Source organism: Colius striatus, chromosome 6, assembly GCF_028858725.1.
Source record: "Colius striatus isolate bColStr4 chromosome 6, bColStr4.1.hap1, whole genome shotgun sequence".
Lineage (NCBI taxonomy): Eukaryota > Metazoa > Chordata > Aves > Coliiformes > Coliidae > Colius > Colius striatus.
The window spans coordinates 25,183,921-25,253,758 of record NC_084764.1 but is presented as its reverse complement, the minus strand read 5'-3'; the positions used below and the strand labels follow the sequence as shown (position 1 = coordinate 25,253,758).

Here is a 69,838-nt window from a genome sequence, read left to right as displayed (position 1 = left end):
CATCAACAGACTTGGAGACACTGAAGAGCATCCTACATGACCTGTTCTCAACAGCAGCACTCTCCAGAAATGACGAATAACTGCACTCAGGTCCATGGATCACATGCAGTAGCTTCAGTGGATCCAAGAGTTACTAGGACTGCCCTATGGCAGTGATACAGAATCACAGACTCGTTTAGGTTGGAAGATCATAAAATCCAACTTTTAACCTAGCACTGTTATGTCCACCACAGAACCATGTCCCTAAGCACCACATCTACATGTCTTTTAAATACCTCCAGGGGTGGTGACTCCACCACTTCCTCGGGCAGCCTTTTCCAAAGCTTGACAGCCTTTTTGATGGGCAATTTTTTCCTAATATCCAATCTAAACCTCCCTTGGCACAACTTGATGCCATTTCCTCTTGTCAAAGAATCACATAATCTCAAGGGTTGGAAGGGATCTTGAAAGATCATCCAGACCAACTCCTCTGCCAGAGCAGGACCACCTAGAGTAGGTCACATAGGAACTCATCCAGGTGGGTTTTGAATGTCCTCAGAGAAGAAAACTCCATAACCCATCTGGGCAGCCTGTGCCAGTGCTCCCTCACCGTGAAGAAGTTTTTCCTTATGTTTCTTTGGAACCTCTTATGATCCATCTTGTACCCATTGCCCCTTGTCCTGTCACTGGACATCACTGAGAACAGCCTGGCTCCTGACACCTGCCCTTCATGTATTTGTAATCATTAATGTGATCACCCCTCTGTCTCCACTAGGGAGCAGAGACCAACCCTGACTGGGCCATAGCCACCTTTCAGGTGGCTGTAGAGAGTGATAACGTCTCCCCTCAGCCTCCTTTTTTCCAGGTTAAACAGCCCCAGTTCTCTCAGCTGCTCCTCACAGCGCTTGTTCTCCAGACCCAGTACATATCACAAATGTGGGCCAACAAGCGGTGTCAGTGTTGCCACATGGGCCGTGACCAGCTGCCAGATATCTCCAGTCCCTCAGCCCCCGGCACAGTGAGTCCCGCCCCGCACGCGGCGCTGCCGCGGCCCGGCCGGGGAGGCCGCTGCAGTTCCAGGCGCGGCGCTGCGGGACGCTGCGGGCAGCGCCGGCGGGGCGGGGCGGGACGTTCGCTGCTAGACTGCTGGGGCTGGGCTGACCCCTGGCGGCCGGCGGCGGGCCCCGCGTGGTTGCGGGAGCCGTCGGCAGCCGCAGTGCGCAGGGCTGCTGTCCTACCGCCCTACCGCCCTGCCGCCTGCTTCTATGAGAGAGGAGCTCAGTGCTCGGGAACAGTAAAAAAAAAACCTCATTATGTTGTGGGAATGATTATGGAAGGCTCAGCAAAGCCCACGGTGTTACACCCCTGCATGTGCAAACCACTTGACGGCTCAAATGCTCCCTGCTGCTCTGCTGCTTCATCTCAAAACCCCACATACTCTTATGTGTGAAGGAGTACGGGCTGCAACTGCAAGCTCGTTCTAGAAGAGTCATAGGCAGCAGAGGACACGGACCTGCTGGGTTGATGAGTTAATGCCTGTTGAGGATGATCACCGAGCAGTCATACCAACACAGTCACAGTATCAGGCATGTTGACCTCTGATGAGGCACGGGAGCCACCTGAACTCTAATTCAAAGGGATTTTTTCCATGTGGGAATTCTTCTGAGAAAGGGACACTTACCAGATGGTAACTATCTTCTTTTCCTTTCCACTGAAGGCTGGTGTTCCCAAAGTGGCCAACATTTCCCAGTTCTCCAAGGTTCTTGGTGTATAGTCAACGTTGGCAGTCGCTCACATGGCAAAATGTGCTTCCCGTGGATCTGCTCATCTGCACATGTTTACATTTTCCACATTGTATTTATTTATAAATCTTAATATATGCAAGGCTTTCATTCTTTCTTAAGAGTTGGTGAAATATGTGGAGGTTTTACCACTGGGTTTTAAAAAGCAGTTCAGTGTCTAAGCCATTTAAAATCTCTTAGGCTTCCATCCTTATAGCATTTTATTTCCCATAGAAATATTAATTAAAATTCGTCTCACCCATAACTTTCTAAGCAACATGAGTTACAGGTTCTCCTTAGTTTATTTTTCCTTCTCTTGCAAAGGTCCCTGTGTCAGAACTGCTGCGTGTGGTAGGGGATGTCTGCAGGGCACCTGCTTCAGTCTTTGTCCATGTGCTCACCCTCAAAAAGGGATAATAACAATATATGAGTGTCTTATTTTCCCAGTTCCCACTTTTTGACTCATTGTGAATAGGTTCCACATTGTCAGCAAGACAGATCTGGTAACTAGGTCCAAAGGACCAATTTCTCTTTAACCAAAAGGATCAGACTGTATAGGGGCCTGTTGTGTAACAGGACATCAACTTTATTTCTACTTTCAATAACTTAGACTATCAAGAGCTCCCCAGTGCCAGGCCTTTCCAAGCTAAAGGCCACCCTGAGTTTTCTTCCAGTGTTTCTCATTCAATCTTCCATTGTCTGACCTGCCTCCTTGCTTCATTTTTATGGCTTTTCCTTCTCTTCCTCTTGGATTTCTCCTTCCACAGGCTTCTGTACTGGCTTCTGCTCTTTTAAGTGACTGATTGAAAAGAAGGAGGTGAACCAGTATTCATTCAGTAAACTGAACCTTCCCTGTCAAGTATCTTAAAGCTGCTGAGAGGACCTCGAGGAAACATCCCAAGGTGGAAACAGTAAGAGCAGCAAAGGTCACAGCTCTTCTGTCTCTTGTCTACGAGGTGAACGTTACCACTGCCACACATACTACAGTGCTAAGATGCATTAAGAAGCTAGATAAGGTGTAGATATCTATTTTCCCCCACATATCAACTCAGCCACATTAATGACACCCAATGAAATCATCGTGTTCAACAGTTCCTAATCTGCCTTCTATTTAACTATAGTTTAGTGATATGTGACTAAAGTGCTTGGGAACTCTATGTAACCTCTGATTCAAGATTAACCAGGCTAAGGCCCATCTAGCATCTGAGCATGGATGCTTTTAGTACAGCACCGATGCATGTGAAACACTGGGAGGCAAAGAGGGGAAGAGATTTGCAAAACTGACCCATTGCTTCTAGCCTTAAAATGACTACAGCATATATTTAAACCCATCAGTACAGGCTGAGGGATGGGAATGTTTAGGCATGATTAATAGAGCTTTCAGCTGATGAGTCACATGTCAGAACTGACTGAAAATCTAGGGGGAATTTTGGGTCCAATGACAAGCAGTTTAGCCTGCAGCAACTGACAACCTCCAAGGAGTTTGCTGCTGACTGCTCAGGCTTTCAGAACTTGGACATGATTGCTACAGGCACTCAGGAAGAGACACTTTCAAGAGACTGAAAAGTTCTGTAGTTTGAAGGCAGGTTTCCAGGGAAAACTAGATCTCCTAAGCAGAAGGATCAGAGAGAGGGGAAAAAAATGGAAAATCCCTGAGGATGGAAGAAAAGGTCTGAAGGCACAGCTACACTGTCTTTGCAAATCTTACCCTGGCTTCAGGGGGAGGACAGTGTTGAGCTGATGCTTCTCACACAGGCTTACCCAGAGAATGAATGAAATGCCATTCAGCTCTGAGAACCCTGCACTCTTACGGCAAGTTTATCAAAAGAAAAATAAGACTGGCTTCTAGATCTCAACAGATCTTCTAATCACACAAGGTGTATATTCATCTAACTTTAACTAATGGACTCAGCAAAAACATGTGTCTCTTCACCACCTAAGGTGAGTAAGGTTATGTTTGTTTGGTGTTGAGCCAAATGTTAAAAAGGCAGATAAGCCAGAACAGTAAGTGGAGTCACTCACTCACCTGTAGTCCACGACACCTGTCCGTTTCTGGTCTAGCTTGCGCACTAGTTCCCCAATTTGGACTCGATCCAGTGGGATGTTTGTTTGCTAGGAGGACAAGAAAAATGCTAGCAAACTGGGGCATTTTTAAGCACAAAAAACCATCTGTATCAGACTGGGGCCTGGACATCTTTTAATAGGTGAGCAGATGGTTTGGTGCTTAGAGGAAAGGATGGAAAAACTCCTGAGTGCTGGTAGGGAGGCAATTCCACTCTTTTAGAGTTGAAATAAGGTTTCAAAAGGAGCATCGTGACTGGCTGATCCAAGCACCATGGTGGTTTTGGCAGGTTGAGAACTATCTGCTCAGTGTGTAGAGGTGAGAGTTTAAATGCCTCTTTTCCCATAGCAGTAAGACATAAGCATCTATCAAGATCCTCTATATCCTCTACAAACACTGGACCTCTGTCATATTCTACAGTTGATCTGTTATCACTGATGCCATCTGCAGAATTTACTGGATGTCATAGCCTTTCTGTGGGCTTCATCCAGGGCTCATCTTTTGTGGCGGGTGAATTTAGCCTTTTAGCCTGAACCAGCAAGCCTGGCTGGTGGCTGTGAGGCAGTAGAGAGGTTTCCCTAGAGCAGTACCTGGCTGGAGGAGCATCCTGGCTATATGTTCAGAGGCACACCTGCATCATGGCTCTCCGGAAGGCTGCCACAGGAATCTTCATGTTTCCATCCTTGTCAATATTTCTAAAAAAGTCCCAGAGTCGTAGGTTGTGCTCTTTCAAATATTTCTAAGAGAAGCAGAGATAAAACATGGGCATAACCATGAAAAAGCCACTGTACCTGCCTCTAGCTCTTCCCTTATTCTTCCATCTGTCACTCTGCCTTTACTCAGCCCATCACTGAGATACATGGGTCCTTAACTCCTCATGCAGCTACTCCATTGTCAGAACAAAATCCTTTTGTTCAGGTTAATTGCATTCTTAGTTATACCTCTTTCTCTCCCAGTCTTGAAATGAGACTCAGTAGTAAACCTGTTTCTTCTGATAATTGCATATAGTTATTTGATCCTCATCCCAGCAACTACTGTCTACAGCTAGGCTGTCTAATCCAGAGACAGTCCTCTCCCCAAGATCTCTGATCACTTTAGTTGTTCTTCTCTGAATTCCCATCTGTTTGAGTGAGGACATATCTGAGCACCATAATAGCTGTTAAAAACTGCAAAGCATGATAGTGTGAGCGTGCTCACTATCTGCACAACAGCACTGATGTGAGCTAACAGGCCAAGCTTTTGCATGAGTTCATCTGAATCCATATCTACAGCAAAGTCTCACCCAATTAGCTGAATATCTTGCACAGCAGCTAAGAAGCACAATGAAGCTGTTAGTGCAAAAGTGTTATTTAACTCAGCAGTGCTCCAGTGCCTGCATCGCCTTCCAGCAAGGAGGACAGCACCATCTGCTGCTCTCCATAGAAATTGCAGACCTTGAAAAGCTCAGTAAATTCTGTGTAGGCCAGCGTTTGCTTTTAATATCATCTCCTACTTTTATGAAGCATATTAATTTTTATGCTAAAGCACAACTGACAGTGAGGGGTTCTGTGAAAGTCAGCTGTTGCAGTGGGCTTGTGGTGAGGGTGGGCGTACATTCAGATCAGACCTGAAATCAATCAGTTTGATTTATATGGCTATCAAACATCTATTCAGATTCGCTTTTTCCCCTCAGTGCTCTCACATTCAAAGGCATTAACTTCTCCTGAAAATCAAAGGATTTGCTTAGTCACTCTATGTGGACTGAGAGCTATGAACATTGCAACAGTCTTTGTGAATATACTTTTCTGAAGGAACTTGGCTGAATTTCCCACTTGGAAGAAAGCTTACTCCTTCCAATCCACATCCTTCCAAGGGCTTGGAGCATGTGTATTGTGTGCAGGGGAGTTATGGACTCAAATTCCATAGCTCACCTGAATCACTTTCATGGGGTTTGGAGGCGGCTTGGGGGTCTTGGCAATATGGCCTTCAACCTCGCCGTGGATGACATCTAATTCAGGACGCGTTTGAAACACCAAATCCAGCAACCTGATGAATGCTTCATTCACGAACACATTCTAGTACACAGAAAGAAGGAAGGTGAAGTCAGTATGGACACTCAAAGAACAACAAAGACTTGTTTATATTCTCAAATCCATCTACAGTCAACATTAACTATTCTCTCCTAAGGATGGTGCCTTCTCCTATCTCTGCTCTTCAACTTTCAGGAATCCCATGGGGGCCTGACACTAAATAAGTATTCATTCTCTTTTCCCATGTCTGAGACAGGAAAGGGTCTACCAATTTATGTAGAAATTAGCTTAACGCAGGCTAGTTGATCTTCTGGTAAATGTCTATACTGAAGACCTCTTATGTTAGGCAATTCAAGTGATTCCTGTTTACTCCTGAGTTCCAGATGGATCTCCTCTCCATTCAATTAGGATGCAACCTGCAAGCTGAACAGTTAGTGGCCAAAATGTGCCACAGAGTTCTGCAAAATGGAAAAAAAACCTCCCAGTAGTCATCAAAGGCTTAAAAGTGTCTCCATCAATGTAGCCTTACAGCCAGACAAGAAAGATGCATCTATTTGAGATGAGTCCGAATGTCTCCTCATAAAAATCACTTTGGTAAAGCTCTGTTTCATTGTGTAGCCCTACTAGGAAGCTCCAGTCAGCAGTACAAGACCTGACATTTGGGATTTTTTCCTAAGAATTCCAAACAGGATAGTGACATTCAGAGCTTACAATGAGTTTTCTGTTTCAGCACTTACGGAATGGGCAGCAAAACAGTGTCCTGGTTTAGCGTTTAGGGATATTAGAAAGTAAGCTATAGATGCAAATGCTATCAATGCCACTGTCATTTATTCTTCTAAATTGATGACAAATTTGCCTTTGCCTTCCCTGATCTTTTAAAAACATGATTATTATTTTTGTTCATACCTATGATGACAAGGGAGTTGTTCATGCATTATGTTAGTTATATACTTAGTTCTTAGAACTTTCAAGGAGGTTCCCAAGGCATAAAGCACAATATTTTTTTTTCCCCAAAGTTTATTTACAAAGTTTCCTGAGGCATTCTTATAGCTTCTTTTTAGAAGAAGAGCCACTGTTCTTAAGATCCATCTGGAAGCTTATCATCTACTGTGCAGTGAGCTCTTGACTCTTACTACTCAAACCAAGTCTGGAATGAGTCTGAGTCTGGTGGGTTTACTACGTTTCATTCAGCACCAACGGTTTTATGGATGCAGAGCGACTCTCTGAAGAAGCCATTCAGATATCCTTGCACTATGCATACCAGCAGAGTGTCCTAGTCCTGGGAACACAGTAGGGGAGAGTCCAAGCTGGCTCTAGTGACTGCCAGCTCTCTCCATCTGGCTTGACCCCATGAGAAAGCCAGTGGATGGCCACCGTGGCCTCAGAAGCAGCATCGCCAAAGTACCACGTCTGGCCTAACAACCCACACGAGGGGCAGGAGGCACCTGGAGGGAGCCAGCTTGTGCAGTTCTGCATGTTTGACACAGTCAAGCCTCAGTCCAGGAAAACAACACATGGGCAGCTGAAAAGTGACAGTACTCCCTTTTGTACCGTGGTGATGAAGACGGGCACGTGCTGGCTGTTTTGATTCCTGACTTCTATAAAATATTTGACAGTACCTGCAAACTGAAACTCTATAAAGAGCACACTATGAAAAGAATGTGGGGAACAGTCATGCTTAGAAATATCAGGAGCAATAAACTGTTGTTAAAAGTGTGTCCTATTGCTTCACCATTGCTAGTGCTGCCTAACCCACACAAAGGTTTCTAGATGCCATCTTTATTTTAATTCTTCTTACAGACACACTATTCATTATTTGAAAGTTAAGATAATCATTTATCACTGGGAAAAGGGGCAAAAGAGGCTTTTGTTTATGTCCTTCCCTTAAGTTTCCTATACAAGATTAAAACCCTTACTAATTTCTTAAAGGTTTGAGAGCATAAGATCTTTGGAGCTGGATATTTGCAAATACTCTGAATTGAAATGCCAGACTCCCTACATCACAGGTGGAATGAAGTCTGTTAGACAGATTAGATGTTTGCACACAAGCATTTGACTGGGATACTGAAATGTCATTGTAAATTTATGCCATTGAGCATTTATGTTGTGAAATGCCAGGGTAATTTAGACTTTCTGAAGCGTGAGGTGAAGAGAGCATCCGTTAACCCTAAAAAGCAGAAATTCATAGTGAGATTTAGGTTGAAGATTCTTAATGTTAATTAGCTCCTTGCCTGAATCTTTTTCAAGTGCCTCAAGTGCCTTCTATAATTTAATTTCTCAGGTTTTAGCTAAAATACATTACTCTTTCCAAGTTTATGAATTGTTTAGGTATTAGTAATAAAACCAGCACAACTACATATGCCAGAATGACGTCCTTTACCTCCACACAGCCCAGGCTTCTTTTCCTGTGAAGTATAAGGCCTGACTCCTTGCAGACTTGGCAAATAATTATTTTTTATCTTAATTTATGCAGGAAAAATTGTTTGCCCTACAGGAACACCTGTTTTTCAGATAGACTCTGTTGAAAGCTCTTGACACTCTCAGGAAAGACCATGGATTAATATTATTTATTCTGTTTTGATTTAATTTCTTTAATACAGTGACCACAGGACAGAGACACGTGCAGATATAGCTTAGATGCAACTCATTACACGAGTCTCCAAAACTGCCAAGGAGCTCTTTTTTTAGCTTGTTTCAAGTGTGAAGATATTATTTATGTTCCAAGTCGGAAGCCTAATCTTTGTGCAAATGCTCTTTGCTTTAATCACAGTGCTCCCAGAAGTGGATGGAGAGCCCTGAGGCCCCTGACACGTTCTGTAACCACTCCCATGAAACACCAGTGCATGGACCAGAGGGCCAGACTGATGTGTATCCAGGTCTCTCCCCAGCGTTGGTCTGCAACACAACTGCTGCCCTCCCTCAGTAGCTCAGAAGTGTTTCTGGATGTCCCATTTTTGAAGCAGCACGTGCTCTGGACTTGCTAGAGAGTAGCATACTAGCTACTCTCTAGCTAGAGAGTAGCATTTGTCTGCTTTGATTTTTTTTCCTTCCACACCAGGCTTTTAATGGCTTTGGTGGGTTTCTGTTTGCTTGTTTGTTTGTTTTTATCCGTTTTTAAATAAAATTGCTTTGCTTTCACTGCCTTGAAGCATCCCTTTTCTTCTACTCCACATACATACTGACAAGATATCAAAGCACTTCAAGGTATGTAGCATTTTAGGCTACTCTGCAGGGAAACAGCTCAAGAGAGGAAGGGAATTCATCATCCAGTGGGAATTCACTCCTTGTTCTGCAATTGCAAAATGGGCAGAAGTGAAATGTGGTGATACTACAGGTACCTTTCTCCAGAGCTAGACCAAAGCTCTACAGCTTCCACATGGCTCCTAGAAGGACTGTGTGTAAATGAAAAAAAAAACCCAGCAAGTCTCAGAATAGTTTTGGAAGGAGGCAGCTTGATCCACCCAGTTCCTAAAAATGTATAGTGTATGGTCCTGGAGGCTTTCCAGCACATAAGCTCTTACTGAGATGTTGATCTCCTCCATCATGGATTCAGGATTCTTTCTGACAGATGTGACTAGCACAGTGGCACCTTCCACGGTCAGGGGATTTCTGGCCATCTGTGGAAGAAGAGACATAGATCCAGACATGGTGAGAATGAGGGTTGCATGCCTGGCAGAAGGCATGCTGTAACCTCAAGGATAACTCTTCCCATTCTTCATCAGGGATGTAGAATAACCATGGTCCCTTTAGATGGGTTTGTCTGTTATCTTACCATCTCTTGTCTCTGTCCCACAGAACTCTGCCATGCAACTTCCTAATGGAGTTGTCTTCTCAGCTTCTCTGTCTCTCTGTGTGAAATTCCATTTATTGGGTCCTTTATATTTGTCATGCAGGAGTATGTGATGTGGATCACGTTCACTTGTATGAGAGAGGCTGTGGCAATGGGCTGCATCTGAATGTGTGCTTACTAGTAGAGTCTCTCTGGATGCAGATATGTCCCTTTGGATGTCTCCCATACCCTTGGCTCCTCTTGGCAGCATAGCAGATCAGGGCTCAGGTTGATCAGCTGCCTCTGGCCTACAAGGTCTATCTATCTGGTGTAATGGGGTTGGCATTGCCATGTGCATCTGTTTGTGTACGAACATCACCTCTCCCCCACCTTGGCCTTCATGTACAGGCCTCACTAGTCAAAATAAAGCTTTCTTGGTTAACCTTACCCCAGGCCAGGTTAAGAGCAAGGCAAATAGACACTTTTATTTACATAATCTAAAACAGGAGTCCCAAAGACTGTTGTGGTTGCAGTGATTTACTAGGACAGGGGTGTGCAAAGACAGGCCTACACGAACAGCTTTAAAGATGCCCCTCAACCACCATACTGCCATTTGCAGGCTCTCAGGATGCTGATGTTAGATCTAGCTGAGAATGCAGCTCATAAGCAAGCTGGCTTTTCTGAACTGAATTCCTAGGGAATGATATTGGATTAAGAAGATATATTAGCTCTCAACCTTAACATCTGAAGCCAGCTTGGCTTATTGTTCAGTTTTTCCCTTTCCAGAATTACTGATCCCTAGCTTACTAGAAGTTTTTGCTTTCTTTTTCCAGGACTTCATAATATTCCTCTCCTTCAGGTAGTGCTGTGGCAGTGCCCTGATGTGGCAATAACAATTTATCCTATGTTTGAACCGCTTTTTAGAAAACCATTAACACATTAAGAAAAGCACACTCTTGCCCATTGCAAACTTCAATGTGAACCTTTGCCTTAGGCTGAAATGCATATCATGTGTACATATGTACCTTCACTAGTCTATTTTACATATCTATGCAAACCTGTTGAGTGCCTGGGCTCTCTGCTAGATATGTTGAATGCCTAGGTTCTCACTTGACTGAGACTAGGCATGACAGGAATCAGTCACCTTGGCATGAAAACAGATGTGAGGTTATGCCAAGCCAGTCCTGAGGGATCGTTTGAGGGAACAATGCAATTTAGTTGCCCTGAAATAAATTTACAGGATAGAATTTCCTTTTGCTCTTCTCACTTTTAACCCAGAGTGTGTCCTCCAGTTCTAATCCAGACAGTTCAATCTCTGTCCCTCCTGACTCTGTTCTTTTTACTTCCCCTGTTTATTCCTCCAGCCCTGCCTGGTCTTTATCTTACCTTCAGGATTCTGAGTTTTCCATTGACTTCAAGGCCTCTGCAGAGCTTCATGGCACCCATGTCGTTGATCTGGTTGTTGCTGATGTCCAGGTGAACCAGCACATTATTGACTTTGAGAGCTTCTCCTAGGGCCAGTGCTCCCTCATTGCCAATGCCATTCCAAGAGAGGTTCAGTATTCTCAGTGTATCATTGCACTCCAGGGAGAGAAGAGAGATCTTAGGTACAGCGTGCCACCCTCTGTACCACTCTACCCTTTCTTGCCTGGCTGAGACAGGAGCATCCCTCAAGTCACACCCAGGCAACCCCAATGAATCCAACATCTCTGCAGTATCACCAGGGTCTGTCTGTCCACCAAGTCAGCAGACCTACCCACTGCTTTAGTCTTTCTCCTGGTTCTTACTGACAGTGCCAGAAGGATCAGCCTTACTAGAGCTACTGATTCCTGCCCAGACCTCAGGGACATGAGTTCTCAATCAGTTTTTCAACCAGCTCCTGGTAATAATCACTGTGAAGGGTATCACAAAACAGCAGCATTGCCTACCCTGAGACCTGTGACCAATGCCACTGTCCCCATGCTGCTCAGGTGGTTCCAGCTGAGGTCCAGAATCTCCAGTGCTTTGTTGCTGTCTAGGAGAGAGAAACTGAGATGTTAGCTCATGAAGAGTGGTCTGGACACAGCTGCTGACCCACTTAGGGGCTAAGAGAAAGTTTGCTGGGGGTTCAGCAACAGTCCACATTGACTGCAGTAGGAGGAACCTGTGCCTATCAAGTCTTCGCTGTCCACAGCCCCCAAAGAACAGAGAATGGGCTGTGGATCACAAGCAGAAAGGGAATACAGTTTTGTTTTGGCTTGGGTTTTTCCTGGCATAATCAAAGAATAAGTTTTGAAGGAGGAAGGTAGAGAGAGGGAGGATTTCTTATGATAACCTCACTGTGAAAAACGGCTGGATTCTCCCTGCCACATCTAAAATACCAAGATTCCTTCTGTGTATGTTTGATTAGCAGAAGAGCGGAATTCAGCTTCATATGGTAGCTGTGCACAGCTGTATACGTGCCAGTGCCAATTCACATGCATAGCACACCTCACAGTGTAAGTTATACTTAGAGCGGGGTACGTGTGAATTGACTTGTGTCTACTGCGACACTGGGAGAGGTAGGACTTGCTGCCAACACTTGCTTCTCATTCTCAGAGACTATTTCTCATCCAGATTTTCCATGGATGGGAGGTTGGATGGAGGCAGATGGTGAATTTAGCTGACTTAAAAATATTCCCTTAAGAAACAAAACAGAAAAGTGGCAGATTCTGCAGTAGTCTCGGCTGCTCCTGTCTCAAGTGAGCTGGAGGGAGAGAAGATCTGTAAGACCTTTAATTTTGGAGAGATATTTTTCTGGGCTAGGAAGGTCGCAAGTTCTATTAGTGACCTCTGTGTTGCCTGCAGGCTTGTCCAAGGCAGGGGCACAATGCTTTGTCCTCACTGTAGTTTTAATTGATACATCTTTTATCTTAATACATGGATGGTAATCAGAAAGAGATATGTATCAGTGGAAATACTAAGGCAGGAGAAGGAAAGTGTTAATGAAATTGAAGGCATCGTGTTAGTGAAATGCTCAATAAACACTGGATGTTCATAGCATAGGCTTATGGCCATTATAGAAGAACCATCAGATATTCATGTAAGTCTTTCCTGGTGCACTAACAGCACTTGAGATTACTCAAAGGCTGTAATTGTTTTGTTTGCTTTCCCTCTGCAGGTTTAGTAGCACTTTCTGGATCTCACTTTGTCTGAAGATAAAACTTAGGCAGCTTAATTTCTTCCTAATCTGTTTCTCTTGCTGCTTGCTGTGCAATGGCTTAAACCATTAGAGTTTGGGCTACTTAACAAAACTTAAAATCACTCCTAAAGTTTGTAATCAACAGCTTAAAACAAACAATGGTTCTGCTCCTATTAGATTTTAGTAAAATGCAATTTTCTGCTTTATACTCCCTAAGGGACTTTTCCTTCAGCTCCCTTCTCTCTGATACAAACTAGCTGTGGTTTCTCATCTTGCATTTGTGTTCTGATACATTAGTCACAGAGATACCTGGTGGTGAGGAGGGTGAGCCTAGGCAGACTAGGCAGGAAGCTCTAAATCTGGGCACCCTGTCTTTTGTGCTACCCACCAGACATTTTCACTGGAGAAGGAAATGCATGTTCTCTGTGCTGACACCATCAAGACCCCTGGTGCCTGCACTCCTAACTTTGTGACAGTAATAAAGTTACCGAGCATCTGTCCCAGGAGCTGTCCTCCCTTCTCAGAGAACTCATTGTGGCTGAGGTCCAACTCCTTCACTAGGTAATTGTCCTGCAGAGAGACAAATGTGCAGAGACAATGAGATCTTCCAGTCAGCTGACACCAGATATAATGCCAAGGCCTCCACCTAAGGATGAAACAGAGAGATATCAGACACACTGAAACCTTCAGTGCACGGGAGATCATCAGCACAGAGACTGCAGCACTGCGTGTCCCAAAGCAAAGCTTTGTCAGGCATATAAACATCACAGTGATTATATTCCCAAAACAGCAAAAGCGATGGGACTTTGTGTTGTGCAAGCTTCCCTCACATAGCTCATGTCTGGCCTGCAACACATCCTGCAATTCTGTTCTTGTCCCTGTTTCACTCCCACCGTTCTATCCTGACCAAAAGCACTTTCTGGTATCAGGTCAAGGCCTTGCTTCAGTGCAGCTTCTGGTGTTGCTGAACGATGCACGGGCTTTGAGACAAGAACTAACCACAGAAGTCAAGTATCTTATTTTTACTGGTGAACTGCAAAATTATATGAAGCTGAGTTACTTATGCTTCTTGACTTTTTTTTATCACACAGATGTCGTTCTGTTGTTCTTTTACACAGTCCTGAAGGTTTGTTCCTCAGCCAGACTCACACAGCTGTCCTGAGAAAATGCTAATGTGGTCCATCCGGCTCTGCGTCCTCTCTCATTTCTGAAGTAGGCAAGAGGCACTTAGCAGAATTATGCCAGGAAATCATATGGGCATTGCCAAGTGAAATCGTGCCAAGTGAGTAGCAGCTTCAAGATGAAGAGCATCTGTTACACAGTCAGGGTTGCAAATGACCTTGAATTTCAGGTAACTCACCATTAGTGCCTCAGCAAAGTATGGTACAGTCTCTTCTCCAAAGTTGTTTCCTGGGGAAGAAAAGCACGTTAACAGTGCGCTGATCTCTCCCTTGCTGCGCTGGGGTCTGCAGGAACCCAGGTGCTTTTAGGTGGAACCTCCAGTTAACCATGGCCCATATTTGTCTGTAAAAAGTTAGTCACCATTCCACTCTGCTCCAGAGAGTCATCTTACCCAAGATGTGGGAGACATTCCAGCAGTTAGCTAAGTTTCTAATAAGGGACTAGTTTTCAGAAATGCTGGATGATGAGCAGGCCAAATATTTAACCATACCACTATAAATCTAGATTCCCACTGTTACTCTGGATTCCTGTCAGGACATAGCTGAGAGACTGGTTTTGTCCACAGTCTGATTAATATTCTCAGGATGGGAGACTGGAATGAAACCTACATTGTTTCACTTCCACTGTCATCACTGTTTGCATGCATACAGCCCACCTGAGAGCTGAAGAGCATGGAGGTAGGACATGTTATCCAAAAGCAAATTGGCAATGGCTTTAGCTCCTGCTGTGCCGAGGTGGTTATTGGAGAGGTTCTGGAAGGAAAGAAGGGAGGATAAGAGTCCAAAGAATGAATCAGCTTTGTCATCTTCTTAATACCCAAGATATCAAGGGAATAGTACAAGACAAGCAACATAAGAAACATCAGCCAGACAGTAATTTACATGTAAGTTACAGGTGTGTTTGACCCTGTATCCTTCATAACAGGAATAAAGCCCTAGAGCCATCATTTTCACGAGTCTTTATCTTCAGTGAACCAAGTGGCATTTGGCCAAGAATCTTCTCTTCCAATGTAACACAGATCTCATGGCCTATCAAAATGCATTTTGTATACCCCAGTTTCAGACTGAAGGAATGTTCCTACCAATTCATATCTGAAAGTTTTACATTATTCCCTTAATCTACTTTAAAAAGTTTCCCCGTGTGAAAGTTCCTTACCAAAACATTTTTTTCTGTTGGCTAAGCATGAACTAGAAAGGCTTAGTTATGGTAATTATTGTCACATCTGCTAACAAAGAGAAAATTCCAGGCTCACCAGACTGCCCTCACATACACACTACTTTTTAAAAGCAGAGCAGCATAAAACATTCTGACTTTCAGAATGTGAATATTTTTGTATGGGAACAACTGTTTTTGGTTAAAATCATAATGGAATGAAATGGTTTTATTTCAGATGATTGAACTTGGCGAGCAATGATTTTGGCTACAAACTATGTCAGATTGGGTACCAGTTTTTGAAGGGAGGAATTCTGTTGTAGCATCTCTGAGATGGATATGGCTCCTTCTGACCCAATGTCGTTGTGTTCCAGCTCTAGATGGGTGACAGTTGCATTGGACTAGGAAGACACAAAAGTAAACAAAGACCCAAAAACCTGCTGAAAACTTAATGAAACAGATAGTTTCCTCAGTCAAACAGACACTGAATATTTCTTCCAAATGTCAGTAAGCATTGCAGCTCCTGAGCAGGGTGATGATCCAGGGATGTGACAGAGCCACAGTAGTGTGAACTGGCATACAACAGAGATGCTTCTCTTTTTTTGGGAGACATTTTGAGTGCATAGGACTTTCTGTTGCTTTCTGCCAGCCTGGAGACCCAGGTTCAGATCCAAGCTCCAATTCAGGCATCTTGGGCCAGTCCATTGGTGAGTGTAGCACATGCTTACGCAGAACCCAGAGTTGGGGATACCAATCCCTCCAGCCCTACTGCTGGGCCTGTAGGGATTAGGAGCACTGGGGACTGGTTTCCCATGGGAAAACATCAGTTTGCTCTTTGGGGTAACTCCAGTAAAGGCCAGCAGTTGCCACACAAGATTTTCTTCTATAGGGGCTTAGAAACACTAGGCATGCTCAGAGTTCGTATGGGGAAGATACATGACCTCTTCTCACACACTGTGTACTCAGTGATGGCTTCCAGGTCTGAGAGAGGCTTAAAATGCATATTGTTCTTGAGAACAGTGGTCCCACTCTTGCTGGCTACTTACCACCAGAGCAATAGCAATGGCTTTGACACCTCTGGGTCCTAGACCATAGTAGTTCAGGTTTATATAAGGCTTGTCTAGGTTCTGAATGAAGAGTGAGGCCGGCACTACCTTCATCAGCCTGCATGCCTCCAAGTACAGCTCTGTACCCATAATGCCCATAGAGGCCTTCTCAGGATCTATAGAGGAAAAGCATATTGATGAGTAATGCATTCAGTGTTCTCCATCCTTGTTGAAATAAAGTAACTTAATAGAATTAAATAATGCTATGTAATAACAGTAGGAGCTTACTCTTATTGTCCCCTGGTTTTCCCCATCCCTTTATTCCAGACCTCCAAGAGTTAATGTGCCCTCCTTACTTCTCCATTTGGCATCCAGTATCTTGCTGCAGCTTCTCACCAGTCTGCAATGTGACTAAACTTTTCTTGGTGTAATTGAGAATTCTTGACATAAGGCAAAAACATTTTTGTCTTTTTTTTTTAACCTTAATTGAAGCATACAGCTGATATTGCCAACAGAGCTGGGGCAGCTCGGAACAGTTTGGCTTACAGTCAGCAGAAAGAATCCCAGTATTCTCATCTTGGCCATTGGGTGTTGTCGACACAGCTGCAGTGAGACGTATCAGTGCAGCTGGCGGCTGTATTTCCACAAAAACCTGTCATTTGGAATTCCTTCAGCAAACCCCACACTTAGAGCTCATGTTACTCCATGTTGTTATATGCAGTGAATGGTCTGACCTCAAGACAAATTCCCCTCTCATCAAAGCCATTTTCCAGTTCAATCTGAGGCCTCTAACAAAACAGTCTTTTGTTCTTGCACTCTTGTGGGGCTTGATTCTCTTTCCATTTATAACAAGGTAAAAATGTCTCATCCCAAATTATGGACAAATCCTATAGTTACCAAAATGAGTGTAAGACTTATTTAGCTAGAGGAATGACTTCACTAGGCAGAAGATAAGAGGAGGCCCACCAGAGAAGTCTAGGACAGCTGTGGTAATCCTATGGCACGCAGACCACAATTGATATGCAGTTTCATCAGGAGCACACAAACACAGCCTCAGCCCCATCCCTGGGTTCAGCTAGCTGCTCCTACTGCCCAGGCAGAGAGCTGGTCTGGCAGTGTTGGTTATTAAGGACTAAAGGAGAAAAGAAGGAACAAAGGAATAGCCATGGAGTATAGAAGACAGTTGAAGGAATATGCTTGATGTCAAAGGAAGAGCTCTATCTCTTAGAAGGAAATTCATCCAAAACGTTCACCTTCATCGTCTAGGTCAGTGTCAGAGCCTTGTGTGGCTGCCTCTGCTGAGGCGTCAGCTGACAGCACAGGCTCCGGAGGCTCACTGATTTTGGATGTCTCTTCATTCTGGTCTGTCATGAAACCAAATAGATTAATTTTGTTAATGCAAGCTCAGCAGAGATGTCTCTCCCTGGATGTGACAGACCTCCCACTGCTTTCACTGAAGCCTGCTCTCCTCTTCAACATGCTGCAGATGCCCTTCTTTCCCAGCCCTGCTTCAGGCCCACTGCTCCCTGTGCGTTGTACGCTTGCGCTGCTGGCCCTGGTGTGGGGACAGGCTCATTCTGAGGCTGCAGAGCTGCAGACTGGACATGGCTTGGCAGCTTTTGGAAAAAGCTGCCCTAAATTCTGCAGCCTGTGTGTGAGGGACTCACAGTTTTCCTATGTAAGGTCTTTGTTCCCACACAATCTGCCTTTCTTCCCTTTCTCATCTTCTGAGCCCACTAGACTCCATCCCATTATGCCACAAGCCTACAAGTCAAACCCATGCCAGTTCCTCCTAGCTCTCCTAAACTGACTCACACTTCCTCAGACACAGGCAGGACACTTTTGGCTAACTCTGTGATCAGGCTGGGAATGCTTTGTAGTACTCTTCAAGCATAGGAGAAGTGTTATTGTATATTTGGACTGAGTGTAACTAGACCTCTTGGAAGTGATAAAGTTTCTCCTGCTTATAATTCAGTTTATTTTATAGTTAGAGAGAAAGAGAATTTGGAAAATTCCCTTTTAAGAGGAATAAATGCATTAAAAAATAACAAAGAGTAATCTTGCCAATATAATTTCTGGCTAATAACATCAAACATATTTTTTCCTACTCTGAATCTTCCTTTTCATTCCCTGTCACTGCTTTTACTACCTTCTTTGCTTAATCCTTATTTCCCTTTAGAATTCCAGGCTATTGACCTCAAATTTTGTACCCTTCTTCGGTGTCACTTAGCATTGATGTGTGATGTGGAGCTTGCAGCTTGCCTGTTCATCCAGAGTTATGTGGGGAAAGACTGGCCAGCTGGCATTCACATCACCACATTTTAACCAGCCTTGCAGCTGCAGCTCCTTCATTAAGACCTCTCCCTTCTGCCAGACATTTGTTCAAATTATGGGTTTACTTGCATTACTTCAGTGAGAGAAAGACAAAAGAAAAGGTAAAAATAGGTCTAAATCCCATGTAAAGAACTCATGAGGCAAGTAGAACCAAAGATTTGGGACATTATGACAGTGCCCACTGATCCTCTTTGCTTAATGGCCCTACAGTGCTGGACATCCTGAAGAAAACAACCTTTCCTCTCTGGGGAATGGCCTGTCTATGCTATACAAACCCCATCCAGACTGTATCACCTCTCATTAACATGGCTCTCATGTGCCCAGTATGTCAGCCAGCCCTGAAGTGTGTGGACTGAGCCTTCTGAGGCAGATCCAGAAGTGGTTCCTGATCACTGGTACAGAGGATAATGTGTCACTCAAGTAGAAATTTGAAAGGCACTGAATTGTGATTATTGGCATTAAAAACAAAGCAGTGGAAAATGATGAGTCTGGAGATTCCTTTATCACCCTCTTCTTTCCCCAGGTGCTGGGACTGCAGATACAGCTTTCTGGTCTTTTTCTGGTCTCATGCATAGCTTGTACCAGTCATGAGCCAGGAGCTAAAGCACTCCATGGTTTGATGTGCAACTTGTGAGGAATGCATCCACATACTGGCAAATCCCTTCTTGTGCCAGGTTAACAATGCCTGTTCTCTAGGTACATTCCCCTATGTTGTCCCCTTTGTGTTGTACAAATATTCAATAAATCACTCAAGCAATTCAATAGCTCTGTGGAGCAGAGAAAATGTTTATTTTCCTTTCCCTAGCACTGCAACAAGGTCCTAGTTTGTGCTGCCAAACTGATGAAGTGGTCTCCCTTAGAATCACTAGTGATGGACAAAAAGGTCAGATGAAGATTTTAATAAATTGTTCTCCTTCTCTGCCAAGATAAAATCTAATTGATACGTACTAAGGAATATCAGCTGTGACAGGAAGCTAACAAGGTTGTCCTCACTTCTTTCATTCTGAATGTCTGGCAGAAGAAATACATCAAATTAACACCTAAATACATCAAAATAACACCTCAATGGGGGCAACTCATGAAGTGGAACATAGTATTTTGCACTGCAGACAAAATGGGGCTAGTTTGAGTGCTCAAATATAAGCAATTTTTACATTCTGTATGGAATCAGTTAATTCAGTCTTGTCAAACTATATGATTATAATAACTTGGGAGTATCAAGTGTTGAAGAAACCTATGAGGAAATAGCTATGAGACATGATTTTGTATCTAAGTATTCAAGAATTAATATCCTAAATGATGTAATTGATAAATTGATAAATTGATAAATTAGGATTATTGTGCCTTGGAAAGAACAGTGTGTGCATTAGCTTGGTCTTTTAGTCAAGGATATCAAGTCTTTATCTGCCATACTAAGTCATGCCATTGTAGATATCAAAAGACTTCTAGAGAACAGAAACAAATATGTTGCATTTTTTTTTCTCCATAATAATATAAATAATTTAGACCAAGAAAAAAGCAAAGCAACCAGATATTTTGGCAACATTTTGCCTCTGGAATAGGGTAGGAGTAACGATTTTACCTTTCTCCTCGCTGCTATTGTCAGTCAAATCCAGCCAGCATTTGACAAACAACTATTTAATTCAATATGTAAGGGAAAATGGCAACCAACTATTCACTGACCAGGTATTTCCTAGTGATAATATTTTTTTTAAATGAATACTGTCAAAACACTAAAAATTAGTTTGGTCTTAATAGCAGGTAATTAATCTTCTCAGATCCCACTTAAGGAGTGAAAAAGGACTAATCTCAAATAGGCAATAAATTCTTATTGCTACATCAGAAAACCACTCAGAGCTACCTTTACAGAAAAATAAGAAAGGATACTTAGACAACTGTAATTTTAAACAATGGAAAATATCTGGTACAGGATCTCATCTATTAGAGCAACCATTAGGAAAAATTATTACATAACACGTCTTAAATTGCATTATACTATAAACATAGAAAAAAAAAAGAATCAAAGAGATAACTTTTCTCATATATATGACCACCTTACAGGAATTTTACTATGAAGGAAAATACAAAGTTAATTTGTAATGGCTAACTGACAGGCCAAAGGAGGCTTAGAACTTTGAGAGGAACTGTTAAGCTAAGCTAGCAAGTCAGGTCAAAAAGCTGCGAGCAGACCCAGAGCCTGTCTCTGCCGTGTACAAGCATAGCCTGACAACAGTAGGTTCAGAAAACTCTTCTGCTCCTCATGTCCTGCCTGTCCTTCTGGGTGATGGAGGCGTGAAACGGGGATTTTGTGTCAGAAGGTGCTGAGCTCCAACATCTCCTGTGGGCATTAGAGGTAGCTATGTGGAGCTGCTGGGAAGTTGGCAAGCCCTTTTCTGATGCATTTTGCTTTTTCCAAGCTGCTCCTTGGTGGCAGCTCTCATCTCTGGGTGCTGGCACCCTGGATCCCTGTTCAACACCTTTCTCCTCATGGCTGCCTGGCCTAGGGAAGGGAAGCTTTCCCACCTGGTGATCAGCCTGCTGCAATAGTAGCTCCTCACAGGTGCTGGTGGTTTTCCTTTGGCCATTTCTGGCTATTTCTGAAATTAATTTGCTAGTAACTGAACACCTCACCTGTGTCCTTCTCAGGCTCCTTCTCCATGTCACCATCAGCAAGTGGTGTGTTCATTTCTGTAAATGAGGAGTTCATAGTCACTTCCTAGACCCTGTAAGTTCCTCACACCTACACACAAAAAGCACAGCCACGTCACTGTAATTAAAACACTTCTGGGAGGAACAGTACTGCTTGTGTGATCTGTGTTGATTTATGCTGCTTATGAACAGGATAATCCCATTCCCCTCTTGCGGGAGCTGGCCAGGTGACATGAGAAAGCCCTGCGGAGCCTGTGGTCACCCTGTCCTGACTCCACTACCCTTCTGTAACCTCACTTGCATGCTCCAATCCCAAGGAGTGACATGTAGTGCTGGAAACCTCATTGCTCTGAGATCATATTGGCTCCCGATAACAGAGAACAGCTATAGTTTTGGCTGTGTGTCATGGTTTTGCAAGGAGCCACTTTTGCTTGGTAATAGGGGTATGGGGCTGCATTGCAGGCCCAGTAATGAGTTCTCGAACTTTCCCCTGGCTCTGAGAGACACACACAGGCCTCCTGGGATGAACACATGTCTGAACGGCCCATGCAGGCCTGCCCGGCCTGTGAGGGACCCTGTGCTGGAGCATGGAGGGCCAGTGAGGAGCCTGTCTCAAGACAAGCAGCAGGAGCCATAAGGAAAGGACTGACAGAAACCCCCATTCCCTGTCCCGTGAGCCGTTCATGGGGGAAGAGATAAAGACACCAGGATCAGGGCTCTGAGGCCAAGAAGAAGGAAGGGAGGGGAGAAGGTGGTCTTAAAGGGCTGGTTGTGCTCTTCATCATTGTACCACTCTGTGTTGTTTTCTGTTGGTTATGTTTTGGGGTTTTATGGTGTCCTGGTTTAGGCCCATCAGGGAACAAAGACCACGATTAGCCCCGAGTACCGAAGAGGCTGAGAATTGCTCAAGGGCAGGGAGAGCTTAATTGCCGCTTAAGGTTCAGGACAAAACAGACCAGGCTACTCGGTTTGGGGAAGAAAGCAGAGAAACAATTTAAAGCAACATCAACTAAAACATACCCCAAAAAAACCCCAAAACATAACCAAAATGAAACAACACAGAGTAATACATCAATGAAGAGTCCGACCAGCCTTTTGAAGAACACCTTCTTGCCACACCTCCCCTCTTCCTGGGCTCAGAGCCCTGATCCCGGGGTTTTTACCTCGTCCCCCCTTGAACGGTTTGGGGGGGGGGGGTTTCAAATACTAGAAATACTAGTTTTGCAAAATTACTAACCTTGATAAAAAAAACAGCAGTTGGTTATGTCTCTACTGGATGAAGTGAGCAAAGGCTGGCCTGGATGCCTGCAGGCAGTTGCAGCAGTTGAAATAGTTGCAGCAGTTGAAGCAGTTGCAGCAGTTCTGAACATCCAAGAATAAAAATGACTGTGTTAGTGTCCCATACTGCTTCTGCTGTACTTGAACAAAAATAAAATCATTGTCTCTCCCCTTCTCAATTTTGAAATACCAAGCTGTATTGGTAGAGCAAAATGATGTTAATATAGTAACAATTAATGTTGTAAATCCAGCATCTTTTCTCAGCAGGGTAGTTTCAGAACCTGTGACATGTGATTGCCTGAAGACGACAGAAATTGTCTACTGCAGTTGACCACATTTAAAGGAAGAACCTCTTGAAGACACTGAAATATCGTGGTACACAGACAGGAGCAGTTCTGTAAAGCAAGGAAATCCCAAAGCGGGGTATGCAGTAACCACAATTCACCAAGTCATAGAATCTAAATCCTTATCCATAGGAACATCTGCACAAAAGGTAGAGATAAGAGCTCTAACTAGAGCTTTGGAATTGGCCAAATGAAAAACATTAACATACATACGGACTGATTCTAAATATGGGTTTGGAATATTACATACCCATAGTGCCATTTGGAAAGAACAGGAGCTACTCACAGCACAAGGAAAACAAATGAAATGTGCTGAAGAGATAGCACAACTTTAAAAAAAAAGCTGTAAAATTGCCAGAAAAAGTGACTGTAATGCATTGCATGGGTGGGTCATCAAAGAGGTAACACTGAGCAGGAAACTGGAAATAAATCGGCAGATCTTGAAGCTAAACAGAGAATGAGCTGAAATCAGGACCTTTGAGTCTGGATGGTAAAATTCCTGCTTGACATTTACAATCAGAATTGCCAAATTATTCTAAAGAGGATAGAGATTTGACCAATGATTAAGAGGGAAAAGAACAATCAGGTAAATGTGTATATATACCTGATGGATGTATTATAATACCCTCCTAGTATTTTATGGAAATTAGTTCAGAACAATTGGAGAGGGTGATATTCCAGGACAACATTGGCAAATTGGGTTTTTTTCTGAGCTCTCAAGAAAAGGGGAATTTCAGTGCTTATTGGAAGGAACAGATACTTTTCAGGCTGCCAGAAGCTTTCCCTTGCAGAATGAACAAGGCAAAAGACATTATTTAAGTGGTACTAAAATGAAATCATACCCTGGTTTGGAGTACCTATGGTTTGGAGTACCTTCAGACAGAGTTTTTGCAGGATCGCCACTGAAGCAAAAATAGGAAGGACCCTTCAAGGTTTTGCTGACAACTTTTACTGCAATCAAAATCGGAGGACAAACAGCTTGGATTAAAGAAACACCAGGAAAACATGGGACACATTGTTATAAGTTGCTGTGGAAAAGTTCACAAGCCAATTTAAGTGACTCATAGATCAAATTTATTAAGCAAACGGCAAATAGGCAAACCAGCGCTGGGCGGCCGGGAGACTCTGCTTCACCCCCGTATCACAGTCCTTTTATACAGTCCTTATCGGTCGGGTGCACCGCTTCCTGGTGTACTCTGCGCATGTGTCCGTCTTGTTACTAGGGTGTCTTCTTCTGCCTCCTGGTGGTCGTAGGGTGGTGGCTGGGATGAAGTCAGTAGTCTTCCTCTAGTGGCCCACTCATGAACTCTTCTCTTGGCTCTTATCAGCTCATGCGCAACCTACTGTACCTGCTATAAGCATCTCAGCCAACTGCACCTGTGCACATCGTAGAAACTTTACGGTTAAAGTTTTACAAGACTTTTACAATGACTTTAAACGGTTCCTTGCACAACTATTTTTTCATGATTTGACTAACGAACATGACCTTTTCCCTTACAACACTTAGGAACACTTCAGTTGAAATTATAACATAATTGTTTATATGCTTGTTGTAAAAACTGTTGTTGCTTATGAAGGAAATATTCACTTTAAGACTCTACAAAATTAGGTTAATGAAACTAAAATGAAAAATTGTTGAATATGTACAACACTACTCAAGGGAAACATGAGGCTCCCCTTGAATGGAGTAGTCACTGCTAGTTGGAATTGTAATAACAACACGTGGCCACAATTTTGGAAGAGAAAAGATGAGGAATATTACCAATTTGACAGCTCCTCATATGATGACAGACCCAACCTTGATCTATGGTGCAATGTTTTCTATGGTATTATAAACGGACTACTATAGAACATGAGAAATAGAAACAAAACAAGGTTAGGCACCAGGTGGAAACTGGGAAGCATTTTTCAAAAACACTCAAATGAAATGGTATAATTTAGAATGATGATTTGCAAAAGAATTTGCAAGGATCAAGAAAAAGGTGGGACTGAATAAAAGAACTTATAGGGCATTACATATTAGCTAGAAAACTCAAGTATACATTTAAAACTCTCAGGTATTTAAAATATTAGTTTGGCAAAGTTGCTAACACTGTAAAACCACAAGCCTTGAGGAACATATTTTTTTTAGGAGCTTTTCTTAGGAACTACTGACTACTCCAGTTATCTAGCACTGACGGAACTGCTGTCTAGCGCTGGCACAACTACTATTTAGCGCTGATAGAACAAGGCCAGTTTCGTCCTGTTCTGCAGTTTGAAGAACACAAAGGTGAAAAGTACACTCTGAGGAAGACTCAGCTCTTCATCCTCAACGACCCCTGACGACCATTGAAGGAGGCGTGACGGGGCCTAACCTGGGCGGACTAAGGCGGGACAATGGGCGGAACTAACGATGATGAGTTCTTGGTCGTGATTAGCATCACCCAACCTTTTTAAAATAGATGTAATGAATATGCCCGTCAATTGTCTCTATTAGGTGAAACGGGTGCCGTCTTCATGTTTGGCAGAGAAGCCCCCTGTACACCCAGCGCTGTAATAAAGAATACCTGCTTAATAGTCACATTGGCTATTGAGCCGTGACTGGCATTTTCTCGGCATCAAGAGCATGCTCTCACACCAGTGTTTTACCCACCCCCAGTGGCGTTTGTCCACACAGGGGCTGCACTCTGCAAAACCGTGACGCTATCAACTGTGTTTGCAAAGCTTGTGTAATTATTAATTCCTTTGGAGCAAATGGGACTTCGTTTGCTCGGAGGCTTTCCGACGGAGGGTGAAAGCTTTTGTTTGAAATCACAAATGCCAAGGTGGGAGGGCAGAACGTTGCCGTCCCCATCCTCAGAGCTACAACTCCTGACGCGCCGGGCACGCCACAGGGCCTGGTCTGCGCCCCGGCTGCGCTCCAGCCGCACGGCGCTGCGCTAACGGCCGTCCCGCGCCCGGGGCCGCCCAGCCGCGGCCGTCCCGCCCTTCGCAGCGGCTCCCGGCGGGCGGGAGGCAGAGGGCCCTGCCCGAGCCCGCCTCCAGGCCGTGCGGCGCGGTGCCGGAGCGCCGCGGTGAGCGCCTGTGCGGTGCCGGGGCCCAGGCCGAGGCCGCGCCGTAAGGCCGACGCTGAGGCGGGGCCGGCGCGGCGCCTCGCTGGCGCCGGGCCGGGGGTGACGGAGGTGGCCGGGCCGGGCCGGGCCGCGCCGCGCCGCGCGGTATGATCGGTACCGTGCTCTGCTACGTGCTGCTGCCGGCGGCGCGGCTCCTCCGGGCCCTCCGAGGTAACCCGGCCTCGGGCGGGCAACGGCGGGGGGCCCGGAAGGGCGGGGTGCGGGAGCCCCTCGCCTCGCCCCTCCGCGGCGTGAGGGAGTTGGGGACGGAGGGGCCCCGGCGGCTGGGAGCCGACGTCGTCCCGGCTGCCCCGTGGCTCCCGAGTCATCTCGCCGTGGGCAGGAGGAGCGGCGGGCAGGTGGGCCAGGGGCTGCAGCCCGAGGCAGCGTGGGCAGCAGTGACGGGCCGGGGCTGCTCACCCCCCGGGCTTTGGGAGGGAACAGTTGTGTGCTGCAATCTGCTTGGGGGCCCGAGCCTCCTGCCCCGGACTCATGCCGCAGGTTTGGGGACGTCTTTGGAGATGGGCTGCTCTGTGGTCTTTAACTCCCCAGGGTGCTACGGGTGACTCATGGATGGACTCTTGCTTAGCTGCATCGGTGTGTCATTTAGTTTCTTAGGTCCTGCTTCATAGTCCCTGGAGACTGCTGATGTAAACCCACTGTCCTGCCTGAACCTGTCCCGAGGACTGTGGCAGACACTGGCACGCTGTGGTCACAGTGACTCCTGTCAAACTCAGTTCCTACCTTGTAGCAGCAGGACTACAGGCTCTTGTAACAGCCATACCTGGCTAGTGGTGTGCAGAAATATTACTTTTGTGCATTGGTGTTTTTGACATAAATTAACTTAATTACAAAATGAGAGACTTTGCTGCACCTCTTATATAAATAAAAGTGGAAAGTGTCTCTGTTTTCTGCTTTGCTGCACCAATATTGGTATATACAAGTGTTAACAGCAGGGTTGTAAACTTTTTACTGCAGATGTCTGCCATGAGGTGGTCTGTAATTCTCACCAGGACAACTGCTGTGCATATATTCTCTCTAAATAAGGCTTTTAACTGCACCTGTCAGTCTGTCTGTGTCTTTGTTTTTCATCTCTGAATGACAGAACATTTTTTCTTGTACAATACATTCTTGTGATACATTTGATCCTCTTAGGTGTGCACTATTTACTCAATCCCTGGAAAGAAACTTTCCTGGAAGGTGGTGGTCTGCAAGAGCTTGGCTTCTTAGCCCATGCACCCCATCAACTGACTTCCACAGACTGTGCCTTTACATGTGTTGCTGAGAGCTGATAGTTTCCACAAGGCCTTTTAAGTTGGCTGACAGGCTGTGGCACTGCAGAAGTGAGAAGTGCATTCTGTAGAGCTGGTAAAACCATTGCCATCCTGTACAGTTGCACTGACTTTGACTAACATAAGTAGAATTGGACTGTGGCCTATTGTTCAGGAGGAGGCAGGGTAAGTGATTCAGACTATTTCTCTTCACATAAGCAACTTGTTTGGGTCACTATACAGAAAGGTTTTATTACACAGATTTAGAGCAAATGATGAGTGAGCAAGAAAGGATTTCCATCTGTCTTATGTTGGTTTTGTTTGTTTTTAAATGGCAGATGCTTTCTTTACCTATCGAAAGAATGTACTTCTGGCGAAGAGTACGTCCACCCAGATAGAAGGTGTATTTGCTGCAAGCAGAGGAAAGTCAGTCCCAGAAGAGCAAGAAGCCCTTCTCGAGCAGTGGCTGGAGGAAGGAGCAGGGAATTTGCCAGCCAGTGAGAGTGCTCCAGCAGCAGGGAAAGTATCAGTTACGTTCACAAGTGACTGGTTAGAAGGTTCAGAGCTATTGATGACTACCCTCAGTGACCTGAATGCGTCTCCAGAAGTCACCCAATGCACTGATCAGCAGCTCTTGGAGCTACACGCCTTGGTTTCTTCAGACCAGCAAGATCATGCAGCGACTGAACTAGCAGAATTACTAGCAGAGGAAGCAGTGGCTGTAGCAAACAACCCTACTTGGGCAGCTGTGGTGCCACAGACGGATCACCAGATAGTTGGCTGTGCCGCTGTCAGTGTAGGAGTGCAGGATGAAGACCCAGCTGTGCTAGCCTGGAGTTTAGCACGTAATGCAGAGACAGTACCAACGGATCCCCCAGCCTGGCCCATTCAGGATACAGTACAATTTTCTCCTCTCCTGACAGAGGTACCCTACCATGGTCAGTAGTAACAGCTCTGAATCTGATGTTTGGTTTGGGATTTGCATTTGTAATGTATGGGGTCAGGTTATAGTGTCTGGGCTTGCTGTCAGTAAGATGTTGTTTTTATCTGTCCGTTGACAGGACCTGCTAGTGAAAACTATAAAGAGAGTTTTTGCTGAGGGAGGGCTGGTCACAGCTAGTAGTCTCTGTGCTATTACACCAGCTGGTCTGAACGTCAATATGTCCATTTCCCGGGAACTGTTCCCAAGTGCTTGGCATTGTAATATGTAAAGCACCCAAAAGCTTGTTGTTTCAGTATGCTTGACTCTGATCTTCTGTTGTGCCATCCCCATTGACAGCTATCCAAAGGCATCCAAAAAGAGCACTTGAAAACCAGAGTGGGTGAGGGCTTGCTCACACCATAGCTTAGAGAATGAAAATGTCTGTTTTCTGGGTCCCAGGGGAACAGCAGTGTCAGCAAGGTACCCAAAATGGCAAGGTACCCAAAATGGCTGTAACCCGGCTTTTTGTCTCTTACCTACAGAGATTTTATGGAGAGACTGGGAGGATCTTTCTGATCAGCCCTGTGTGCTAGAGCAGGTCTCAAAAAACACTCCTTTCTTTGAATTTCGAGTCATGTCTTACAACATCCTTGCCCAGGACCTGGTGGAGCAGGGCCATGATCTCTATCTACACTGTCATCCAGACATCTTGAACTGGAACTACCGCCTTCCAAACCTTTTGCAGGAGATCCAGCACTGGAATCCTGATGTGAGTATGACTGAGCCCTTCACATCTCAGCATCACCAGAATTTGAGTTCTCTGAGAACACTCAGAGTGATTGAGGCCTTGTGAATGTCTGGTTTTAGTGTCTTACCTTGTTTTGTTGTGTTACTGTAGATACTAGTCATACTTTGATAGCAGTATTTGAGGAGGAAAGAGACAGATTTATAAGGCAGCACAGGAGGGGAATCCTGCACAGAGGAAGACTTCATGACTTTCTCTATTCCTTGAGCCCTCTTTGAATGATGAAGGATCTTCTGCCTCGTCACTGGAAAACTGATGAGCCAGTGTGGCCCAAAAAGTTATTGCTCTCTATCTGGAAAGTACAGAATAGAGTTGCAGTGATGATCTGTCTGGTTGGTGTATGAGCACGTTTCTTCCTTCTCCAAAACAAGGTAACTAGCAAATGCTGGTGGAGCAAGTGAGGTTTCTGCCTTCCTTCCAGGTTCTGTGTCTCCAGGAGGTGCAGGAGAACCATTACTGGGAGCAGCTGGAACCGATGTTCAAAGAGATGGGTATGTCCTGCTTTTGTGTGTCTTTACCTCCAACTGATGGGACTGGCCAAGCATTGCTTCCTGCTTAACATCTTCAAAGCACTCGCTCTTGAGAGAGCTCTTCCTGCTCGTTGGGTGGCTGCTGGCACTACTTCTCAACTGTTTGCCTAGACCTTTGCTCTTTTTTTTCTAATTCATCTTTCTCAGAGTTGACCGTTCAGAGTAACAAAATTGAGAGGGTCCTAGAGGACAAGGAAAGAGAAAGTACCCTCAATGATAAATGAGAAACTGATTACTGGAACAGAACTGAGTGTAATGCTGTACCCAAATGTAGCAGGAGCCTCTTCTTCTACACAGACTTGCCGAAGTCCCTAGCTGACGAGGGCAGCCTCGGGTAGTGACTGGATAAACCCTTTAACAGGTGATGGTTTCTTTTCAGGCTTTGCATGCTGCTATAAACGGAGAACCGGGACGAAGACAGATGGCTGTGCAGTGTGCTACAAACACAGCAGGTTCCAGATGATCAGCCTCAGCCCCGTGGAATACTTCCGTCCTGGCCTGGACGTCCTTAATCGGGATAACGTGGGCTTGGTGCTGCTGCTACAGCCTCTGCTCCCTGAGGGCCTAGATCAGAAGGCAGTCAGCCCGCTGTGTGTGGCCACTACTCACCTGCTCTTCAATCCCCGGAGGGGAGATATCAAGCTGGCCCAGATGGCCTTGCTCCTTGCTGAGATAGACAAGATTGCAAGAACTACTGAAGGCAGTTACTATCCTGTCATCTTGTGTGGAGACCTGAACTCTGTACCTGACTCACCACTCTACAAATTCATCTGTAACGGTGAACTTTCCTACCATGGCATGCTGGCCTGGAAGGTAGGTGCCAGCCAGAACTGGGATTGGGTAGCTCTTTATTGCATGCTGCTAGAGAAATTCATGGCTGCATTCTTTCTCCTTTGCGGAAATAGTCTGAGTATTGAATTCAGTTATTTAGCAGTCTTCCTTAATGCCTCCAGCATGGGTGAGGAAAGAAGCAGACAATTGTGCCTGTTGTTTTCACCACTGCTTTTGGTTTCCCCTGAAGCACACCACTGATAACAGACTACTTAATTTCAAGTCCGGGTTCTGCCTTGCTATGTGCCTGCGTGACTGGAAGTGTAAGGGAATACAACTCCACCAAGATTTACTGAAATTTTATATAGATACTTGAACGAAAACATCTTGAAATGAGCACCTATGCTACAGTCTCATGTGTTTAGCTGTTGCTTTGAATCCATATTCAAATACATCACTGGCTTTCAAGATAAATCATCAGTTCAACAATAGATGCTTGCAGACTTTCAGCTGATTGTATCCATCCCCCACAGCTGAAGGGTTTTTATATCTACACCATATTCTGAATAGCTTCATTCATGCCTTTCTATGAGGCCATTCTCCTGTCTTGCTCTTGACAAGTGTTTAAGTGTCTACAGCTTGCAAAATTTACACTGTGTTGCTGATGTTTCTCCTGTTTCTGGCCTCCTTACAGGTGTCTGGTCAGGAGGAGTTTTCCCAACAGTTGTATTCCCGGAAGCTGCAGGCCCCTCTGTGGCCGAGCTCCCTGGGTGTCACAGACAGCTGCCAATATGTCACCCTGTGCCAGCCAAAGAAACTAGGTGAGCTCTGATAATGTGATGAGAATGGACAGTTTGTGGGCCTTGCTGTCTCTGAGTAGCTTGGGCTTGTGTTGCATGAGGCACTCAGGAAAGATTTTCTTCTTCCATCCATTCCCTTGGTATATAAGTAAAATTTACCTGTTGCTGCTACTGGCAACATCACCAGGCCGCCCGCACGGATCACTCAGCCCACCCCTGCTGAGGGGACAAGATCACTGCGTACTCAGTATGGATGATGCTTTATTCCCACTAATTGCTTGTGCCATGTGCTTTTATCTGCTAACACAAGCGCCTCCTTTCACTCCACCACATGCCCGCCTCTTCTGTATCCTCCACCTCTCACGTTACAACCCGAGATCTTCCGGGTGCCTACAACATTTACCTTTTCTGTAGTCTATTGCTTTAGCTCAATTTCTAACATTTTCTTTCTCTAGTCAGGAACTGGATGGTCCCCTACCCATAACTCTTGCTCTTTATATCTCTTTCATATTCCCAGACTTAGGCTTTTGTGCAGTTGTAAACCATGTTTAGGAGGCACAGCTTTCAATTGTAGGTGTTTGTGGGAGTGGTCTTGTGGTCTTGGGCAGTATTTGCACATCACTATTAGGAAATCGTTCCTGAGATCCCAGTCACAATTGTGACTGTAATATGCTATCCTTAGAGAAGATATAAAAAGAAGGAGCCCAGACTAAGTAGCTTTTGTTGGAATCTTGAATGTAGAACTTGTATTCAACCTGATCTCTAGAATTGCTTTTTCTTTCTTGTCAGACATTTCATTGAGTTGCATGCTAACTGATCTGCTTAGAAGTCCCTTGAACTTATGGTGTTTCAGAGAGGTCATTCGTAATTTATTTCATAAAGAAACTGCTGTCCATGACTGTTGCATTAGCAAAAGGGACAGCAAAGACTCTGCTCGTTTGTAACATTTGTGTTACTAAGTAATTTCCATTCTCATGGTATCAGAATGCTTGGGCACAAAAAACCCTCTCAAGCTTAAGAGGTCTAAAATGTGTGCAGATGCACATCCCTGTAGATGTGACTTTACTGCAGTGCTCTTCATTTAACTTGTCTTTTTCTCAGCAGGCAGACGGCAATACAGCCGGGACTTCCTGCTCCAGTTCCGTTACTGCGCTGCTGCCTGTGAGCGACCACCACATCTGGTCCTCTTGGAGGGGGTGACAGATGCTAAACCAGGTATTAATGGCAAATTTTTCAGCTTATGACTCACCTAGCTCAATTTTGATGAAAACATGGGGTGAAGGCAATGCCTGGTGAGAGAAGGGAAAGACAGAAATGTGCCTTCTCTGGCTGTGTGATTACTAATGGATTCCATGAGGGCTCAGAGGAGTACAATCTTACTACCCTCAAACACACTGACTGTGTTCCTTGAGATTCACTGAGATCAGCCCTTTTTGGAGGCTGTTTCTTATAAAGTGATATATATAGACATATATTTTTTTCTGCTTCAAGATTCTTGATGGGGGAGAACAAACTTGAGTACTCTAATGTCACAATGGCCACAACATATATGTCTGTGGATGCTGGTCCCCAGTAGACATTGCCTTACCTCTAGGCCACATGGCATGACTGGTTCTGCTCTCTCCATTTGTCTCCTGAAAGACATTTCGTGTCTTTCTAGGCACATCTTGAGTAAGCTGTAGGTTAAGGCACATGAGCTTTCTTTGAGAGCAAAAGTGATATTAAATGCTTTAAGGACATGTCCTTAGTAGGACAGAATATGACTTCTCAGTTGTTTGCAGTGATCTGCTCTCAGCATGATCCTGTTAGTTTTAGAGCTAGACTTTCCTTTGAATGTTTTTCTTTAAGGTGCCTGTGACTGAAAACTGTCTGCTCTTCTTGGCAAAAAATGATTTGTTTGGTCTCAAGCTTCTCAGACTTGGGATGAGCAGCCTGTTCCAAGATCTGTGTAGGTCTGACTGAAATCTCTTTGTTCCTTTGCAGACCGCCCTGCACGCTGGCCCCAGCCTGTTGACATGGTGAAAAACCCTGATCCCCAGCCTCTCATCCCAAGGTATTTTGGTGCACCTTCAATGGTCCTGCTCTTCAAGCCCAATCTTGTTTTCCTTAGCACTGAAAATCTGGCTGAAGTAAGGGCTGAAATAAATGTGATGGTGAAACAGAATAAGAAGGGCTCTCTGGAAGAGCCAAATTGACCCAGGGTTGTGTCACAACTGAGTGCTGTTCTGTCAGTGTTGTGTTGGTGAGGTCAAGAACAAAAGGTGTAGACAGGACTGCCTATTGGAAGCAAAGAAAGCTTGTAGTGCCAGTGTACGTTGGTGTTGGTGTAAGTGGAGTGAATAATTGCAAAAGACTCTTTTGTGTGTTCACAAAGTAGAAACAGTTTGGACAGTTGCATCGGTAAGGAAACTTTCAACTTCAGCTGTGACTGCAGTTCTGAACACTGCATCGTTCTTTCTTTCCTTCCTGTCAGGAGGATGGAGCCAGGCTGTTCTCAGTGATGTTCACTGGACAAGGGTCAATGGGTAGAAGCGGGAACACAAGAGGTTCCAAAGAAACATAAGGACAAACTTCTTCACTGTGAGGGTGATGGAACACTGGAACAGGCTGCCCAGATGGGTTGTGGAATCTCCTTCTCTGGAGACATTCAAACCCACCTGGACAAGTTCCTGTGTGATCTACTCTAGGTGGTCCTGCTCTGGCAGGGGGGCTGGACTAGATGATCTTTCAAGGTCCTTTCCAGCCCTTGAGATTGTGCGATTCTGTGATTCCTCGGTAAGTGGTGGCTGTTCATGTGCAGGTCTTCAGGCATTATCCAGCATGGCCTCAACTTGACTTCTGTCTACAGTCACTTCCTGCCACAGAGGGGCCGCCTGGAAGTCACAACGATGCCCATGGGCCTTGGAGCAACCGTTGATTATATCTTCTACTCGGCAGAGCCTGTGGAGAGTGGCAACAGGGGTGGTGAGTGTAGCAGCGCGGGGCTTCTCCCTGGGAGGCATGGCAGAAAGCAGCTCTGTGGTGGGCAGTGCCTTTCATTACCATGGCATGGGTCTACTGGGCTGACTTTGACTGAAATGATGCACAAAACGAGAGCAACATTTGCTCAGGTATCATGGTAAGACACTTTATCTTTGCTGTGCCAAAACTGAAGCAGCTTAGCTTAGGTTTATATAGACTTTTGAGGAAGCTAGAACAGAATAGGTTCTTTTCTTTTGTGTCTTACCTGTGCTCCTGATAACAGGAAGTGCTGGGTCCTAAGTTCGGGGTTTGGATTTCTGGTCTGACTGAGACAAAACATTGGCCTTAGAAGGTGGTGACTCTGGTTACCTAATAATGTTACCATCTCTCTGCTGCTTGAAATAGGAGTTATGTTGTACACGTGAATGCATCCAGAGACTGTTTCTGAGCTGGTTTGCATTGTGTCAGAATCAGCTTCGGAGAGGAGATTAGGAGTGAATTGATGAATTCCTCCTGAGGGGAGAATCTGAAGCTGTTGGTAGGACCTAGTACCATGAAGGGAACTTCCCATATGCATGCATAGTATATACTCGATTCCTGTGCCTGCAAATATATGAAGCCATTGAACAATGGTATTATAGCATACTCACTGCTTTCACATCTAGGTCCAAAGGTGATAGTGTTCGTGCAGGGCGTCTTTGCTTTCCTATTCTTTCCCTGATGAACATTGGCAAGCATGCCTCTGTGAGTGTGTAGTTAATCTACAGCACCTGTCTCACGTTGCTTTCCACTTTCTCTGTCAGGTCGAAGGCTGTACCGGGATGGAGCCCTGAAGCTGCTTGGCCGCCTTTCTCTTCTCTCTGAAGATAGCCTGTTGATGGCAAACGGCTTACCAAATCCTTTTTGTTCATCTGATCATCTCTGCCTGCTAGCTAGCTTTGGCTTGGAGATCTCTAGCCTCAGAGAGGGTTAGTGTTGGTTCCTTTTGCCTAAAGAAAAGCTGTTTTGAATACAGCAGTTGAGGCTCTGGATTGTACAACCTGCTTTCAAGAAAGCTCTTTTCCTTATAATGCTCTAAAAGTCCCTTTTTCCCCTCATACCCTCACAAAAAGCAAGGATGGAAGAGTTGGAGTGCTTTTTGCATTGGTGTGGGTCTCTGCAAGCCTGAGCTCCGTGCCCAGTGGGCTTCCAGTTATATTCAGGAATTACTCTCTTAAAGGGAGCCTTGTTCCACTTCTTTGTTTAGCAGATGTTTTAGTGCTGTAGGAACAAACATAACTGTGTGAGAGCTTCAAGGAGCTGGGAAAGAGAAGGTCAACACTGCCTACTTCTGGTTAGTTAATGGCTGCCAAGGAGCAGGGGATGTATACACTGATACTCCTTTGCACCAAACAATGGGTCTTTTAATTTCTTAGTGATGGTTTATGAAGTATGGTCCTTCCAGGACTAGTTGTCCTGTTGCCTTGGAGAGTGTTGGCTCTGCAAACTGCTTGGAAATGGCTTTTACTTAATAATGAGCAAGGGCTGCCTTGCTGGCAGAAGGGTTTGTGTAGTTGGACAGTTTCTGCAAGAAGCTGCCTGCTGTGACTAGTGGACCAGGAAATGGGATTGCCAGGAATTGAGCCAGGGCTTCTATGGAGCCACCTGCAGCAGCCTAGAGGCCTTGAGGAAGGCTCCTTCCCTTTCTAGCACTCTCAGAACTGTACCTAGTGTAGCACTTGTAGGAAAAATATTTATGATCCTCTCGGTGAATATCGGTGGAAAAAAATGTCCCATAAGACATGCCAAGGCCAGGAGGCTAAAGGTCTGGGAGGTCCCACGAGATGAAAACAGAAGGTGTGTGAAGAGGCAGCAGAGCCATCAGATGGAAGAGCTGATATTTGTCACCTGCCTCACTGTTTCTCTGTGCCCCCCTGTTCCAGCAGCCTGCCAGGGGTAAGCCTGCCAACCTGTAGCATTGTCTTGTGCCAGGCTAGAGTTGATGCTACTGCCTTCTTCGGGAGCCAGCCATGTTTAGGTAGAACCTGGACTGAGAAGACTGACTCCCGTCTCTTGGCAGATGTTGGGGGTGGAGGGGAAGGCAGTTTAACTTGAAGCCAGATTGTCCCATCATTTGGCTCCCACACTGCCTTTGGTGCCCTGTCATTGTACTTCTGTTAGCAGTGGCATGGCCAGTACAAAACCAATAGAACTACCAGTTCCTAGGGCAGATTCCCTACTTCAGCCTGCCATTTGGTGCTCAGTTTTACCATGAGAGGTAAGAGCAATATTGACAGAAACATCATCGGTCTTCTGCTCACAATTGAGGTGGGGAAATCTGGTCCCACCTCAGATTTTTGTGTGAAGGTACGAGGAGACTTGAAATATTGTTCTCTCTTCCTGGATTATATTGGGGGTCTTTCATATTTTAAATGTTACTTTCTTTGTTGAAAAATAAATTGTTTCTAATATAAGAAAAACCCAACAAAGTAACTGTGACACCTTGTGCTCCTGGCAGCTGAACCTTCCCATGACTTGCTCAACAAGGCTTTGCTGGCTGGGATATGAAAGAGGAGACAACCACACAAGATAGTAGCAGTGAGGGTCAAAGGGAGGGAGGAAGTGGTCCTAGCTGTTGTCTCCCAAAACATCACCAAATCCCAGAGATCGTTTATTTGGTATCAGGCTTGTCTTGCAAAATGGTTTACATTCAGGAATCCTTCCCCTCCTGCCAAAGAGAGCAAGTACTGCTGATCTTTTACAGTTCACTTCTGTAAACTGTACAGAAACAAGGCCTGTGTGTATGGATCATGTTCTGCGCCTATATGGTTGTGTAAGGACTGCATATTCCCTTCTTACCTCTGCCCCTGGTAGTGTGTGGATGGCTTTTGCTACTTCAGATAAGATGTAGGAGCCTGTATAAGTGAACAACAATCTAGAGGTGAGTAAGTTTGCAGCTGTGTTTGCCTTTTGTTTCACAGGTAATGGTTCTGGTGTGATGCTGCTGTTTGTACATGGAGGGGCTGCAGAGCTGTGCATTTCTATGGCTCTATTTGATTGACAGTTGCACTAATTTCTGGAAGTACTCATGTTCTGGTTTTGTAATTGGTTATAGTTGTAAAGAGAAGGGAGGAAAGGGAAATTGGTGAACTGAGAGCTTTATTTCTTGCCAGGCTTGAAAAGAGGCTGCCAGAAAGCATCCTGGATGCAGATAGCTCCCACCAACTGGTAACATTGTCATAGGAAACTTGGAAGACACTAAAGGTTAAAAACAACCAACCAAAAGCAAAACAAAAAACACTGTGACACATGGTGTTGGCACTTAGAACTGTGCCTGGCTGCTTCAGTTGTAATTGCTGGCTAGGTCTGATGGTCAGCTGCTGAGAGGTGTGTGTCCATGAGGGCAGCCCTCTTGCCCCACCTGCTGAGTCCCATAAGGTGTGTATGTGCCCTCTCAGGAGAGCTGGTTGGCCCTGCACTGGTCACAGCCCCCTGCCAGTCCTGTTGTGAAACTGAGGAGTGGGAGCTCTGCTTCAACATCCCAAGTGCTTCTTCCACTTTATTTAAACCGAAGACTTGATTTTTCTTTGGGATAACTGATGAAGCCATCTCTCAGGGAGATTTTAAGGTTCCAGCTACATGTTGTTGGAAAATCTAGTGTTCCACAGGTCAAGCTAATGCTTTGTCTTTCAGTACGTGACATAGCATGATATGAACTTGGAATGGTGAAGTTATTGAACACCGGATATAGAGTCATGTGCTGAGAAACCCCAGGGCAATACTTGCAAGTCCCTTGATTCTTCATTCTGAAAGCTCCCAGAGGAAGCTCCTGAAGCCCCAGCTCCCCCAGGCTTCCTTTGGCAGTCATAAGTGAAACTGCTGCAGAAATGCAAGGCCATTGCTAGTGGCTGCATACAAAGTCACACAAAAAGGCAGAGTTGAAGAGTTAATCACTGTGGTCGTTTTGACCACTGCCCTGAAGCTCTGGTATAGACCCCTACAGAGTTGGACTGAAAAACCTGTATTTTAGAGCAATTCAGTATTAACATCAAGTGGATCTAGAGACATGTGAATTCCTCTGACTGTGGGGGACTACAGAAGTTTGGAGGTGGGGTGGGTGCAGAGACTCCCTGTCTCTAAAATAGCAACTAGTACATAGTTGTGGGGAGAAGATAATGCATTCTGTGATGCTTTAAGAACAGCACACTGATAGAATAAGGGGCTGTGGTAATCAGTAACTCATGATGGGATGCAGAACTAAGATTCCAGATGTAGTTCTTGAGTTTCCTGACCTATAAGTGTGACTACCACAGCTTTCTGCTGAGTTACAGAGGGGTCTGTAAATGGTCGTGAAACTGGAGCAATGGGAATATCTGCTGTACTCAGAAAGGGAAGGTATCATAGAAGTAGGTTCATCTACATCATTTTAGTAGTGATGTAGAGCTCAGGGAGACCGGTGCTTAGGAGAAGGGATGCCAGAGGCCACTGGCAGTGTGTATACACACCCTGTTACAGTCTTGCAAGCTGCAGGAGCATGCAGCTGTTGAGGCAAACATGTATTTGACAAAATATCTTTGCCTGACAACAGCTTGGATTGCACCACAGCTGCTAGGCAGTATTTAGTTATGCTATTTAGATAGAAGTTGGACTTCCTTTACTTTCTCAGTTTTAAGTTCATCACTTCAGGAGGATGCCTTCTATAATCAGTTTTCCCAATTACATGGGATGGGAGGAGCGGTAAACAATATAATTGCTCCAATTTCTTTCCTTTTCTTAATAAATTAAACTTGGCTGCTGCTCGAGGTCTTCTTTCTCCATGCCTTTTCCTTACGAGGTCTCTGCAGCAGCTGTTTTCCCACGACTGCCATATCCAGTTATCTTTTTGAGTTACCGTTGTTTATATTTTTCTGCAGCTGTATTTCTTCAGTTAAATGCTATGAGTGGAATTATTTGGGCCAAGTCTTATCATAAACTCAACATGTACATAGCTTCAAGCTATAAGGTAGTGGGTTCTATCACCCCTGAAGATGGGAATATATAACTCTTGTTATATAAAACAAGTTTAAGATCTGTCATTGGTGCTCTATATAGCACCTGCTTTGTGCAGCAAAGGAGAACTCTGAAAGATACTTGACCTTAGTCTCTTTTCTCTGAGGAGTCTCTTAGAGGCTCTAAAAACAGTTCAGCATCTCGGAGAGAATCTCTTTTTAAGAGCTGATCAAGGTATGTATCCTGCTAGTAATGGTATTTGAGAGTGGTGCTGGCAAACGGTTTGCAAAGCAGGGTGTTGCTGCGTGCAATTTCTCCTCCCCTTGCCACCACCTGCTAGTGCTAGTGGGCATTTATTGCGTGTACTGTTAGGAATTCGCAGACAGATCCGTGGTTTGTTGAAATACAGATGAAGGAGAAACACACAGCCTCAGGGGGACACAGCCTCCTTTCAGCTGGGTTCCTGGGGTGCAAGTGAATGGAATTACTGCTGTGCCTGTAGTGCATTGTGCTGCAGAGTGGGGTGCTGAGTCTCGTAGAGAACTCATGTGCTATAAGGATAACCAAGATGACTGATTAAACAGTTGGCTTGCTTCAGGCTCCTTCCTTTTGTCAGCTGTACAAATTTGGCTTCTCCGGTCAAGGCAAGTTCCCCTCCAGCTTCTACTGAAAATATCATTCTAGTCTTGAAGCTCTTTTCTGTTTTACTTATTTTAAAAAACATGTATTTTTTTGTACCTGGACTGCACATTTATGTGCTCTAAGGGAACAGAAATGCTGTATAGGGGAGCTGCAGAATTTTTCCTAACTTTGGTTGCACAACACAGCAGCTTTCAAGTGCTGAGGTGGCAAATTAGAGAAGGACTAGACTAGATGCTGGCATGTGGTACAGCAAAGATTTGCATTCTGTTTATACACACAAAAAAAAAGACTTCAAGCCTTAGCAGTGTCATTTAGTTTTTTAGTCTTTTCTTTCTGGATGGAAGGACTTTTACAGCAATCTTAAGTTTATTCAGTTACTGGCCACTTTCAGGAACTGCTCCTGAACTGGAGGTAGATTAACACAGTAGTTACTCTTAAGCTGTTCCCTTCATCCTTTCCTCCCACAGAGAGGCTGGAGATAAGATGGCAATCACTCTTTGCTGAAATAAAAATATAATCCAGGAAAGCCAACTCAGCTGAGTTAACTGAGGTCTGCAATAGCCTGCTAACCAGTGTGTCATATGCCCTTGCCTTCCATAATCCTGCACCCTCTGCATCAACGGTTCTCTTACGGCTCTTAGTTTCTCATGAATGGATTTCTGTATGTTCTTAGGCATGTGAGAGCCTTAAGTTTTGCAGTCCTGCTCTTCTACAGATAGTAGTTGACTCGGTTTATTTTTCTTGCTTAATTATTGCTTTGCTGAGTTGTGTATCCTTTCCACAATAAGGTTTTTCACAAAGGTCCAAGTAGTATAATCTGCCTTAAAACCCTAGCACTCTCACTAGCACGGGGAAAGCCTGATCTAAGAGGGAGTAGAAAGTCTTATTTTTAAGCTCAGTTATGGCTGACTCACTGTTTCACTGTTCTCACTGTGCTGTCTAGCTGACCTTGATTTTTAGCAAAATCTCTTAAAATGGTAGTGAGGCTCAAAGCAGAAGTTAATATAATTAACATATCTAAGGGGGACTATTGTATGTGCCATTCTCTTTGGAGTAACAGGTTAAGGGATGTTTATTTATTTCCTCTACATGCTGTGGCTTCGCCCAGATCCTGGCCCTGGTCCCAGCTCTTGCTCACTTCCCTGGGGAGAAGGGGGATGCTGTGCCTGAAAGATGATGGCTTGAATAAAGTTGGATCCCCCTTGCTGGGGAAACGCACTGAGTCTTGCATTTAACTGTCCTTCATTAACCTAGCATTTGTCTTGAGAAGTCTTAGGGAGGTCATTAGTCTGGAAGGCCACTGAACTACAGACCTTAAGCAGCATTGCTTTCCAGGCCAGGAAGGGAGACTGGATCAGAGTACAGCAGTGCAAGCAAAGGCTCGTGTTAACCCTTACAATACTGTTTCAATAATGAAATTTCAGTTGCTGCATCCACTGACTCTTTTTTTTCCACCCACCCAGCCTGACTCATTGCAGTTCAGTGGGAAAAGATTAATTCCGGCCTTTGCCACACAGCCACGTACATGTGTCGTGCTCTGGCAGCTGCCTGTGTGTGTGCAGACATACTCACCCATTCAGCTAATTGAAGGAGAATGAGGGTTCTACCCTGTCCCTGCTGTGGCAAGTCCAGGGCATCTATACATAATCAGTCTGCTAGCATCACTCGAGGCTGTGCCTTTGGCTTATCATCTGACTGACAAGGGGATGATTTAAATTGGAAAGAAAAACAGTACAGACATCTTATTTTCTCTGCACAAGCTGAAAGCAGTACAGAGGAAGTTTTATTGTCTAAGTGTCAAAGGAAGCAGGAAGAAGTATCAACATGAGGGCTATGGGAAGTGCAGTAAGAACTAAATCTAAATACCAGTTCTGTGTTGGCTACATAAAAACACAGAACTACGTGGTTTCATTACAAAAAGACACACATGATATTGTTCTTAAAGAAACCTTCCATTTCTTAGTTCCGAGTTGTACCAAAGATAAAGATGTAAATGGTTTTGGAGCACCCTATCAGTGCTAGAGTATAATACTGATGTGCATGGCAGAGGACCACTCTGGTCCCACTAGCACCATCTCAACCCTGACCTGGAGGGAAACTCTGCTTCGCAGAGATTACAGGGGATTCAGTAGCCTTCTGGGCCTAAGTTGAGTTGCTCTTGAGCAGACAGGGCCAAGGCACCACTGAAGGAGAGTGGTTGTGATACAAGTAAACACCTACTCAGAAAACAGACAAAAAATATTAAATTCCCTAGGGAATTCAGCTTGACTATAGAGGGACTATCTCCATCTTTCTCTGGCAGAGCAAACACCAAGCCAGAAGAGCTTTTGCTTACTTGGGTTAAGTTATAAATCCATAATGCAGGTCTTAATGTTGACAGGACAACAGTGCAAGATCACTGGAATATGTCAGACTTGCACACACACACAGTACATGTGGGAGACAGGGCACCTCCTGCTTATATCTAGTGCCTGAGCATCAGGACCACTTGAAGTACTTTACTTAGAAGGAGCAAGTGGCTAAAGTAACCACCTGAAGTGATTAGCCAGAGCCACTGGAGCAAGATTAAGTCCTTCTAATCCAGACTCTTGCCCTTTGGCAACAGGAACATTCTTCTGTTCATTATGCTTTCTTAAACTCTGCAGTTTTGACGGTCATGTTTCAGTCTGTACAACACCACATGGGAGCCTGCCCTTAAGGGGCAGGCACCTGATTAAGGCTTTTACCTGAAACACCTTAAAAAAATTAAAATTCTTCCTGTTAAGCAGATCTGATAACAGCAATACAGCTACTGCATGAACAGAAACTATGTTTCAACCATAGTTCTGGAGTCATTTACTCTGGTAGATCCCAGCATACTCGGTTCTGACCCATACAGTGGCACACAGGTAAAATAATCAACTGAATAAAAGCACTCCACTCCCAGCTAAAACACTTGCTAACATACCTTAAGTTCCTAAAGACTCATTTAGCTTATATTAGAGTTAAAAAAGGCTAGTGTGTCACAGACTGAGGGACAACCAACCCTGTTCTTTAGTACATGAAGGGTATGTATCAGAGTGACACTGTAACAAAGCTTTTGCTTGATAACACATTAAAAAAATTCAGTTAGCCAGGTACCAAGGGACTTGTCTACATAAAAGTATAAAGAGGAACCAATATTTCAAGGTTTGTATTACATTTAAAATAGTTTTGCTAATAATAGGTAAGCATTTATTGAAGTCTTTCAAAGCTCATCTAGACTTCAGGTACAACATAGGGAATTTCTATCCATTCCTCATGTATGGATGCAATTCCCTTCTAGAGTTCAGAAGGACTTGTGCTGCAGAACAGACATCAGATGAGACCTAATGAACAGTGAACTTTATACCCCAGAGCTACAAGAGCTAGCATATTAATATTTAACATTTTATAATTAACAGGACTCCTCAAGAGAATTTTTTGTTGTTCTGCAGACACTAAGGAGTCCGAGCTACAATCTAGTTCCTTATTTTCATTTCTTTTCTGTAGCTTTAAAGACCGTGGAAGTGAAAAAGACTCATCTCCAGCCTACTTTTCCTTATGCTTAAAGGCAGGCCAGAAGCCAGAGCAGGTGGATGAGAGAGGAAAGAAGTGGAAGTGCAAAAGTTCATTCATCTTTCATTGTACTATCAGGTTTCTTATGCCATAAAACTGGATTGCACTAATCCTTTCTGTCACAGTGGGATGCTGTCTTGTTTATTAGTAAGGACGCTAAGCTTTGAAGTGATTCAGCTTGTTACAAAGATGGGAGGAGCCAGAGCAAGAAAGGGAGAATTGGTTATTTTCCAGTTTTTGCACCATCTGCTAAACTGGAGATACAGAAACAGTAAGGGGCAGGAGTTCTACCACCCGGAGAAACATAGCAGAAGACTTGAAATAGTAACCCTTGTAGAGGGCTCATATCTGCTCCTGTATCCATCTTGAGAAGCCATCAACATTAGATATGTCAGAAGAATTAAATGCCTTCCAACATACACAATTTTGCAACCATATATTGAAAAAGCATATTCTTGCCTGGCTACAGCTGAAGATTCAAAGACCTTGAACTCTATCTGTCACTCATTACTTAAACATCCACTTCCTTCGGTTTTCTAAGGTATTGGCCTTGGTTACATCCTGCAGGAAAGTGCTTAATTACCAGGTCAAACAAAGCATTTTGTTTTAAGCCATTCTGCCCTGGTGATGTAACACTGCTGAGCATCCCTTTTGCCTTGCTCTCAAGAAAGCATCATTAGCTTGCAGCTGACCCCTCACTTGCCCATCTGTTTTGAAGTCTTCCTCCCCCCAACACACTTCCCCTCCTTCCCATCTAAAACGGCTCAAGTCTGTTTTGAAGCTATTGAAGATGTTCTGTATGAAGCTACTGATTATTCTCAAGAGCTTTCCAGTTACTCTGAATGAACTAACCACCCACCCAACCAACCAAAGCCCTAGTGAGGATACCTCCTAGTTTTAGCCAAGTGGCTTTCATTTTTTTTCCACATTGCATCCACTTCAGTTAAGTCTGACATCACTCTTCCTGGCTGACTGCTGTTTGTATCTGACATGTGATTCACAGTGGCACCGGGACCTTCAGTCCACTGCACAGCAGATGTTTTGCAAAGGCAGTTTGTGGCTTCCAAGTGACCTCCATTATTTACAGGTAACTGGGACCTTCACAGCTAAAGTCATCGTTCACAGCCAGACAGGAGGGATGTTAATTCACAGCCACACAAAGTTGACCAGAGGATACATTCAAGCAGGTGTTTGGCTTCCTACTGCTGGCTTATTTCAAAGTGTTGCATGTAGCTGGAGTGCAAGGCCACTGTACTGTGGAAACTGGCATCTCCTTCAGAATTAACCCTATCTTGGATCAGCAGCAAGTTCTGCCACCTCCCTATGGATTGTCCTCCTGGTTGTACGACACAGCAGAAAAGTACTGACTAAAAGAGAGCTTGGAAGGGCAAACTGCAGTGGGATGGATATAGCATTGTGAAAGTTACATCACAGTTAAAGATGTACAATTAGGAACCTGTAAGGTTCCTAAATCGCTTGTGGGTGGTGCCTCAAGGATTAACACTGCTTTAACTAGACAGAAGAGCTGATTTGTTTGCAGATAAGAACCCATTCTCTGCCACCAAAATAGCACTGCTTATATGAGAGCGTGACACAGCAATGCTGCAACAAAAATCCTGGTAGAGCTAACCTCTATCATGTTTCTAACGAGTCCACAGGAAAGAATAAGCCCAGTTCTAACAAATATGTAGCATTTCAGAAAGTTTAGCTCCTTGTCGGTGCTGTGATAAAACAAGATTCAGTTTCTCTCAAGGATACTCCCACTCCCTAGCTCAACTTTTGCATCCCCTAGACCCATGAATCCAGATCACTCCAGGCCATGCTGTCCTGTCTTCTTGCAACCCCACTGTTTTCAGCCTCTAGCCCTCAAAGAGATGTGGCAACATTCCAGATTTCTGATAAGCATTACACTACTTAATCAGTAGTACAACATTGCCCTGCAAAGCAGCATAGGGAGAGTCAAGGCTGCAGAAAGGCCCAGCCCAGCCCAGCCCAGCAGTGAAAGAGCCAGGATGCAAGCATAGCTCTGAGGCTGGGCAGCTACTTTCAGAAGGCTCTAGGCTGGGCTGTCAGGAAAGCAGCTGCAATCTCCTTGAGCGGGGCTTCCCACCAGCAGATGTCTGCAACTCTAGCACTAATACTACAGTGAGGAAGGAGCAAGACACTCATGGAACGAAAAAACGCTTGTAAAACCCGTGCACATCATTAAATCCTTCTTTAACTATGTACTCTTAAACGCTCGTACCTCAGTGACTGAAGTGTCTTCTGCAAGCTTTCACAGTAACAATTACTAATAGAGAGAAGACTAATGAAGGAATGATTCAATGTTCAGGCTTCCCACCAGCTCCTGCCTGCCCCTGCCTCCACTGCTGGAGGATGGAGGGGTCGATGGAGGTCTCTGTGCCTGTTTTCATAAGGCAACGGCATAGGTGTATCCTGACCCGCTCAATCACAAAAGGACTGACAGCAACAGCTCACCAGCATTGCAGTGGGTAAAGAGGGTCATCGGCCCACTGTCTGCCCCCTCACAGACAATGAAATGCTTTGAAATAGGCAGGACTAAACACACAAGATATGGTTTCTCCAGATGAGAGGCTGTTGTATGATCAATAATCAGGCTGAGCAAATTCAGCCCTGAGCAATGCTAAACAAAGTGTTCATAATGACAAAACCAGGAGTTTTTGCACAAGATGTGGGGGCCACCCCACTTCAGGATCACTTCTCCCTCAGCCCTGCAGGACTTACATGAGTTGAAGACTTCTGTGCAGAAAGGGAAAAAGTACTGTCCACAAGATGCTTCATCTACTTGTTATCAACACAAAAAAAAATGAGAGCAAGCCTGCTGACCCCACTTATTTCATATTCTTCCTGCAGCAAATTCCCACCAATGTACAGATCTTTTTTATTAAAAAAAAAAAGGAAAAAAAAAAGCTTGTTTCAGTGAATTAAGATGGACACCTTTTCCAGAAACAGACAGGTGAATCCTCTGAGACCCATGGGATCCAGCTCTGGGACTGGCCCACTAGGAAGTACCTGGGAAAATCAGCACTCTGTTCCACTCCCGCTCCCCTGTCCCCTTTGTCAGAATCACTGCAGGTGGATCCAGGTCCCAGTTGTGGCCAGCAAGAAATCTGTGGAGCCAGGCACACAAGGCACAGCTCCCGTCACACCCGGATCTGGTACCCATTGAGGTCTGGCATGGCTTTGGAATCGGCAGGCTTCTTCTCACCAGATGGCCTGTAAGCAAAGAGGGTAAGAACTATTCAGAAACTTTTTTTTTTTGTCAGGAGTTGAACATAGAGATGTCAGCACAGGAAAAGTACAGGAAAGCTTCATGTTTATCCTAAACTACTGAGGGCAGGATTATTCTGCAACTTCCAGTAATTTTCCCAATGATCTCCACAGAGAGAATGCAGGTGAGGAAGAGCAGGAAGTCCACTCTGGTACCCCAAACGAGTTTCAAGAAAACAGTGTCACTGGCAGCAGTGTAATTTTGGGAATGTCTTTGGGACACTAGTCTGTGAGACACCAGAGCTCAGACCACTGCATAAGGGCTACCAAGATGACTGTTTGAGCTGCCTTGCTCCTTCCTGTCAAAACAAAACTCCCCAAGCAATGATAAACTCACAATGGCAAAGAGCAGGGAAGAATGCTACTGCAGGTCAGAAAAGTATCCCATTATACAGAACCCCAGTAAAACCTCAGGAAAACTGGACAGCAAGGCAGAGCCTGTGAGTAAAAGAGAGATGCTCTAGAGAGGTCTCCTGCCCAGCAGCCCCACTCACCTTCGGTCCCCGCGGCTGTTGCGCCGATGGGGACTGGCCTGACCTCTTTGTGGGGAGGAGACATCTTTCTTCCTGTCCTTGGTGGGAGATGGTGGCCCAGTTCCTTTGCCAATCTGCCAGAAAAGTTAAGAGCAACATAAGCAGAAGATCAATATGAGTAGTAACCAGAAAACACAAAGTGTAACAGCAATGAATTATATGGGAATAAAAGGGGAGGAAAGTGCAAAAAAAAATGCAAAACAAGTTACAGTGTTACTAGTTACAGTGGCAGCTGTGGCTCCAAGAACCGTGACCAGTCCAAGCTAATCACAACTGACCCTTAGGGGACTAGCCTCTATACAATGGAATAGAGCTGCCAGCCTCCAATTCACCTTCTACTGCCACCACCAGCCAGGAGAGCCTCCTGCCACTTCATTCCCCCTCACACCACCAGCCAGGCAAGACAATGGATGCAGCAGCCAACTGCTTCTCCGTCCCTGCTGCTTACCTTCAGCCTCATATCACGGGCATGTCTCTCAAGCTCCTTGCGGAAGTCCTCCCGGGTCAGCTTGTCTAGATCCAGGATGGAGTGCTTCCACTCGATCTGCTCCACGCTGTGTGGGTCGTGGGACACGCAGTGGCCCAGCTTCACCTTTTTGAGAGTGTGCCAGCAGCGGCGATACGCCTCCTCGAAGTCGAAGATGAGGTCGCTGAGGGTGCGGAAGACGGGCGCCTTGTACATGAGCTCCTCACGCCGGCTGATGCCCAGTGCCCCATAGCGGCCTCCAAAGTTCACCCCCAGCACAATGTGTCGGAAGTAGTTCCCTGAGAAGTGGGTTTTGAAGCTGATGGGGAAACGGTCCAGCGTGGTCATGTTGTTGGTGAGGTAACTGACAGCAGCCTCTATTCAGGAAACAACCAGTGGTACCATTTTCTTGACAAGATCCTTCCTTCCTGCTCCAAACCCTCCCAGACTGTTCAGCACTCACCACTGATTTGGGCATCGCATAAGCAGAATTTGTTCTCCAGATGGAGAGTCCAGCTTACGGCAAGCTGCCTGACTTTGATTAGAGTCATGGGGAAACCAGAGCTGGTGTCTTCAACAAGACCGTCAACCAAGAGAAGTTAATTTTGAGGCAGCTTTGTGATGCAGAAGGTACAATGCTATCACCTCACTGTACTGTATTCCATGTTAATGCTGTAGCAGTATTCCTCAGTTTGCTGTAATCTGTTTACTAGCTACTATTTCACACACAAACTAAGGAACCTTGAGGACAAAATACTCATCAAGCCACCCTCCTGGACCATTCACTTGCCACCTGTGCCTCTCTAGGCAGCTTTGCCAATGTGCATCAGGCATCTGTAGCCTATGACTAAGCCCACAGACTAAGCCTGGAAGATAGCTATCAGGCATCTGTAGCCCGTGACTTAAGCCTGGATGATAGCTAGGAAAGATGTGTATCTAGAATGAATGAAGGTATTTCCTAAGCCAGCAGGCAGTGTTAGACTTAACAGTAGTGACATGTGCTGTAATTAGAAGTTGGGGAGGATCCCTAATTTACTGTAATGTAGACCACATGCAAATGACATTGCAGTAAAGGAACAATCTTCTCCACGAAGGACTTCCTGACCTAACTCTAGCTAATATTTTTGCACCTCTTTAGATGTTTGTTAGGCCATTCTTTTGTCTTTCACTCACTTGTAGAGTTATCCAGAGCAGTACCACACTTCTTGGGGAAGGAGGAGCAACTCAAAAAAACTAGTTCTGATATTTCAGAGAACTGCTTGGATTTGGATTTTATTGGTGGGGTTCTTTGGAAAAACTGGAGAGGAAAAACAGAGGGATGTGGGGCTTGGTAACAATATAATCATCAGCCTCAAAGCATAAAAGAGCAGCAGAGGAAACACAAGGATGGGCAGACACACACAATTCCAAGAGGAAAGGATACATTCCCAGGATCACAGCTTCCAGGCATTTTATTGGCAGGGCCTCTTTGGTCATTTCTTTGGCCAGGTCCATCAGCCTGCAGGGTGGGATGAGGGAAAGATGAGGACAGTTAGAGGGCTTGTGCTATGCAAGTGTGGCCAGTTCAGCCCTTTTGCACTAAATATGTAAGGTAGGTTTCCAGGAAAGAAAGTGGCCCACTGAGGATAGGGAACAAAGGAAAATATCTTCTTTAGGAAGATATTAAATCCAAACAGGTCTCTACCCCATGTTGTTGCTGCTTACAGGGAACTCCCTTCAATGAGTTACAACAAAGCTGCCTATTAGGCTAAACTCTGCTTTCAGGGAGACCACAGCACTTGTGAGTTCTGGATGTGACCACAAGCAGAAGCCTCAAAGGACCAAGAGCCAGCAATGTTTGCCTCACAATGTTCCAGGACAGTGAAGCCCACTTCTCTGGCATCAACCTTGCTCTCCATTCAATGCACTGGAGAAGACATCGCACTGGTTGCAACATCAGATATTTCAGGTCACGTAAGTCTATGGACTGGACCAATAGCAAGAAGCCAGCCATGGGAAACCCTCAATATGCTGATCAATGAACATCAGATCCTTATCTCCAGGAACTTATGGGGTACGTCTCTTCCCAAAATCTGCAGTCAGGAGAATCTCTCTTCTTCAAAGTATCAGATGCCAAAGGCCACATGACCCTAGATTCTGCAAAGGCACTCACAGGAGCTATGAACTTAGACCTGTAAAGATACTCAGCTTTTATGAAGCTTGCTTAGGGCAGGACCTAATTTCAGAATTCACCAGAAGGTCATGTAGTTACATTCCAATTGGAAGCAGACAGAATCTGCACATCTTCAAAATACACTTAATGTTATTTTACTGGATTTACTGATTCACAAAAGCAAAACCTACCCTTGTCCTTGAAAAATGCCAGACACAGCTTGGTCCAGCTGTGCCCCAGGCAACAGACAATAAAGTCACCTAACGAAGGATAAAGCTGTAGTTCTGAAAGCCTCATGTGCTACCTAGATCTTGTTCAGGGGATGGAAGAAAAAGCAGTGAGTATAGCAAAGCCCCATCATTTTCAAGCAAGGATAAAATGCCATAGGGGCTGCTAGCACTTACCCAGTCAGAGGTCTGCTCTTCTTAATCTCAAAGAATTGTGTCCCAGTGTGATTGTACCTGGAGGCAAGAAGTCAAGGACTTGGCAGCTTGGCAAGTAGAGTTTGAAGGAAACCTCTCTGAAGAACTTTCATGTTGCTTATTACTCTCACAGCAAAGTCATGATTCGCACAAATGTAACAGCAATGCAAGAAAGTCGTCACCTCCCTCTCCTGCATTTCTCCCATCTCCTTGTCAAGTCTTCTCTTTCTTTTCCTCATACCCAGGTTTCCACTCAATTTCCCAAAAGTCCATGCTGATAGCACATACTCTGCTCACCCTTCTAGTTACCAGGGCAGAAAAAAGTTTGATAGATCTCTGCCTGCTCTGGTCTGCATAGAATGCACAGAGCACTGAAACATTCATGGTACCTCATTCTAAGAGTGACTGGGGCCCAATCCAGAACACAAACACCTTAGATGGGTGAGAGGTGCAAAAGGTCTGCCTTCTTACCTTATTTTAGGGCTGATGCCAGAGCTATCTCTGCATCTCATCAATGAAATTGGACTGTGCTTGCATGGCACATACCTGCTGTCCAAATCTCATTCCTAGGACTCAGTCACACAGGCAGCTCTGCATATAAAGATGCAGGATCCCACAAGTGCGTAAAAGCAGGGTGGCTGACTGTCCTTTAGACAGCTACAGGGCAGAATGGTCAAGTAGAATGACCTGAAAGTCAGTCTTCTCACCACCACCGCTCCCCCATGCCTTGAGGGTGAAGTGATAGTTTGCAGTCCATCTGAGACCTGGTTGTCAGGGCCTCAGATATAAATGTTTTTAATGAACATTGGCACTGCAAAGCCACTGACCTAGAAGGGTGGGTACTGGGGTAAGGCCCTTGACATGTCCATTTGTTACATGGAGTGAACAGGATCAGAAGGTGACTTGTGCAGAAAGGAAAAGAAACAGTAGCAAAGCCATCACCCCAAATCCAGCTTCCTGTTTTCAGGGAGCAAGTTTCAGTTCCCCTCCAGCTACAACAGAATGAACTCTTCTGCTCCTCAGAGGGAAAGAAAGTCCCCTTGCTCCCTCTTCCTGGGTTTTCACACCAGTGCCTGAGGTAACAGTAAAGGATACTGAAGCTCCCTGATATAGCGCTGAATAGCTTCCAGGCGCTCAGGGATGGGGGTGGACGGCTGGAACGCAGGCACACTTGGTATGGGAATCTGAAATGGGGAACAGAACATAAATCACTGCTTCCAAACCTCTCCAGCTTCTTGCTGAACTTCATGGTGCATAGCTACATGGAGCACGTTGCTCTGAAACCAAGCCCCTCTGCTGCCTGAAGTGACCACACCAGGAATGTGTCTCAGTTCCCGTGCTGATAACTGAGAAGGGATTCAGAATGAAGCAGCACCACAGAGCTGAAAGAGAAACTGTATGACAGGGTCATTTAGGCAATGTTACATTGGAAGCATTAAAGTAACTGACGAGGTAAGATGTGAGACAGGAAAGCAGTCACCTGAGGGATCTTGGCCTCATTTGACTATGCAAACTGAAAGGCACAAAACAAAAACAAGGAGAGGCAAAAACAAAGAATGACTTTCCCCAAAGCCAAAGGAGCATGGAACAGCCCTGTATGTAGGGGTATAAGGTCCCCCACTACCTCCTGGCATCTCAGGTGAGTTAGCACTGACTAGAACACAGGTGTGACAGCATCCATGGCTCTCCTCCCTCCAGCATCTGTCATTTTACATGGTCAGAGAATGACTTCTGAAAGTTCACTGTTTGGACTGTCATCCCATTCTGAGGTCTCAGCAATACAGGTCCAGTCAGAATTTCCTCCCAGCTTGCTCCACAGGGATTAACCGCAGCCTTGTCAGCAGCTTAGAAGATGTGTCTGAAGAAAGGGAAGGGTCCTGTCCACAGGACAAATATAATGAAGAAGACACTAGTTTGGTGTGTCTGACAGGCTTAGAGAAACAGCCCAGCATTCTCCCTCTGAAGGACAGCTCATGCCTTGCATACACCCCTCTAATATCACGCTGCAGCATTTCACAGCAGTTTGGTTTTTAGCACTTCAGTTCCTCCTTGGACTTTCCCCAGAGCTGGGCTATCACCAGCTAAAGAAGGATCTTCCCTTGGGCCTTCCACTCTGCTGTGCACAACTGCCTCTGCTGGCCATGGTTTTGTAGCCAACAGTGCTGCTTTGCCACTCACCACCCTCCACATGTATTTCTGTGTCTGCTCATTTCTATACCTCCTTCTTCTGCCCTGGGCTGGTACAAATGACTGGTGAACTAGGGCAGGCACATAAACCAGCTAAAAGCCAAGCCAGCAATCATGGGAATTTTCACTCAAATGTCCAGGTTTCACACATGGTTATGCTCTGCTCATGGCTGCACAGCACAGGAGCCAGAGACTGCCTAACCTAGAGAGATGGGCTGCCTCTGGAGACTGTAATCTCGAAGTGTCTTCCAGTCTATATCCAAACCATCAGCAGCAAACACCGAGCTAGACTCAGTCTCTATCAGTTTTCTCTTCTATGCTTTGATCTTTCTCTTTTTTTAAAAAAACAACCTAAGTATCACCATTTGGCTGTGGGTACCCACCTTCCCAGCACCTCTCAGAGGCTCTCGTTGCCATCTCCAGTGTCTCACTTCCATACCCTGCAAGGAGCAAGCAGAGGCATCAGCTGGCTCACTTGCAGGAATCAGCATGGCAACAGCAGGAGCAGATGTGAAACTGGGTTTGTTGAGCCACAGCAGAGGCAGGGAAGGCTCCAGAGAGAGCAGCACAGGGATGGAGCCGTCTCTGGAACTGCACAAGCTGAGTCAGTTTGGATGCTGTGAGCTGATACACTGAGTCACAGGAAATCATTTCCAGGCAGAAACAATGAAAGAGGTAACAACCAGGGCAGGCTGAGTATTTTTGCTTCATTTCTTCAGTATGGAGACTCATGGTTTTTGAGTAGAGACAGACAGATTAGGCGCATGTTGAAAGCACAGACTAATGATTCTCCTCCCTTTACTTGTATAGGCCCCCAGATCCCCTTTTCCTCAAAGGACTGAACAACAGCATAATGGCAACTAGTTCAGCAGCGGACTAGTTAATGCAGAAGTTAATCCTGCACCTCAAGTAATTAAACTGATGAAAGTACAGCATGCTCTCTCTCTCTCATCTGGGCCTGCAGCCCAGACTGGGCTACAGTTGCTTTTGCATCAGGTCTATAGCGTTTTAATGGGACAATAGAAGAAGGAGGAGAGGAATAAGGTCTCCATTCCTCAATCCCACACTGACAGGATGGGAGACCCTAATGCTTTGTTCTTACCCAGCATCATCCACTGTGCATCTTAGAAGGGCTATAGATACTAGGCAGTCTTCACAATCCTTCAGAAAGCTGAAAGGAACTTATTTGTAGCAGAAAAAGATAGAAAATGAGATCTATTTTGCTCTGAAAGCTGGAGAGAGAGATAGGAAGAGAGCCTAGATTTCCCAGAGCATGGCTCTCCCAGGCTTAGCAGACTGCCTGCACATGTCCTTGGTCCCTCATTGCCCGTGGGGAGGGGCTGCATCACCCACTCCCCCATTCATGCCCTGGCTGGCTGGCTGCATGCTGCCACTGGGACTCTGCTTTTAGAAAGGAGATCCCGACAACAACTGAGGTTTTCACACACTAAGTGGGCTGTACTGCACATGAGCCAAGACAGATGGGAGCGAGGTATACAGAAAGCTCCACCCTTATCTGTGTCACAGAGGTGCTTTTTTGGCCAGCCTAGTTTAGCAACAGGTTTTTTTTATGGTGCCTATAGGTAGCCCAGCACCTCCCTAATCTTCCCTTTGCAAGCAACCTGGGAACAATACCAACCCTGGTTGTTAGCCTGAATAAAGAAACTGCATTTCTCCTCTCTCGCTCTCTGAACCCATTAGATGCAACTCTTCCTGTCTTTGCCCTCATAACCACCTCATTTAAAATCCATCATTTCTTACTGAGACAAGCACACATCACTTTGTACTTTCAGCGTGAACTCATCTGATTGTCCCAGCAGCTCCAAGCGAGGCAATACCCCACCCTATTGTTAGAAACTAAACGACCTACAGGAGGGTGGCACTTTTAAGCCTAGAATCCATGGCCAGTCAACCATGTCCTGCCACCATAGCACAGCTCACTCCATGCCCACTCACCCCAAATCTAACAGAAGAAAATGCAGAGTAGATCTCTGAGCTCTTGCACCCCACTAAAAGATGCAACCCCTGCCGCTGCGCTGTGAGCATGTTTATAAAGTCTGATCACAGCTTCCCGCAGTCATTTACAGTAATTAGTTTACGGACAACTCTTTTGAGAGTTATGTTCCCTTACAGCCAATACTGGCTACCATTCAAAGCCAAAAATTTGGGAGTAGGCAAACCACTGCTGAATTCCCAGTACCTAAAAAGGCCCATTCACCCTCCTGCACATGAAAGGTACCTGGCTTTACAAAGATAGCCCTGCAGAGGATACTCATTGCCCTCATCTGTTGCATCAACCACTCAAAGAAACTTGATGGCATGGCACAGCAACATTGTGATATAAATAGCCCTTAAAGATAAAACTCCATCCTTAGAGGGAAAAAGTAGCTAGAGAAACATCTCATTCATCCTTGCTGCTTCCTGCATCCCAACATCCTCTCAGCTGTATTACCAGTGAGCTTGGGAACAGGCTCTGATTGCAGAGTGCCGAATAGGGTTTATAGATCTGATTCCCAAAGGTGCCAGCAGATGCTAAAAAAAAAAAAAAAAGCAAAAGAAGCGCCCAATTTCACCTGTTATTGCAAGAGCTCAGAGCATTTTTGTCCCCTAAGTGTAATCCATTGACACCAAAACAAGTCAGAACAGTGGAAATACTTCACATTGGGACCAAAACCAGAGACCGAACACTGTATTTCCTTCCCCTCATGGACTGGACTCCTGTTCATGAACTTCTTTCTTCCATTCCCCTCGCCTCTCTTGGCCACATCAGCCCTTTTGGTCAGTGCACATTCTGATTGATCTGAAACATGTTTTCAGCCTTCACTCAGGCTCTGGACAAAGAGGAGAGGAAGGAAGTCTGAAAAGGAAGGAAAAGTCTAGCAGGGTTAGAATAGGGACTGTAATCAGGATTCAAGATTTGTTTTGGTTGCTGCCACAGACGCCTATAACTCTTCACTGCACAAAGGATGTTACATCACACGCTTCTCCAGAGTTCCTTGTGGAAAGCAGTATGGGTTGCCTGCGGGCTACAGAATGGCACGTTCTTGCATACTTCCAACTACCTTCCCAAGGAGGTAAGTCCTTGCTAAAACAGCCTGAGCAGAAAAAACTTCATCTTTTTGTATTTACTCAGCACAATGGGACTGCTATCATACCCTGCCAACGGAGTGACACACCAAATGTTTGCAGGGTCTTTTGTTCACAGGATGCCAATGAAAGAGGAGATTTTTCTCCATCTGAGGTGCAACACAGATAGCAACAATCACAAGGATTTGCATGCAAATATTTTGGTATGGCACAAGGATAACTGAAATGACCACTGGTTGGAGGGTTTTTTTTGTAGACCTCTCTGCAACAAGGCCAGGAACAACCTTGGAAATCCCAACACCTGACTCTACACCAGCAACAAGCTCTGCCAGTGTTCACTAACTCCTCTTAAAAGTCTTTGGCATCAAGAGTCTCTTCTGACAGACACCATTCTGTGCAAGAATGCCTTTTGGTGTGGGAGACTGTACCCAAATCTAATTTCTTCTGATTCAAGGACTCGCCTCTGCCCATCTCACCTGCCCTCCCACCTCAAGTATTCAGACTCTTCTGAATTTAACTCTCCTCATCTTTTAATCGTTTATCCAGTCTTCGTCTTTAGGGCAACCCGTCTCCCTCCCAGGGGGCTCGCACATTAGCCATCTGAAGTCTGTTTCCCAGGAAGGTCTCAGAAGAGGGTGCTGCTGGTGTGCCCGGGCAGGGCAGAGCCCCGCAGACATCGTCCCGCGCTCCCCGATAGAGCGGGGCTTCCTGTGAGGGCGGCCCGGGGGCTCTTTTCCCGAGGCTTGGCTCCCGATCTGCGGAGCCCGGCCGCCACGGCTCCGCCGGGATCCCGCGCCACGGCCGCCCCGGGCCGGGGAAATCTCTCACCTTGGGCAGGTCGGCGGCGCCCCGGATCCTCTGAGCCACCCGTTCCCCCTCGGGGTGGATCCTGCCCACATGCCGCCACATCCGCTCCCAGGTGGGCTCGTCTACGGGCAGCCCGCCGCGGTTGACGAAGAAGGGGACGCCGCCGTCGCGGAGATCCTCCTCGCCCTCCTCCTCCTGCTGCTCCTCGTCCCGCGGCGGTGGCGCCGCCGCCTCTCCGGACGGGGGGTGCCTGGCGGCGGCCGCGGCCCCGCCGCCCCCCGGCATCGGCATCGCCGCCACCCGCGCTCAGCGCCCGCCGCCCGCCGCCGGGCCGCCGGGGGCCGCGCCCCGCATGGCCGGCGCACCGGGCACGGGACGGCACCGCCCCCGCCTCGCCCCCGCAGCGATCAAGGCGGAGGGGTTTCGGGGAAAAGAGGAGCGGACGCCGTGCGGGGCGGCGCCGGGTGCCGCATCAGGCCGCCGCGGCGGGGGAGGCGCCGGCGGCCCAGCCGCCCGCGGCAGTGACGGCGGGCACCGCGCGGAGCGGAGCGGGGCGGGGCGGGGCGGGGCGGGGCGGGCCTGCTGCCGGGGCGACCCGCCGCGCCGCCTCCCGAGCAGGGTGGGGGGTGGACAGGGACAATCCCGACCGCGGCGGATGCTGCATGCGGGGGAACAAAGCCCCCGCGCGGGGCGGGGCAGTGCTGGGCCGGGCGGGGGCGGTGCCGGGCGCCGCTCCCCTCCGCTCCGCCCCGGGCCGGGTGACCCCGCAGGCCCCGTGCTGCAGCGGGCGCCCACCGCCCTGCCCGCCCGGAGCCGCAGCCCGGGGGCGATAAGGCCGGGGGGCGGCTGCGGCCGCGCGATAAGGGGGCGCGAGGCGGGAGCGGGCCGCTGGGCGGGGCCACGGGCCGGCCGGGTAACGGCTCGCGCTAGGACTGAGCCCGGCGCCGCGGCCGCGAAGCTGCCCCGGGGAGTGGGGGCGGGTCGTCATATAGAGGCTGCTTGGAGGAGCTGAAGAACTGGGGAAAACCTGCCAGGTTGAAAGCAGTGGGCGGTAGAGGAGGTAGCTGGGATGGTCCTGTTTTGATTCGTCAAGTGGTGTAAAGTGATGATGGAGGATGGACTTTCCGCAGCTGGGGGCTGCCCTGCTGAGCTTGGGGTGTGACACATGGAGCGTGTCTCCCTCATGGCAAGGGCCCGGTGAGGCTCTTCTGCCTGGAAAGTGACAAAACACACCTTTATATAGGGTCTGTCCATGCTCCCCAGGTGAAAGACCGAGTGCTTTTCTCTGGCTCGAAGGTCTCGTGCTGTGCTTCAGCCCTCCTGTAGTACTGTAAAGTCTGCAGCTGTCATGGGAGATTCTCCACACAGTGCTGGAGATGTGGAAGCCTGTTCGCCAGTGTCTTCCTAGCACAATGGTTTTGTGATCATCTGTAAGAGCCTGGCTATGTTTCACTGTGGATGAGACTGCTGACAATGTTTTCTAGCTACCCTGTAATATTAATCTAATTTGAAAAGTTCTGATATAAAAGAAAAATGTTCTGTAACTGAAGCAATGAGTAAAAGAAACGTGTACAAAGGTAACAGGTCAGCTGTTGAACCTTCTGAAGGGCATCTCAAAATGCTTGCATTTAGCACTCCAAACAAAGGGCTGTTGTTCAGCATCAGTATAGGGAAGGAGAGAAATACATGCTGGGTCTGGTTGCCATGGGATTTGAGGCATCCTGAGAACTGGGTATTTCCCAGAAGTCTGGCAGAGGATTTCAGAGAAACGTCGCTTCTCGTGTAATGCTCTGTGGGCAGATCACACAGAATCACAGAATCTTAAGGGTTGGGAGGCACCTCAAGAGATCATATAGGCCAACCCCCTGGCAGAGCAGGACATAGCATCTCTGTTGAACTCAACATTACCCAAATTGCTGAAATGTTGATTTCGTTTCACGAAAACTAAGCTAAGCACGTGTTCCTGCATCTTTCTTCTGCCTTCTTGACAAACCACCAGCATTGCTTCATGCAACATACCTTGACTTCTGTAGTACTTAATCATAGACTTCTTCACTGAATAAGGATTGAATGTGGACTTTGAGCAGGCTAATTTCTCACTTCAATAAAGTTTTTAGTGTTTTGACAGTTGTCTCTGCCTTTTACCTGTGAGCAAATGGGAATTGGCACAAGCTGATGCTTATATCTAAAGAGGCAAGATTCCTGTGTCAGGAATCACTCTGCAGCCACTGTGTGGACATGTGTTGTAAGAATAGTTCAGACCCTCCGTGCCCTTGGTCATTTCCCACCCAGTGGTCCCCAGTTCCTCTACAGACACAGGACTAGAAGTGTGCCAGTCACATGGTGGCGATGCACAGGTCTACTGGAGGACACCATCTGCATTTTGGCTGAGTGGTAGGTTTATATCCAATAATGGCACCGGGGAAAGGGCAGGGTGCAGAGGCTTTAAATGCTTCTTTTGAAGCCATATTGTCACCTCTGGCTGAAACTAAGCACAGCTGTCCATAGCAGCAAGGATACTTGTTTCAATTTCAAGCTCCAGCACAAACTTGTGGCTGGTAACTCACATTGCCTTCAATGCCTCAGCTTTTCTGTCTGGAAGACAGAAATGCTAATAACCCTGACTTGTAGCCAGGGACTTTGGAAAGATTAGTTGGCATTTTGGCACTTTAAAGATTATTTTTTCCTAAAAATGAAAATAATGTGTTAAAGTAGATGTGAAATAGATTCCTGGTATCTTTAATGCCTTAAAATATACTTTCAAATCTCATTTGAAGGAAATGCAGCTGATCATCATTACCAGGCCTCAAAATAAGGCTTGTCAGTGTATTTTTGCTTCAGTTTATATTAGTTAATTATTAGGCAGCCTCTCTCCCCTCTGGCCATCACTTTATATAATTCAGTGGCTGCAGGGGACCAGTACTTTAAGGTGGTAGCACAGCACTATACTTTGTTCAGATAGGTAAGAACAGAGCACAGCCATACTGAGGGAGCCAATCTGTGTTGTGGGGACTCAGTGTAACAGTGACAGCAGATGACAGACAGAGACTCTACTGCCTCTTCTGCTCACCTAGGGTTTCCTTGACTGCAAATGCCATGACTTGTGGCACAGGCTGTGTAATGATGTTAAACATTGCCCTTAATTTCTGGCGGCAGGTTATTGCGGCTAGGACAGAGACCAGAGGACCATTCAATTTTTCTTTAAAACCAACATAAATCTTTTGTTTATCTATGCTCTGTAGAGGAAGAGTCTGCAGATAAACTGTGTGAATCACCTGAAAAAGGTTTAAACAGGTGAAGCTTTGTTAAAACGGAGTTAAGATTTGCTCTTAGTGAAAGAATAAATAACATTGATCAAGGATTGAAATCAAGTCAGAGCTTATTTGAAGAAAGAAGTTGTTTCATAAGATGCAATATATTTGATAAACGTATTCAAGGGCTGTAAAAAGCACTTGAAAAAGAAATTCTCTCCTCTGCTCTTCTGGGTGAGTTGGGAGGTTTGCCTCTGTTGGAGGGAATCCAAAATTTGTTTCTGTAAACATGAATAGTGAGTGATAATGTTGACTTTCTGTTTTGTAATGTCTTTTACGTTTTGATTAATATTTAATTTTTTTGAGTTCTGCCAATAATTTGTTATTATGCAACTTTGTTTTTGTAAAAAAATCTTTAAAAACACCAGACTGTTCTTTCAGGAGTGTGTTTGTGAGTTTGCATAGGAACAATTAAAACACCTACCAGGTATTTCTAGTTCTCAACAGCAATTTTAGGCCATTATTTCCACAGTTTTGTTAGCAGACACTTTCCTACTTTGAACTGGAACCCTTCACTTAAGATCTCAATCATATTAAAGGTCTTTTCCAAACTAAGTGATTCTATGATTCTATATAACACTAAACGTTGCTTATACCATGAGCATAAGTTGTGCTGTCTTTATCCATCTTGGCCTAACTCTGTGATCTAAGCTTTTCTCTGCCACTAACTTCTTTTTTTTTTGGTAACTCTTTCAGAATGGGTTCCCTTTTCTGTGTTCCTGAAAGAGCTCGGGGAAAAGCCTTGTGACAAATCAGCATCTTTCTGAACCTATTTCCCAGTCTGTTCAGCTCTGAAGCTGTTATCAAAACCCACTGAATCTTCTCTTAGTGAGAGCTGTATTCCCGTGTAATCACAGATTCCCTTCTACCTGTAGGAAGTCTATACGAAACGGAAGGGGCAGGAAACAAAGCGTGTAGGTGCCTGACTCTGCTTGGGCCCAGCGGTGTCTGGCTGAGTCCCACTGCAGAGAGGAATGAGCTGGGAGAGATGTCATGGTGGAGTCCAGGATGGCCTTGACCTAACAGCTTAGCAGAGCTGCTACTCACAGTGAAGGGATGGGGAGGAAACGCATATAGCTTCATAGTCACAGTTTCTCTGTGCAAAATCATTACATGAGATATGATGTTGATTTGGATTGACAGCATGGATTATGAACATATTTACATGAACCTTGTGTTTATTGTGTGGAATAAGTGGGGAAGCTGAATTTGTTGTCTGGGGGAAGAGAAATATAAGAGGGTACAGTCGTTAGATATATAAAAGATCTCCAAAAAAATGGCATGCCTTCCACTTCTAAAATATATAGGACAAGAACTAATACATATTAAAATTGTAATGGGAAAGATTCAGCTTATACATTAGAGAAAACCTTATATAAAGACAGTGAAAGTCTGCAACAAATGGCATCAGCAAAATATGGAGTCCATATCATTGAAAAGTTTCAAGTATTGTTCATCAGCCACCAGTCAGGAATTAATAGAGTTGGACTGATTATCTTAAGGGTCTTTTCCAACCTATATAATTCGGTGATTTAGAGTTGACCCTGCACTTGGGAGGAGGGGAAAGAACCTATGTGCCCTGTTAAAATCCCTTATGGCCCTTTTTCTGTGCCTGAAAAATCAATGACCTAATATATTGATCACTGACAGTGGGAAGAGTTTTAGCTGTTCTGATGGTGAAGTAAACTCAACTAACTTCCATGAGTGACCCCTGAGCATACAAATAGCCTCTTGTGTTCTAGTTACTGCATTTAGATAAGAGAAATGGTGTATATCAGGGTGGAACACAGAGGAGATTATTGGAAGTTTGCTTTGTAATACACAATACTTTCGGTTTGTTGTTTTTTAAAAGCTGCTTTCAGTTAAAGATAGAGGGTTGAATCTCATGTTTTAAGTGGTGGTTTTTGTTTGTGTGGTGTTTCCTTTATCTGTTTTTCTTTTTCTCCAGTTCACAATTGTACTGCCTTTAGGCTCTTCCTACAAATGTCTTTATGTGCAATGAAGTCCTTTGCTGTGCAGAAGGCCTTGATGAGATCAGTGTGCTGCTGAGCAGTATGCATACGCTGCAGTAGATCTTTGCCCAGCACGGGAATTCTACCTTTGCCCCTAATTCTGCTCCTGTCTTGGTTTTGATCAGGACTATCCTTGAAGATAACAGCAAAGCTTGTGTTTTTTGATTGCAAAGCTGTCTGTCTGAGGGATGGATTGATACAGCAGTGCCAGAATAGCCCTATTCTGAGGGCAGGCAGGAATGACTTAATCAGGCACTGATACAGTGACGCCACACATTTTCCTCCTCAGGTGCGGTCATGCTGATTGCTCTTCCTGCGGGTCAGATCTAAGAGAAAGGAGACTTAGATCTAATCAAGTTACCAAGTGTCAGCAAATACTTCTGCATTTATCTTGCTCAGAACCCAGCACATAGTGGCATGGTATTCTCTGTCCTGTCACATGGTCAATAGACCAGCTGTGCATTGTCCAAGACATGGAGGTTCACACACTGGGACTTAAGGACTCAAAGGTTAGGACTTGCTGGAGTGAGGACTATAGAGGGTGATTGGAACTTTACAATTGGACTGTTTTATTTGGAGCTCCTAATTTGTTCATAATAATAACTCTGCTTGATGAAAAGGGACTTGGAGAGGGCTTGGGTGTGGAGTTTCAGGGTTGGGAAAGGAAGCAAACAGCCCATCATCTTGTGTGCCCTGTGCCACCTCAGCTCAGAGGCAGGGTGTGAGACCAAAAGCTAGAGTTTTAGGTTGTGTGCAGAACTGGCACCTGAAGATTTATCCATCCAAATAGGAAAGAGAAACAGCACCATGATACCTATATGAGAAGTGAAAGATCTGTAAGTAGAAATGCTTTCTGAAGTTCAGCTGTCTCCTTCAGAGAAGCACCATAGACTAATACGGTTTCACATCAGACTTTGGAGAGAGGAAGTTGAACAGCTAACAGGTATATTCTCCTTAGCTGGGGAGAAGAAGGGGCTTTGTTTTCTGATAAGAGTGGAAAACTACAGCTTTAGGAGTCGCCAGTTAGCAGAGACTTCCTCTATATAAGAGTTAAACAGTCATAGCTTGGTTAGAACTGGAAGTTACACGAGTAAAAAGAATTGGGGAACATGAATTGAAAAAAAAAGGTACCTGATTTTAAAGAAAATTATCTTCTCCAGTAATCTTTGGATAAAGTAATAAGGTTCTTTTATCATGAAAATCTTAATTTCCTTTCTATCTAGCTGATATTTTTTCTGGAGGTGGGGAGGAAACAGACTCCTATCCCATAAAACCTTTTTCCTGTTCTGGACAGGTACAGAACAGATTTAACTGGAACCAGGATAATGAGTACTCCAACACACAGGGCATTTACTTAAGTTTTTGTAAGAACTGCTTTAAAATCCCAACAAGACTTTGTGTGAAACAGATGTTTAAACATACAGTTCTTGCACTCAAACAGGCATGCTGCTCTTGGCCTGTAATGGCAGTCTTTCTTAAATGGGTCAGAGTCTTCAATTACATGTACAAAAGACACTACTCCCAAACTACTCAAGTCAGGAACTTATGTAGAGGCTTAAGTTGAATTCCCTGTGCCAAGTATCGTCATACACGCAATTTGAACTGAAGTCTGTCTTATCATTGAGCCTGCAGACTGTCAGTACATTCAGGACTTGGTGCCTCTCCCTTTTGGCTTGTTCACAAAATCCTCCTTGACCTGAGTAACCCTTCTTAGCAGAAATGATTTTTTTTTCAAGAATTTTCACTAATCTGGCATTTTCAAAGAGCAAAGGTATTTCCTTCAGAAATTTGCGATTATTCTCTCAGTCAAGTTGGTCCTTGAGCAGTGTGCTCAGTGGAGTGAGCTGGGAAACTGGTTTAGAACCACCTCCATGCAATGATGTCTGAATGTCCCAGTGCTGACTCCGGGCCACACTGGGGACTTTGGTTCCTGGCTTGGGAACCTGCAGCTCAGGGCTAAACTTGCCCTGGATTACTTGTCCAAGGTCACAAAAGAAGACCCTGGCAGAGCAGGGACTTGATGTGAGTTGTCTTATAAGCAGAAAGGCAACCTTCTTTAATTTTTTTTTCTAGGCTATGTAAATTTTAAGTGAATTAAAATTCTTGCATTTGGAAATACTTGTACAATATTTTTTTGGAAAGTGGGTTAATTCCCATAACAAGCTGGATTTGGGGGACTGGAGAGAATTGGTTGGAATTGGATTAGTTATGCTGGGGAAATGCTTATTTTGTTTTTCACTGTTAGAAATGCACATAATTTTGATGGGTCAAACTGCCATCTTGCTTTGTGTTATTGCAGTAGGAATGAATCAACCTGCCTTATTATGTCATAGACTAAAAAGAATTGTTATACATTGAGGAATATATTAGAAAAATACTACTCAAATGTTTCATTAAAAAAAAAAGGGTTTATCTCTACTAAAAAAAAAGGTACATTCTTTCAAGTGCTTAATTAGGTCAGTGTTAATCTCCTGGTTCTTGATCCTGTGCCCCCCCCACCCCCTGCCTTCCTCCTGTAATTCCTGTTGCACCAACCTCGTTAACTGACAACAACATGAAGATGGTGTTATTTTCAAGATGGTGTTATGTGCTCTATGCAGTGTGGAAGAATTTTCTTGTTGTACAATGACAGAAGTCTGTAGCCTTCTATCCCGTATTTGAAAGCACTGGAAGTGTGAGGAAATGAGTGTTGGTGGTGCAGCTGCAGCGTGTTCCTGATACCAAAATCCCACCTTTTGCCTTAGCAGTCACATCAAAGTTAAGCACAGAGAATGGCTGAAAAACTCCAAATGAGTTCCATTAAAATTTTTCGTGAGAGGGGAAACGATGCTCAGACTGAAAAGTGGACAGCTTGTGGGCAAAAAAAAAACCGCTTGTGGACAGAGCAGAACTTTTTGAGAAGTGTTGTAGGAGTTGGCAGCATTTCCTTCTTCAAACTGAGTGTCTGCATACTCTTGAGTTATATATAAGTTGTATAAAAGAAGGACCAGAGAGGCTGCACTAATGTCCTAGTGTGTACACTGCTTGAGTTCCAAAGTGTTTGTAAGCTTGTTAAAAATACAGTTTTGAAGACCTAAATTTAACCGGGCTGATGCAGAGCATCAAACAAGGGGATTTTTTAAAGAGGGGCCTTTATTCCTGGCTTTTCTCCAGCTTGTTTACCAGAAATAAAACATTTGGCCTTTCAGAAAAGAAAATGCACTTCCCAATAAGAAAGTGTTCTAGAATACAGCTATGCTTTTATCTTACTAATGTGCCACTCTGTCCTCTTTGCTGCCTTCCTTGTGTATGTCTTTTTGCTTAGAGGAAAGCTATCACATTAGGATGCCAAACAATGACAGAAAGCAATGTACAGGAAATAGTCTGAAGAGAATCCCAGCCAAATTACCATAAATCCAACTCTAGCCCTGAAGAATTTCACAGTGTGACTAGTACTCTGTTTGCTGAAACCTGCTAATGTCTTAGTAATTATACCTTTGCATTCACTATTGCATTACTCTTTTTTTATTGTAGGCATAATGTTCCATGTGCTTGATGCCATATAGTACCATCTATTCATATAGAAGAGGGTTTGTTACTGCAGAGTTTGGAGGTAAGGTTGGGTTTACATGAAAGTTAAGACGCAGCACAAAGACCTGTTTTGGGGTGCTTTTTTTAGCAGGCTGTGGACTAAAAACATCTGTTTTCTAAGGGACTATGGTACAAGGAGTACACTGCAGGGTTCAAGGCTCGCGTTCTAGAGCATGATGGACTCAGCCGAGGCTCCGGACGTGTTGGTTTCCACCAAGTTAGTGTCTGAGTTGGAAATTCATCGCACAGTTAATAAATCGATATGTTAAACTATGGGGACGGTGTATTTCACCTTTTCCGACTGGAAGCTCCCGAGGCGGCGACGGTAGTGCGCGCGCCGCGGTAGTTCACTTGCCCCGCGGTAGTTAACGCGCGCCCGGCCGCCCCGCGGCAATCCGCGGTAGTTCACTTGCCCCGCGGTAGTTAACGCGCGCCCGGCCGCCCCGCGGCAATCCGCGGTAGTTCACTTGCCCCGCGGTAGTTAACGCGCGCCCGGCCGCCCCGCGGCAATCCGCGGTAGTTCACTTGCCCCGCGGTAGTTAACGCGCGCCCGGCCGCCCCGCGGCAATCCGCGGTAGTTCACTTGCCCCGCGGTAGTTAACGCGCACCCTGCTGCCCCGCGGCAATCCGCGGTAGTTCACTTGCCCCGCGGTAGTTCACGCGCGCCCGGCCGCCCCGCGGCAATCCGCGTGTGCGCCGGCTCCGCTCGCCGAGGCCTCTCCGGGCGAGGCCGTGACGGCGGCGGCAGCGCGGGAGCAGCAGCGCCACCTAGCGGCCAGCAGCGGGAACGCGCGCGAGGCCAGCTCCCACAGGAGCCGTTCCTCATAAATGCCCTGGGAGTCGCATAGAATTTATAAACCCTGACATTTAGGCATCGTTTCTGACGAGTGCAACTTTTCTGTGTGCTGGCAGCCTCTGGTAAGCACCGGCTTTCTTGCTTGATGACGGGTGCCGTGGAGCGGGTTGGATGCCTGATGCGGAGGCCTGGTTACTATCAACACATTCTAATGTCTTGCTGTTTCTTTTCCATTTCATTGCTTGTTTGTTTTTAGGAATGTTTTTTTCGTGGTCATCGCTTTCCCCAAACCAGAATTACTTTAGGATCACGTGGGTTTGTTTTGTTAGGACATTGGATGGGGGGTCATCTCAAAGTTACCTGACAACAGCTGAGTGGTGAGGAAAAATTACTTGAAAATAATCTAATCTCAGCAAAGATCAACTCTTTCGAGAGCCTAGCTTTCTCCTTTATTGCTCTCAGTGTTCAAAGACTTGACACTGTTCACTGTTTTCATTGGGAAGGATTCTAGACCAAGGATGGACAGGATCATCCAGCCCAGGTCTTAGCTCAGGCAACCTTGTTGGATGGGTTGTAAGTGTACAGAGTGGATTACACTCTTGTGATGCCTGATGGGGGAAATGGGTGGTTTTAATACATTCTTTCCTGTTGTAATTTCCAATAACTCTTTTTCTAGGCTACTGGACCAGAAAATGAATCCTGCTGTCAAATGCTTATGAACAAATTCCAGCTGTCCAATTCCTACTGAAGCAAGAGCTAGATGAAATCTGTATCACTCCACAGCAGTGCTTGGCTTCTTGTGTTACACCACACTATGATTTCAGGTTAAATTTGGAATGTCGGAAAATGAGCTGGTGTATGATTGTATTTTTTAGATCTCAGTAACAGAAAATGTTGTGCCATCCCACTAACCTGAAAGGCTGCAGGGAGAATGCAAACAGGTATTTCCTCAGACTTCAGAAAGGAGTGGGCTCCACTGAAATTAGATCACTGTTATATGGCTTCCTGAAAAGTCATAAGCATATTCAGAAATCCTCCCATCCGTTACAGTTTGAAGTTGGGTCATGTTTAGACTTTCAACCACTGCAGTTAGGTCAATAATTAAAGTAATACTGCAAATTCTGTGCTCCAGAAGGCTTTTGGGAATGTGTAGCATACAAATACATATGGAAAATTCTGTGTCAATCTGTTAGGTCTCATGAGACTTTGACTGGGCCTGGGATACATCCATCTGCCTAGCTTTTGTTTTCTTTCAGTTCTTCAGGGATGCAGAAATGGAAAGAGGAAGAGAAAAGGATGTGTGGCACATGTACTGTATGTGTCAGTAACATAACCTGTCACAGCTGTGGGGCCTGAAAGGAGAGGGAAGGAGACAGGTGAAGTCTGTTGCGTTTAGAGGAAGTCAGTGTGTGTTTGCCTGCTAGCAAATGGCAGATTTTTTCTTTCAAATTCTGTGCTCTCATACTGTAAGGGAGGGACAGGCTTGTCATTGTTAGATACCTCCTTTGTGAAGCTATAAGGTGAACTTATTTGTATGCAAATTTTGTGTAGAAGTCCATACCACAGCAGGGTGCAGTGCCTGTGCTCAGTGCAATCACTGAGTCCCTCTGGAGTGGGGAGTATTACACATAGGAGCTGCACATAGGGGAGAACAGCAGAGGAATTTTCCCAAAACCTCTGTAGTTACAGCTCCTGTGATATTACAGAAACCATTCTGATGAAAGGCTGACGGAGCTGGGGCTCTTCAGCTTGGAGAAGAGGAGACTAAGGGGTGACCTCATTACTGTTTACAAATATGTAAAGGGTGGGTGTCAGGAGGATGGAGCCAGGCTGTTCTCAGTGATGTCCAATGATAGGACAAGGGGCAGTGGGTACAAGCTGGAACATAAGAGGTTCTAAAGAAACACAAGGAAGAATTTCTTCACTGTGAGGGTGATGGAGCATTGGAACAGGCTGCCCACATGGGTTGTGGAGTCTCCTTCTCCGGGAACATTCAAAACCCACCTGGACGAGTTCCTGTGTGACCTACTCTAGGTGACCCTACTCTGGCAAGGGGGTTGGACTAGACAATCTTTCGAGGTCCCTTCCAGCCCTTGAGATTCTGTGATTCTGTGATTCTGTGACTTTAGCTTCAATGCTCTAACAGATAGCAGAACTTCTTAAAAAATGCCTATTGCATTGTAACTTTTGCCGATAATTTTCAAGTACAGTATGTGATATGACAGCAATTACAGATGAATCCACACCAGCTTCTTTTCCTGCAGTGAGTCAGCCCTCATAGGCCTATAGTGTCGATGACCCTTCTCCAACCATGATGTCCTGCACAAAAGGGTAAGAAATGCCTTATTGTGTCAAAACTATGGCCCACCTAGACTAGCATTTCTGCCTCAGAGAGCAACAGTAGACAATACTATATAGGCCTAGGACATGATCCTGATCATTTCATGTTGTGCATTCCCTTCATTCATTCCCAGCATCCACAGTAATTGAGTTAGGATCGTTAAGAGGTACATTTGTGCCAGTTCCCTTACCTGTTTTGGAATTGCTGTCCACAAATTAATCTCTGTTGTATAGCCTGCTCTTTTTGTCTAGCCTGCCGTTATTAACAGTGTCCTTGACCCCACATGACCAGAAATTCAGTATTTGCTGTGTTTGTAACAGAAAGTTACTGCTTTTGTCTGTTTTAAACCCATCTTGCACACAATTTGAGCCCTTACTTGTGGTATTACAAGGTCTGTTGAGTAACATTCCTGCTCTCACTTTCTCCACTGCCGATTCTCAGTTGTATTCCCCCCTGCTTGCATGTCTCCAAATGAAGGAGAGAAATCTCATAATGCAGCTGCTCCATCCCCTAAATTCTTCTTCTACAATGCATGAAACACAAGTGCTTAAATGTGGATGCAGATCAGACTGTAAGTAGCTGCATATCCCAGCTGTCTGTCACAAGGCAGAGTTGGCTGCCCAATTAAAGCAGCCAGAGTGATCACAACAGAACTGGGTTTTTGAGCACCTTCTAGTTGACCTTCTTTAACGCTGTAGCAAGCAGATTCCCAGAACACTTGTGGGCTGAACTGTAGCAACCTTCTGTTTCTGAATGGAGACTGGCCAATTCACAGCCATCCATACAGATATCTAGCTTTTTCTTGGCCTGAAACCAGCTGTCACAAAGGGCCAGATCCTCACTAGTCGCATGATGAGTTTCTGGTCATTTGGGTTACAGTGCTGGCCAGTCAGCCATGTGTACTTTTCTGGTGATTAATGCCTGTCTCAGTGCTGAATGGATAGTGTCATTTTTTTACTTCTTGGTAGTTAGTATCTTTGCTGTATGTGATAGGATATCCATGGTGAGAATGTGGCCAGCTGTAGGGCAGACACAGGTAGCAGCCACTACCTTGCAATGATTTTGTCCAGGACACTGATGCGCTCCATCTTAAAGTGCATCTTTAGAGGAAGCTAGTGCTGCAGGCAGCATCTATGAGCTCAGTGGCCTCTAAAAAGGATAGTTACCTTTGGCTAGTGTGGTTATGATAGACTGGTTCTTATCTATTACTATTCTTGACTTCTGGCATCTTATTATAGATTAAGTTTGAAAATAATGCTGACACCATTTTAAGTTATAATTTGGTAAGTTATTTCTTTCACGGGTGGCTGAGTAACTTTTCTTGAGATCAGTGTTGAGCAAAGATCTTTTTCTCAGTTGTAAGTTCTGTAACTGATTTGAGAGGATAGCAGAAGGGAAGGCTGACATTTAATTTTATTATATTGATAGGAATTAAAGGATGTGAAAGACTAACACTTGGTGTAACTAAACATGTAGTACTATATTGCCTGGTAAGCAGAAGACTGCAAACAGAAAATTTGCTTTGTTTTATTTTTTCTTTTAGATTAGATTAAAAAAAAGGGCAATGAGAGCAAGTGTTGCTTCCAGGTATTAATATATATCACCAAATGATATTATTATCCATCTACTCTCATCTTATTGCTGATTTTGCCATATTCATGAAGGCACAGTGCGAGCTACAATAGTTTTTTGTTGCAGCGATCTTTACTGTGTAAGGCATGAGGCACATTTTCTCTTGCAGGTTCTATGCACACAGTACTATGAAACCTGCAGCATCCTT

General features: G+C 45.3%; 3 protein-coding genes and 1 long non-coding RNA gene across 17 annotated transcripts; 2 read left to right on the top strand and 2 right to left on the bottom strand.

Annotated features, from left to right (window-relative positions):
• Nucleotides 1-2,483: 2,483 nt before the first annotated feature.
• Nucleotides 2,484-21,181, bottom strand: LRRC74A (leucine rich repeat containing 74A). The gene is made up of 14 exons (XM_061998808.1): nt 21,106-21,181; nt 17,394-17,504; nt 16,141-16,316; nt 15,388-15,495; nt 14,598-14,694; nt 14,121-14,170; nt 13,249-13,330; nt 11,529-11,614; nt 10,987-11,181; nt 9,353-9,448; nt 5,733-5,876; nt 4,454-4,561; nt 3,787-3,872; nt 2,484-2,559 (listed from the first exon to the last, which is right to left on the bottom strand). Exons 1-14 carry the CDS (start codon nt 21,179-21,181, stop codon nt 2,484-2,486), a joined length of 1,491 nt encoding a protein of 496 aa, XP_061854792.1.
• Nucleotides 21,182-25,744: 4,563 nt separating this feature from the next.
• Nucleotides 25,745-40,846, top strand: ANGEL1 (angel homolog 1). Of its 9 annotated transcripts, none has more exons than XM_061997814.1 (11): nt 25,745-25,798; nt 27,447-28,046; nt 28,573-28,799; nt 29,257-29,326; nt 29,745-30,178; nt 30,831-30,957; nt 32,038-32,151; nt 32,920-32,989; nt 33,737-33,900; nt 34,701-34,865; nt 40,616-40,843. In XM_061997814.1, exons 2-11 carry the CDS (start codon nt 27,680-27,682, stop codon nt 40,675-40,677), a joined length of 1,800 nt encoding a protein of 599 aa, XP_061853798.1. In that variant the 5' UTR covers nt 25,745-25,798; nt 27,447-27,679; the 3' UTR covers nt 40,678-40,843. The 9 variants fall into 9 exon arrangements, 8 of the variants coding, with proteins under 8 accessions (XP_061853798.1, XP_061853795.1, XP_061853792.1 ...); XM_061997811.1 differs by lacking the exon at nt 25,745-25,798 and adding an exon at nt 25,814-26,008 and having other exon boundaries at nt 27,447-28,033; nt 28,689-28,799; nt 40,616-40,846; XM_061997808.1 differs by lacking the exon at nt 25,745-25,798 and adding an exon at nt 25,814-26,008 and having other exon boundaries at nt 32,041-32,151; nt 40,616-40,845.
• A 403-nt stretch (nt 40,847-41,249) lies between these two features.
• VASH1 (vasohibin 1) lies at nt 41,250-56,347 on the bottom strand. 2 transcript variants are annotated; one of them, XM_061997816.1, is made up of 8 exons: nt 56,050-56,347; nt 52,518-52,574; nt 51,043-51,131; nt 49,930-49,986; nt 48,797-48,871; nt 47,356-47,737; nt 46,869-46,981; nt 41,250-46,320 (listed from the first exon to the last, which is right to left on the bottom strand). In XM_061997816.1, exons 1-8 carry the CDS (start codon nt 56,317-56,319, stop codon nt 46,248-46,250), a joined length of 1,116 nt encoding a protein of 371 aa, XP_061853800.1. In that variant the 5' UTR covers nt 56,320-56,347; the 3' UTR covers nt 41,250-46,247. The 2 variants fall into 2 exon arrangements, with proteins under 2 accessions (XP_061853800.1, XP_061853801.1); XM_061997817.1 differs by lacking the exon at nt 52,518-52,574.
• LOC133625615 (uncharacterized) lies at nt 55,125-66,567 on the top strand. 5 transcript variants are annotated; one of them, XR_009818890.1, is made up of 3 exons: nt 55,125-55,208; nt 64,865-64,943; nt 66,394-66,567. It is a non-coding gene; the product is annotated as an uncharacterized LOC133625615 (long non-coding RNA). The 5 variants fall into 5 exon arrangements; XR_009818891.1 differs by lacking the exon at nt 55,125-55,208 and adding an exon at nt 56,967-57,272; XR_009818887.1 differs by lacking the exon at nt 55,125-55,208 and adding an exon at nt 57,297-58,422.
• Nucleotides 66,568-69,838: the final 3,271 nt, after the last annotated feature.

Coding starts and splice junctions, on each gene's coding strand:
- VASH1 (XM_061997816.1), bottom strand. CDS start 56,319: ATGCCGATGCCGGGGGGCGGCGGGGCCGCGGCCGCCGCCAGGCACCCC. Junction 49,987..51,042: donor CGCTATATCAGGGAGCTTCA/GTATCCTTTACT, acceptor TCTTGCCTCCAG/GTACAATCACACTGGGACAC. Junction 46,982..47,355: donor CCCGTGATATGAGGCTGAAG/GTAAGCAGCAGG, acceptor CTTTTCTGGCAG/ATTGGCAAAGGAACTGGGCC.
- LRRC74A (XM_061998808.1), bottom strand. CDS start 21,181: ATGAACTCCTCATTTACAGAAATGAACACACCACTTGCTGATGGTGAC. Junction 11,182..11,528: donor CATTGGTCACAGGTCTCAGG/GTAGGCAATGCT, acceptor CTCTCCCTGGAG/TGCAATGATACACTGAGAAT. Junction 2,560..3,786: donor ACAGGTGTCGTGGACTACAG/GTGAGTGAGTGA, acceptor CTTTTCAATCAG/TCACTTAAAAGAGCAGAAGC.
- ANGEL1 (XM_061997807.1), top strand. CDS start 25,945: ATGATCGGTACCGTGCTCTGCTACGTGCTGCTGCCGGCGGCGCGGCTC. Junction 30,958..32,037: donor GTGCCAGCCAAAGAAACTAG/GTGAGCTCTGAT, acceptor TCTTTTTCTCAG/CAGGCAGACGGCAATACAGC. Junction 33,901..34,700: donor GGAGAGTGGCAACAGGGGTG/GTGAGTGTAGCA, acceptor TTTCTCTGTCAG/GTCGAAGGCTGTACCGGGAT.